The sequence below is a fragment of the Engystomops pustulosus genome, chromosome 1 (assembly GCF_040894005.1).
Source record: "Engystomops pustulosus chromosome 1, aEngPut4.maternal, whole genome shotgun sequence".
Lineage (NCBI taxonomy): Eukaryota > Metazoa > Chordata > Amphibia > Anura > Leptodactylidae > Engystomops > Engystomops pustulosus.
In genome coordinates, this window is record NC_092411.1 from 254,364,264 (window position 1) to 254,436,352 (window position 72,089).

A 72,089-nucleotide genomic window follows, 5' to 3' on the forward strand; every position below is an offset into this window, starting at 1 on the left:
GAACGGAAGATGAATGGAAACTTTCCGTTCACCTAACTTTCTTAGTTTCCGTAACGATCTCCTAAAATGGAGAGTGTAACAGAAATCCCTGACACAGGTGTGAACAAAGCCTAACTTGGACACATATTTATAAATTCTGTCTCAAATTTACAAAACTCCTATACTTATCAATTGTATGATATATAACTTATAATTCCATCTAATAGAGAGCTACAAATCCTGTGTCTAGTAACTTTACTCCATCCTCTACATACTGGCCACCGCTGGTTACTGTTCAAGCTCCTATTAACTCCACTGCACTATATTAAGACTGCATGGAATGTCAAACCGTAGAGGGGCTGTACCAGGTGTAAATGTAGAGGATCACAATCTGATTGGTGAGGATCTAATTGTTTGGATCCCTACCAATCACAAGAATAGAACCATCAGCAAACCATAGAAGGGGGGTCACATTCTCACTAATGGTTGGAGCAGGAGGTTGAGCATGTGACCTAGTATGGTAGTGTCAGATATCTGTGGCACCCCCTGTCACTACCTGTGTGAGTGCTGGAAATACCCCAGTGCTGTGATTTGCAAGTTTTTGACACTCCCATGCTTACGTCTGCAGCAACAGGTCACATCAGGGCCACCAATAGGAAGTTTGGGGCCCCTGACTGGCAAATTTTGTGCCCCCCTGCACCCCCCCACCCCCGCTCACCGGATGATAATCTGGCCCTGTGTGCACAGTACGTTTCCTGCACCTCTGAAGGGAGGAGGGTTTTCTCCTCCTTAGGGCCCCCTGAACACAGTCACACTACCCCCCCCCCCCTTGATGGGTCACATGCTCAACCAACTGCTCCACCCAATAGTAAGAACGGACCGGATTGTACTCCTGATTGCTGGAGGTCCCATTCTTGAGACCAGCGAAGGTGCGACTCCTGGAATAGAGGGTAACATGAAACATGGCACAACCTCTTTAAAATGCTAAAATGTAAAATTTAAAAGGTGGAGATTAATTTTAATCAAAAGTTACATTTGTTCTAGATTTCACTATAAATATTTGATTAATCCTGCGTCTACATTTTATCTCTGAACTTTTTTGCTTATAATCTAAAATGACACACTCTTAACAAATACAGTTAATTCTAAGGAAATATAAACAGTGTTAGATATCATTCTAAGCTAATCTACATCACTATAACTGGATTTGTCTACTTAAAGTAATGTAGATTAACAATAACTATTACTAGATTTGTCTATTTACATTATCCTGAATCTTCTACTTTGTATCAATGCATGAATTTCCTTTATAGCACACTAGTGCCATCTGCTGAGAATATGGGTGAATCTTGCCAGATCACTGTGTGAGTAATAAAAAGTAATATTTCTAAGAATTATAATGAAGGGTGAGAAATTTCTGATTTTGAAACTGTTTTACTGGATATGGAAACTATGGGAGTTCATATTTAAGTACCGTATATACTCGAGTATAAGCCGACCCGAGTATAAGCCGAGACCCCTAATTTTACCACCAAAACTGGGAAAAAACTACTGACTCAAGTATAAGCCGAGGGTGGGAATACAGCAAGCCCCTAGTAGAATACAGCAAGCCCCTAGTAGTATGCAGCAAGCCCCTAGTAGTATGCAGCAGCCCCCTAGTAGTATGCAGCAGCCCCCTAGTAGTATGCAGCAAGCCCCTAGTAGTATGCAGCAAGCCCCTAGTAGTATGCAGCAGCCCCCTAGTAGTATGCAGCAAGCCCCTAGTAGTATGCAGCAAGCCCCTAGTAGTATGCAGCAAGCCCCTAGTAGTATGCAGCAGCCCCCTAGTAGTATGCAGCAAGCCCCTAGTAGTATGCAGCAAGCCCCTAGTAGTATGCAGCAAGCCCCTAGTAGTATGCAGCAGCCCCCTAGTAGTATGCAGCAAGCCCCTAGTAGTATGCAGCAGCCCCCTAGTAGTATGCAGCAAGCCCCTAGTAGTATGCAGCAAGCCCCTAGTAGTATGCAGTAAGCCCCTAGTAGTATACAGCAAGCCCCTGGTAGTATATACAGCAAGCCCCTAGTAGTATATACAGCAAGCCCCTAGTAGTATACAGCAAGCCCCTAGTAGTATACAGCAGCCTGCCCCCACAGCCCTTTAAAAATAAACTTATATACTCACCCTCCGATGTCAGCGCGGCTCCCCGATGTTGGCGCGGCTTACCGATGTCCCCGATGTCAGCGCGTCCAGTCTTCTTTCTTCTCCGCGGCTCCTCTTCTCTCTTCTTTCTTCCGGCATGGACGCGGCCATGTTTTCTTCTAGCATGCGCATACTATGACGCGGCCGCTGCTGGCGTCATAGTATGCGCGGCCACAAAGAAAACATGGCCGCGTCCATGCCAGAAGAAAGAAGAAGAGCCGAGAGGAAGAAAGAAGACGGAACACGCTGACATCGGGGACATTGGGGAGCCGCGCCGACATCGAGGGTGAGTATTTAAGTTTATTTTTTTAAGTGGTCATTTTTTTTGTAGTAGACTCGTGTATAAGCCGTTTTTTGTGCTGAAAAACTCGGCTTATACACGAGTATATACGGTAGATTCATGATGAATACTAAATGATATACAGGGTGTAACAAAAAGGTCGGGACTGTGGAATATCTTGCAAAATACACAATGGATCAAAAAATGTAAATTATAGGAGTCAAAAATGTTTCAAAAATATATTCAATGATACCAAACTCAGCCTCCCACGCCCACCTGGAGGGACTGTGGTGGGGAAACCCCCCTTTTTGTAGATTCAGATTTCCCTTGGAAAAGTTAATCGACTATCCAAATAAATCTATGATCCAAGTAATTTTCATTGACAGATGGCACTTTAATCGCCAAAAATCAAATTGAGCCATCAAAATGGGGAAATCTTGAGAAATTGTTATTTTTTTATCTAGAAACTACTGTATTTTTCGGAGTATTTTGCGGACAAAAAATCCTTCGATTTTCTCAGAAATCAAAGGCGCGCCTTATAGACCAGTGCGCCTTATATATGAACTGCACTTACAGACAACAGCTGCCTTGAACTGTGCACAGGTCTGCCACCTGCTGGTCATTCATCCTTATAATCAGGTGCGCCTTATACTCCGGTGCTACTTATATATGAACCTAGACATTTCAGCAGGCATTTATTGATGGTGCGCCTTATAGTCCGAAAAATATGGTACATACAGCTTAGCCCAGGAACAATGACCTAGGCTGTAGTACAGGCAGTCCCCGGGTTACATACAAGATAGGGTCTGTTGGTTTGTTCTTAAGTTGAATTTGTATGTAAGTCGGAACTGTATATTTTATCATTGTAATCCCAGCCAGAACTTTTTTGGTCTCTGTGACAACTGGATTTTAAAAATGTTGGGTTGTCATAAGAACCAGGATTAACACTAAAGCTTCATTACAGGCACATTTGATAACTGTTACAGCTGATCATTGTAGCCTAGGACTAAAGTACAATAAATTACCAAAATTACCAGAGGTTTGTTTGTAACTAGGGGTCGTATGTAAGTCGAGTGTTCTTAAGTAGGGGACCGCCTGTAATTTTCTGTTCTCTTCTGGGGTAGGTGCAATGAGAGTTCCAGCCTCTCACACATCGGAGAACTTGATTAACTTAAAGGGAACCTGTCATCAGAAATTGGCCTAGTAATCCCCTATCTGTATATTGTCAAGCAGTTGAACAGCTTATGGATCCTGTTTCTTTCATGACCCAGCTTGGTGGCATCATCCAGAAAATCAACTTTGAAGTTAGATGTATAAAGTCAGGGGGGCAAAGAGTTTAACATTGAAGTCAAGCTCTCCCTGCCTCTAAACACCTCCTCTCATGTGATTGACATCATGCGCTGGACTTCAGGAGATCTGATCAATGATGTCCCTGGACGCAGGACCATCATTAACAGTAAAAGGGGCATTTTAAGACTGGAAAAGCTTGATTTAAATGTTAAACTCTCCGCCTAGTTGACTTCAGAAAACCAATTTACATCTCACATCAAAGTTGATTTTCTGGATGATGCCACCTGGGTCATTAAAGAAACATCATCTAAAAGCTGTTCAGCTGCTTGGCAACATAATGGTAGTTATGTATTAGGCTCACAGGCTGGGACCTTCTTCATACAAAGTTGATGTTTGCTGCATTAGATGAACACGGGCGTTAACCATTTCAATGTTAAAAGGAATACGGACAGGGAAAACCATATAAAGTGTATGTACACAAATGCCAGAAGCCTCACAAACAAAATGGAGGAACTGGAACTCTTGATGTTGGAGCGGAAATATGATATAGTGGGTATCAGCGAGACATGGCTGGACAGTAGCTATGACTGGGCTGTTACTATAGATGGTTATAGTCTTTTTTAGAAAGGATTGTATAAATAGAAAAGGTGGAGGGGTTTGTTTATATGTGAATTCTTGCCTCAAGCCCGTCCTGCGCGATGACATCAGTAACGCAAATGCAAATGTGGAGTCCCTATGGGTGGAGATAAGGGGAGGGAAAAAGAATAATAAAATATTACTAGGGGTTTGTTATAAGGCTCCAAATATAATGGAGGCAGCAGAGGAAATGCTGATAAGTGAAATGGATGCGGCTTCAAAGCAAGGTGAAGTACTTATCATGGGGGACTTCAATTATCCAGATATTGACTGGGGGGCAAAAACCTGCAGGTCCTTCAAAGGTAGCAGGTTCTTGTCAACAACAAAAGACAATTACCTGTCGCAACTAGTCCTGGAGCCAACAAGAGGGAGGGCAGTGCTGGACCTTATCCTTACCAACAGACCTGATAGGGTATCAAAACTACAGGTTGGGGGGAACCTGGGGAATAGTGATCATAATATCATTGATTTTGTATTACGCTTTACTAAGAACGTTAGGGAAGGGGCAACCAACACTCTAAACTTCAGGAGGTCAAACTTTCAGCAACTAAGGGAAGACCTTAAAGGCATAGACTGGGATAATGTTCTTAAAGACAAAAGCCCCCCCAAAAAATGGGACTTTTTCTCATATATTCTGAAAAAGTCCTGTGAGAAACACATACCTTATGGGAAAAAGCATAAAAGGAACAAGAAAAACCCTATGTGGCTAACTAGTCTTGTAAGGAAAGCAATAAGCGAGAAAGATAAGGCGTTTAAGGTGCTAAAACGTGAAGGTAGCGATGAGGCATTACAGGAATATAGAGAGAAAAATAAATCCTGTAAAAAGCAGATAAAGGCCGCAAAAATAGAGACTGAGAGAAATATTGCCAGGGAGAGCAAAAATAATCCCAAATTATTTTTCAAGTATATAAATGATAAGAAACTAAAAACAGAGAGTGTGGGCCCCCTTAGGAATAACATGGGAGTCATGGTGGAAGGAGATGAGGAAAGGGCCAATCTACTGAATGTCGCCTTCTCAACTGTCTTTACCCAGGAAAATCCCCTGGTGGAAGACACAATGAGGAATAATGTAAATTTTTTTTTGGAATGTCAACAGTTTAACCCAGGAAGAGGTACGGCGCCGCCTCGCAACCACTAGGATAGATAAATGACCGGGGCCAGATGGCATACACCCCCGGGTTCTGCATGAACTATGTACGGTGATAGACAGACCGTTATTTTTAATATTTGAAGATTCACTGAGGACTGGTTATGTTCCACAGGACTGGTGCATAGCAAATGTGGTACCAATATATAAAAAAGGATCAAATAGCGATCCTGGAAACTACAGACCCGTGAGTCTAACTGCTGTGGTGGAGAAAATATTTGAGGGGTTTGTTAGAGATGCTATCCTGGAGTATCTCACTGTGCACAACCTTATAACCCAGCGTCAGCATGGGTTTATGAGAGATCGGTCCTGTAAGACTAATCTGATTCTATGGTTTCTATGAGGAGGTAAGTTCAAGACTGGATCTGGGGGACGCTGTGGATGTTGTATATCTGGACTTTCCAAAGGCATTTGACACCGTGCCACATAAAAGGTTGGTATATAAAATGAGACTGCTGGGAATAGGAGAAAATCTGTGTATTTGGGTAAGTAATTGGCTTAGTGATAGAGAACAGAGGGTGGTCATTAATGGCACATTCTCAAATTGGGTTGACGTTACCAGTGGAGTGCCACAGGGGTCAGTATTGGGGCCACTTCTTTTTAATATTTTTATTAATGACCTTGTAGTGGGTTTACACAGTCAAGTTTCAATATTTGCAGATGATACTAAGCTGTGTAAAGTAATAAATACTGAGGTCGATAGTTTAGCATTACAGAGGGATTTGCGGAAGCTTGAGGAGTGGGCAGAGAAATGGTTGATGAGGTTTAATGTAGATAAATGTAAAGTTATGCACTTGGGCCAAGGAAACAAAAAGTATAATTATGTTCTAAACGGTCAATTACTTAGTAAAACTGGAGCTGAAAAGGACTTGGTGGTATTGGTGGATGGTAAACTTAATTTTAGTGACCAGAGCCAGGCGGCTCAAGAGAGGAATAGATTCTCATGATAAAAACATAGTTTTGCCCTTATACAAATCACTGGTCAGACCACACATGGAATATTGGGGCAGATTTACCAAGCTGTCTGAAAGTCAGAATATTCCTAGTAGCCCATGGCAACCAATTTCAGCTCAGCTTTCATTGTATCAGTGCTCATGAATATTTTAAAGAGGAGCTATGATTGGTTGCACTGGGCAACTGAGAATATTCTGACTTTGACACAGCTTGATAAATCTGCCCCATAGTGTACAGTTTTGGGCACCAGTGTATAAAAAGGATATAGTAGAGCTGGAACGGGTGCAGAGGAGAGCAACCAGGATTATTAGGGGAAAGGGGGGATTAGAATACACTGACAGATTACAAAATTTGGGATTATTCAGTTTAGAAAAAAGACGACTGAGGGGAGACCTCATTACAATGTACAAATACCTGAACGGACAGTACAAGGATCTCTCCAAAGATCTTTTTATACCTAGGCCTGTGACCAGGACAAGGGGGCATCCTCTGCGCCTAGAGGAGAGGCGATTCTACCATCAACATAGACAAAGGTTCTTTACTGTACGAGTAGTGAGACTGTGGAACTCTCTGCTGCAGGAGGTTGTTATGGCGGACTCTATGTACATGTTCAAGAGAGGCCTGGATGACTTTCTGGAGAGAAAAAATATCACGGGTTATGGGCATAAAACATTTATTTAATTCTTAAAGGTTGGACTTGATGGACTTGCATCTTTTTCCAGCCTTATATACTATGAATGTCGTACACATGCATGCCCCCATACTGGCTCTGATCTTCACTCCCCGTGGCGTCATTGATTGCTGTGACAGCCAGGAGACTCTGAGATTGCCAGGCCTGTTATTCAGCTACATTTGTAGAGATTATGAAGATTCTAGCCTTTCTTCCATTTATGGGCCAATGTTTAATATACATTTTTTCAAGTTACAAGTTGCTTAAAATATATAAATTTTGAGACAATACTCAAAGTAATGTATTAGAGTCGAACAATGATAACAGCCGCGAGCACAGCTCAGATGAGGGACCATAAATAGAGAATCTATCTGTTGTGATTCTGCTTGTGTTTCCCCTCCACTAATGATAATTATAACATATGCATTTTGACTAAGCCACGTAATGAAGCCACAAAAGCATTCAGTGGGAAACCTCCTAAATTATTAATAATGCACAGGAATTTGTAATGCAGGGCCCGCAATGGACATACATTATTCAACAATGCAGCTTATACGTGCTGCAACACATGGAAAAGTCATAGAAATGTTCATATGAGAAAAGATGAGGTATTATGTATTGTACTTTAACTCTAAAGCAGAAATAGAAGCTTTATTTATATAGAAACAGTATTTTCTAGAAGCCCTAGAGCATTATAATTTGTTGAAACCGCATGTGCGATACTACATGAGAAACCTAAAGGGTAGATTTACCAATCCCTTTATAGTGTGTGCGTTAAAGGTATATGGATAGTTACATTAAAATGACATTGGTTGATCTGCCATAACTTAAGCCTTAAGCCCGTGAGCCCTCTCCATGCAGCGGGACCCGACCGTGAATACATGGCGGGCGGTCGTGAACCAGTTAAATACGAGGCTCCCTATGACACTTCGATAACATAGCGCCCCAGGGTAATTAGCATAACTTTTATAACTGTATATTGCGGAACTTCTTATTAAGACACATCTACCATCAGTAACAGATGCTCTGTAAATATCTTTTTTTTTTTAATAATTTGTTAGGTCAAGCTCCTCCCTGCTGCATGTGAAATGCATTTCAAAACTTAATTTAAGCACAGCATGTGAATACGTCCCAAGGGGGACATCTTATACAGCCCAGGGGTAAAGTGAGACCTGTCAATCAGTAATAAGGAGGCAGGGCATAAAGTGAACACTGCACATACCGGGCCCCATTACTATCATTGGACTATCATTTTTTAACATTGCAGCCATGGAAAGTAACTATTTAGGCATAAGGGCAAAGCTTTTTAATTGTAGTTTTTAATTAAGTATTTATTTGGAGTGGGTTAATTTGCAGGGGAGGTTCTCTTTAAAGGTAGTCGATCAGCAGTTTTGATCATACAAAGCAGCAAACAGTAATAGGCCCTGGTGATCTGTGTAACCATGCATTTGTGTGTATTTGTGGTAGCAGCAGAACTGTGAAAAAAGCATTTATATTATAGGAGTTGGATCAATCTAGTGCACTGGGGTGTTAGATATCTTCACATGACACTGCAGAGCTCCTCCCACTTGACTAACTGTTGTAGAGCAGTATATTGGAGAGATCCGACACTCCGGTGCACCAGTCCAAGTTCCTGAACAAGCAGGACAAACATATATTTGGTATTTTTTAAAAAGCAACGAGACTCATGTGTACAAATTCCCTTTATTTATGCAAATATCACCTTAAAAAATGTATAAGAAATGATGTATTCCAAAATTGATCTTATTAACATTTGTCTTTTTTTCATCTCTTAGCCAGTGCAGCTTTTACAGCGCTGCAGCCCATTCTCGTTGCATGCTGTGCACTTTAAAGCCTTAAAAGAGTCTGTGAAGCAGTTCCGAAACACTGACATCTTGCTTCCATGGCACACGAGACAAGGAAGGAAGCCAAACCCCCCACAAGAGGCACATGCGTGAGGGTGCTGCACTCTCTGCATACAAAAAGGAGATAAACGTTACCATAAATAGTCAGTATCAGGTTGCATTATGTCACTGAATATATACAGTTTCTGTAAAGGGGATCTGTCCACATCAGGGTAACAAATTTGGGAAACATATAGACCTGTAGGTGCTATCCTGTGGCTTAGATACAGAGAATCATATGTTTTTTGTATATGCAAATTAGAAATTCCATGCAAAATGGGTGTGGCCAAGAGGTCCTGCATTTGTCTTTTTCATCCATCAGTTTCCTGACCATGCGTAACATTTAGCTTATGGAACTTGTCCTGCTGCCTTAAATGTCTGTGCCTCCTTACAAGTCTTCCACTACTCCCTTTTCTCTCCTCATAAACCTGCTTACTGCACATGTGCTGAGGGAGAAGGGGAAAGGGTAAAAACGTGTAACAGTCTGCAATGCCAGATAACAGAGGAGCTAGTATAACCACTCATTATTAGCGTAAGTTTAAAGGAAATCTACCATTTGTTTTCATGCATTATGAAGCAAACATACCTTGAGAATGCTGTAGTTACACTGATGCAGAAACATATCTTGTTTGATCCCTGAAATGAGTTATTTTGCTGAAAAAACAATTATAAAATTATGATGATGATGCTCCTGTGGCTGCCTCGGCGCTTCTCCTCACCCTCGGCATAAGCCGAGAATACATCATCACTGTGTTGTCCCTGACAGGCAGAAGAAATCAGTCGCTGCATCATCCCCCAGCTGCTGTGTATGAGTCATCCAGTTCAGGTTAATTAGTCCTGTCTGGACAGTTCAGGCAGCTCTTTTATGTACGGAAGACAATCTGCACCCAGCTTTCCCAAGGATCAGAATTTTATAAATGTTTCTTGAGCAAAATCACTTGGTTCAGGGATTAAACAAGATATGTTTCTGCATCAGTGTACCTACAGCATTGTATGTTTGGTTCACTGTACATAAAAACAAATGGTAGATCTCCTTTAAAAGTTCATTTTAAAAAAAGGAGGTCAGTGATAACAAATATAACAAATATTACAAGATGACTACAGTCATGGTGCCCAGATCTATGGTTTATTATGCTTGATTTTTATCGAAGGTTTCCTTCAAAACACAGAATTACCAGAATTAGTAACAGAACAGTCACCTCAATCTTCATGAGCAGGTCCTGAAGTTCTCCTGATTCGTTCATTGATAGTATTTTCTCCGCACCCTGAAATTACATACAACAACATGACTTTGTATATTGATTACTGGCCTGATCACGGTATATAAACAAAGTGTACAAAATATTCTGATAAACCATAAATAACATTGTGTTATTATATATAAAATGTATTATTTACAATAGGAAACCCTACTATGACACGTGGCCAAAAGGATATAATCTGGATTCTCTCACTTCTGGCTTTGATATTAAAAACCTAATCGTGGAATAAGTGGGGTGCAACACCCACTGCCTCCAGCAGGACAGCTCTAAAGTAAAACAGTAATTCAATGGGACCTTCAATTTTTCTGGAGACTTGAAGCGGTTTTCCCATGAAAGAAAATTCTTACATCTCAATCCCCTAGTGATGTTTACACAATAAAGATCATTTTAACCCTTTACTTTACAATTTTACTCAGTGTTATTGCTGTTTCAGCTCCTATCACCCAGTGATGGTCAGTGTAAGATTCCAGGGTGTGGATGGGGACTCTCTAAGCAGACACATTGGGGCTCATTTACTTACCCTGTCCTGTGGCGATTCCGCTGTGCGTTCTCTGACGAGGATTCGGGTTCTGCCGGGATTCACTGAGGTTGTGCAGCCGATATCCAGTAGGTGTCACTGCTGCGCCGAGGTCCACCGGAGTTCACCTGCTTCTTCTCGGTGCATGTAAGTGCTTGATCTTGCGACACATTTAGTTTTTTTAAATTCTGCGGCTTTTCCGAATCCGTCGGGTTGTCCAAAGGCCAGGCCCCCCCCCCCCGATTTTGGTTGCGTGAAAGCCGGCCCAATTGTGGCCCAATTTGGTTCAAAACGTAAAATTCGGGAAACCCGACGAAAGTGCGGCCACGGAGCCCTTAGTAAATGAGCCCCATTATGATCCATCTAGTTCTGTGGGGTGACAGTGTGGTTACATTATCAGGGTACAGGTGTATATATACACTTTCATCTGGATTCTGACATTGTACTAACACACAGACACATAGAAAGATAGATGAGACAGATCAGAGATCCATGAGATGCCTATTGCACAGAGGCTGACAGACCATTACACTGTTACACTGTCAGCACTGCTACATCTCTGTTCTCACAGATATGTGCCTGCCTCCCCCTCCCCAGATAACTTATCTGCCTAGACTTTGCATCTTCTCAGGATGTGTTTATTGGCAGGAAGTTAGTCAATGGGGCAGATTTACTTACCCGGTCCGTTCGCGATCCAGCGGCGCGTTCTCTGCGCTGGATTCGGGTCCGGCTGGGATTCATCAAGGTAGTTCCTCCGCCTTCCACCAGGTGGCGCTGCTGCGCTGAAAAGCATCTGAACGCACTGGAGTTCACCGGCTCAGGCTGAGTGAAGGTAAGCGCGTCCCAAGCGACACATTTTTTCTAAAAAATGCGACGGTTTTTCCGAATCCGTCGGGTTTTCGCTCGGCCACGCCCCCCGATTTACGTTGCGTGCATGCCGGCGCCGATGCGCCACAATCCGATAGGAAATATTCGGGTAACACGTCGGGAAAACGTGAATCGGGCCCTTAGTAAATGACCCCCAATGAGTGTCTTTGTGAGCTCCATCCTGGACTGCAGTGGGTGTGGCTACAGGCTCAGAACAGAGAGAGAGAAACGCAGGAGCATGGCCGTCAAACAGAAATCCAAGATGGTGTCGAGACCCTAAAATCAGAAGTTATAGGGTCGTAGCAACTGAAATTATGTACAGCAGGACTGATAGAGACAGATTGGAATTATATATGTGAAATGCTGTATTTTGGTTGATAACAGTGAATTAGAGAATGTGTTATTTTGTTATCCTGAGTACATCTAAGAAACTTGTCTTCGTCGGGAATATTCCTTCAATATGCACCACAATTCTAAACTGTTTGATACATGTGAAGCATATTTTGTTGCTCTACTTTCTAAGTCTCAACTTAGAGTGAAACTGCAAAAAATTGTGTTACTTTTTGAGTCACTTTTAACCCATTTTTCCCATTTAAGAGCCATATTGGGGCTTATTTTCTGTGTGACCAATAATACATCTAGTGGCACCATTCTGTGACATGTAATGGGACATTGGAAAATATATATATAGTTTCACCATTGTCTTGCAGAGTTTAATTTTCCACCTTTTACTATGCGCTCCAAATATTACATCCCCTTTTATGTCTTAGGTCAGTTCAAACACTGAGATTCCATATTTTTATGTCTTTTTAAAATTTTAACAGCTTCAAAAGTTTAAAACTTTGTAAAAAAAAGATTTCTATGAATCACCTTATTCTGACATTCACACCTTTTTTAGTTATATGGATTAGTGGGATATTTTTGTGGGACAAGATTTTGTTTTCATTTCTATCATTTTGTCATTTACACATCCAATAATTTTCCTTATTCCTATGTGTGTCATTTTTTCAATGGATTCATGGACATGAAAAACACATGTCAAACAGACACGAAAAGCAATGACTGCATATACAAAAGGGAAACAAAACAAAACCAAACAAATTTTGGACCGCACAATTGACAAATTTTTAAAAAAAAAATTGTATGGGTGGAAAAATGGCAAGGAAGCTTCTTTTCAGACATTAGGATCTTTATGTCCATTATGCCGTTCAACCTAGGAGACAATTCTCACAGGTGGTTTGTAGTCATGGCTATAGCTGATATGTTTTTGTTTATATTTTTAAATGTGTTCCAAGAAAAAGTGCGGTAAATCTTTTTTAAATGCTTATAATTTTTGGTATGCAGTGATGGTGAATAGAGATGAGCGAACATACTCGTCCGAGCTTGATGCTCGTTCGAGCATTAGCGTACTCGAAACTGCTCGTTGCTCGGACGAATACTTCGCCCGCTCGAGAAAATGGCAGCTCCCGCCGTTTTGCTTTTTGGCGGCCAGAAACAGAGCCAATCACAAGCCAGGAGACTCTGCACTCCACCCAGCATGACGTGGTACCCTTACACGTCGATAGCAGTGGTTGGCTGGCCAGATCAGGTGACCCTGGGATAGACTAGCCGCTGCCCGCGCTGCTCGGATCATTCTGTGTCTGGATGCCGCTAGGGAGAGAGCTGCTGCTGGTCAGGGAAAGTGTTAGGGTGTTCTATTAGAATAGTGTTAGGCAGGAGTGATTCTACAACAACCCAACAGCCCTTCTTAGGGCTACAATAACGTTATACTTTTTTTTTTTTTGTTTGCTTGTGGCTGGGCTTGCTGGCACTAGTAGTGCAGCTAGTACCATATTGTGAGGAATTTGCAGGGGGACTTGCTACCGTTGTGTTTAGCTCTTAGTGACACACATATCCACCTCAAACACCAAAGTGGGAAAATTTATTAGGGGTTTGATTTCAATTAGGCACAGTCTGCCATTTACTTTTTATTTTACGTTTATTTTTTCATAACTCAGCGTCATCTCATCTGGCATAGCAGTGTGCTTTCATACTTGGCTAGAAAATAGCCATAGGAGAATCCAAACGGCTTACTTACGCCTACAATAGCGTTATATATATTTTATTTCTGGTTGATCTGCTGGTGGCTGTCCTTGCTGCAGTGCATCTACTACCATATTGTGAGGAATTTGTAGTGAGACTTGCGACCGCTGTGTTTAGCGCTTAGTGACGCACATATCCATCGCAAAGACCGAAGTGGGAAAATTTATTAGGGGTTGGATTTCAATTAGGCACAGTCTGCCATTTCCTTTTTATTTTACGTTTATTTTTTCATAACTCAGCGTCATCTCATCTGGCATAGCAGTGTGCTTTCATACTTGGCTAGAAAATAGCCATAGCCATAGCAAACTAAAAAACACAAAAAAACACAAAAAAAAGTTAAAAAAAAATTAAAGTTATAACTTTCATTTTCAAAATGTTTAACCCGAGGGCTAGGGGTAGAGGACGAGGGCGGGGACGTGGGCGTCCAACTACTGCAGGGGTCAGAGGCCGTGGTCCTGGGCGGGGTGAGACACCACCTGCTGATGAGGGAGCAGGGGAACGCCGCAGAGCTACACTCCCTAGGTTCATGTCTGAAGTTACTGGTGGTAGAGCACTGTTGAGGCCAGAACAGTGCGAACAGGTGATGTCGTGGATTGCCGACAATGCTTCGAGCAATTTGTCCACCAGTCAGTCTTCCACGCAGTCCACCCATGTCACCGAAATCGGCACTCCTCCAGCTCCTGCACCTCAGCCTCCTCCCTCCCAGTCTGCCCCCTCCCATGAAAATTTGGCATTTGAACTGGCATACTCTGAGGAACTTTTTTCTGGACCCTTCCCACAGTCACAAACCACTTGTCCGGTTGCTGCTGAGCAATTTTCCGATGCCCAGGTTTTCCACCAGTCGCAGTCTGTGGGTGATGATGACCTTCTTGACGTAGTGGAAGAAGTGTGTAAAGAGGTGTCCGACGATGAGCAGACACAGTTGTCAGACAGTGGTGAAGTTGTTGTCAGGGCAGGAAGTCCGAGGGGGGAGCAGACTGAGGGATCGGAGGATGATGAGGTGACAGACCCAAGCTGGGTTGAGAGGCCGGGTGAACACAGTGCTTCTGAGACGGAGGAGAGTCCTCGACCAGAACAGGTTGGAAGAGGCAGTGGTGGGGCCAGACGGAGAGGCAGGGCCAGAGCAGGTGCATCAGCGCCAAATGTGTCACGTAGTGAAGCTCCCGTGGCGAGGGCTCCCGCGGCGAGGGCTAGATTTTAAGAAGTCTGGAGGTTCTTTAAGGAAACACCGGATGACCGACGGACTGTGGTGTGCAACCTTTGCCACACCAGGATCAGCAGGGGTTCCACCACTACTAGCTTAACTACCACCAGTATGCGCAGGCATATGAATGCTAAACACCCCACTCAGTGGCAAGAAGCCCGTTCACCTCCGGCCGTGCACACCACTGCTCCTTCCCCTGTGTCAGCTGATAGTCAGCCCCCTGCCCAGGACCCTGGCACAAAAACCCCATCGTCGCCTCCACGATCCTCCACAGCATCCACCAGCGTTCAGCTCTCCATACCCCAGACGCTGGAGCGGAAACGGAAATATAGTGCAACCCACCCGCACGCCCAAGCCCTTAATGTCCACATCTCCAGATTGCTTAGCCTGGAGATGCTGCCCTATAGGCTAGTAGAGACCGAGGCCTTTCGCAACCTCATGGCGGCGGCCGCCCCTCGGTATTCGGTCCCCAGCCGCCACTACTTTTCCCGATGTGCCGTCCCAGCCCTGCACCAGCACGTGTCAGACAACATCATCCGTGCCCTGACCAACGCCGTTTCTGACAAGGTCCACCTGACCACGGACACGTGGACGAGTGCTGCCGGGCAGGGCCACTATATATCGCTGACGGCACATTGGGTTAACTTGGTGGAGGCTGGGACCGAGTCTGACCCTGCGGCTGGTCATATACTGCCGACGCCGAAGATTGCGGGGCCTACCTCGGTCCAGGTCTTTCAGGCCTACTATGCCTCCTCCTCCTCCCACCCTCCTCCACCTCCTCCTCCGAACTACCATCCGTGGGCATGGCGCCATCAGTCGCTAGCTCTAGGCACAGCAGCAGTGCCGTCGCTAAGCGACAGCAGGCGGTGCTCAAACTGCTGAGCCTAGGCGATAAAAGGCACACCGCCCAAGAGCTATTACAGGGCATCACGGCGCAGACTGATCTGTGGCTGGCACCGCTGAACCTGAAGCCAGGCATGGTTGTGTGTGACAACGGCCGTAACCTGGTGGCGGCTCTGCAACTCGGCAGACTGACACATGTGCCATGCCTGGCCCATGTGTTAAATCTGATAGTTCAGCGTTTCCTTAAGACATACCCCAATCTGTCTGATTTGCTCACGAAGGTGCGCCGCATCTGTGCGCATTTCAGGAAGTCCAGCACAGATGCTGCCACTCTCAGGGCAGCGCAGCGCCGCCTCCAACTGCCCGCTCACCGACTGTTGTGCGACGTGCCCACGAGGTGGAATTCAACATTAACCATGTTATCCAGAGTTTACCAGCAGCGCAGAGCGATTGTAGACTGCCAGATGTCAACTTCCACCAGAACTGGTAGTCAGGTCAGTCAGCTTCCTCAAGTCTACAATGAGGAGTGGACGTGGATGTCTGATATCTGTCAGGTGCTGAGTAACTTCGAGGAGTCAACACAGATGGTCAGTGGCGATGCCGCCATCATCAGCCTCACCATCCCGCTGCTTGGCCTGTTGAAAAACTCTCTGATCAGCATGAAGTCGGAAGCTTTGCGCTCGTCACAAGAGACGGGGGAAGAAGATTCCCTTGTTGATAGCCAAAGCACTTTTAGGTCTGTTTCTCAGCGCATATCGGAGGAGGTGGAGGTGGAGGAGGATGAGGAGGAAGAGGAGGAGAATGTTGGCGAGACACAAGAGGGGACCATTGTTGAGTCCTTCACTGTTCAGCGTGTATGGGCAGAAGAAGAGGAGTTGGAGGAGTTGGAGGAGGAGGAAATGGACAGTCAGGCCAGTGAGGGGAGTGAATTCTTACGCGTTGGTACTCTGGCGCATATGGCAGATTTCATGCTAGGCTGCCTATCCCGTGACCCTCGCGTTCAAAGAATTTATTCCAGCACCGATTACAGGGTATTCACTCTCCTGGACCCACGGTACAAGCAAAATCTTTCCACTCTCATCCCTGGAGAGGAAAGGAGTGTGAGAATGCATGAATACCAGCAGGCCCTGGTGCACAAGCTGAAACACTATTTCCCTTCTGACAGCGCTAGCGGCAGAGTGCGTAGTTCTGTGGGACAAGTAGCGAGGGAGAGTAGGCGAGCAGGCAGCTTGTCCAGCACTGGCAAGGGTACGCTTTACAAGGCTTTTGCCAGCTTTATGTCACCCCAGCAAGACACTGTCACCTGTCCCCAGTCTCGGCAGAGTAGGGCTGATCTTTACAGAAAGATGGTGAGGGAGTACGTAGCTGACCATACCATCGTCCTAAATGATCACACAGCTCCCTACAACTACTGGGTTTCAAAGCTGGACATGTGGCACGAACTGGCGCTGTACGCCTTGGAGGTTCTTGCCTGCCCTGCCGCTAGCGTCTTGTCCGAGCGGGTTTTCAGTGCAGCTGGTGGCATCATCACCGATAAGCGTACACGCCTGTCGACTGACAGCACTGACAGGCTGACGCTTATCAAGATGAATAAAGCCTGGATTTCTCCTAATTTCCAATCTCCACCAGGTGAAGGAAGCTCAACCTGAATAATTTATGCACTCCTCCTCTTCCTCATTTTCCTCCTTCTCCTCCTCTTTGTACAGTAAAGCAGAGGAAACTGGCTATTTTTTGACAGGGCCCACTGGCTCTAGCTATAGTACTTTATGCATTTAATTTTTCTGGAGGGCCACCTACCCGGTCCTCTGTTTTAAACAATTTTTGGGAGTGCCACATACAGGCACTCAATCTATTTCATTTTTCTGGAGGGCCACCTACCTGCTCCTCTGGTTTGAAAACTTTTTTGGACTGCCACATACAGGCACTCAATCTATTTCATTTTTCTGGAGGGCCACCTACCTGCTCCTCTGGTTTGAAAACTTTTTTGGACTGCCACATACAGGCACTATCCAAATTAAATTGTCTCCATAGCAGCCTCCACACGTTGTCTCTATTGCTACCTCCAAAAGTCGTCCATATAGCTGCCTCCATACATCGTCCCCTTATCAAACGAGGTGTGTCAGGCAGAAATTTGGGTTGTTTTCATGGATTCCACATCAAAGTTGTTAACTTTGTCGCCACCCTGCTGTGTTATCCACAAAATATACTGGCAAACTTTTACCATTTAGGGATATTATTTCTTGCGCATCTGTTTACATTCCCCTCACCCGCCATATCCCAAACTTATAAGAACGCTACTATACTTAACTTGGTGCAGGCTGGGACCGAGTCTGACCCTGGGGCTGGTCATATACTGCCGACGCAGAGGATTGCGGGGCCTACCTCGGTCCAGGTCTCAAAGGCCTACTATACCTCCTCCTCCTCCCACCCCTCCTCCACCTCCTCCTCCGAATTACCATCCGTGGCCATGGCGCCATCAGTCGGTAGCTCTAGGCACAGCAGCAGTGCCGTCGCTAAGCGACAGCAGGCGGTGCTCAAACTGCTGAGCCTAGGCGATAAAAGGCACACCGCCCAAGAGCTATTACAGGGCATTCCACATCAAACTTGTTAACTTTGTCGCCACCCTGCTGTGTAATCCACAAAATATACTGGCAAACTTTTATCATTTACCGATATTATTTCAGCGCTTCTTGCACATCTGTTTACATTCCCCTCACCCGCCATATCCCAAACTTATAAGAACGCTACTACACTTGATCTTATACAAAAGGTTCTTAGAAGTGCTGTTTGGGGAGTAGCCTAGAGACAGGGGCTTGGATTGGCGAAAGCTCGCCTGGAAGCGGAGCGCCAGCTCCATCCCAAGATCCAACTAACATAGTTTTAAGTGCAGCAACTTTAATCTACTACTAGTTCACTGCCTCCATAATAATAATAATAATAATCTTTATTTAGATAGCGCCATCATATTCCGTAGCGCTTTACAAATCATAGGAAACAAATACAAATGTAATGTAACAGAGCACAACATTTGTATGGAACAACAGGAGTGAGGTCCCTGCTCGCCAGAGCTTACGGTTTATGAAGATGATGGGGTAACACGAGGTAAAAGAATATTTAATGGTCAAGCCATTCTTCTTAGGGAATAGAACAAAATATAATAAATGGAATTGCTGTCGCTTGAACCACTCAGCCGTCATCTTATATACCAGGTCCAGGGTGAATGGGACTGCAGAGAAGTCTGGTGCCTGTTGGTTGCTGGATAACAGATGGGAGGACGACACAGGACGGGTTAGTAGAAGAGTTAAAACTTCATGCAGTTAATGAGTGTTATAGGCTTGCCTAAAGAAATGGGTTTTAAGAGCACGTTTGAAACTTTGGAGGTTAGGTATTAGTCTGATAGTCCGGGGCAGAGCATTCCATAGAATTGGTGCAGCTCTAGAGAAGTCTTGGAGACGCGAGTGGGAGGTCCGCACTAGGGTAGAGGTTGATCTAAGATCACTGGCGGATCTAAGAGCACGGGTTGGGCGATAGACTGAGATAAGAGAGGAGAGGTAGGGGGGTGCAGCATTATACAGAGCTTTATGGATGAGGGTTATTATTTTAAACTGTATTCGAAAGGAGACTGGCAGCCAGTGCAGCGACTGGCATGAACTGTAGGCATACATGGTCCCCTTATCAAACGAGCTGTGTCAGGCAGAATTTTGGGTTGTTTTCATGGCTTCCACAACAAACTTGTTAACTTTGTCGCCACCCTGCTGTGTAATCCACAAAATATACTGGCAAACTTTTATCATTTACCAATATTATTTCAGCGCTTATTGCGCATCTGTTTACATTCCCCTCACCGGCCATATCCTAAACTTATAAGAACGCTACTACACTTGATCTTATACAAAAGGTTCTTAGAAGTGCTGTTTGGGGAGTAGCCTAGAGACAGGGGCTTGGATTGGCGAAAGCTCGCCTGGCAGCGGAGCGCCAGCTCCATCCCAAGATCCAACTAACATAGTTTTAACTGCAGCACCTTTAATCTACTACTAGTTCACTGCCTCCATACATGGTCCCCTTATCAAACGAGCTGTGTCAGGCCGAATTTTGGGTTGTTTTCATGGCTTCCATGTTAACTTTGTCGCCACCCTGCTGTGTAATCCACAAAATATACTGGCAAACTTTTATCATGTACCGATATTATTTGAGCGCTTCTTGCTCACCTCCTTTGGTTCCTCTCTGCCACCCATTGGTTTGAAGCCTGAGTCCATTTAGGGTATGTCGCCATACCACTCTCTAGCCTGCCGCTGCTGCCGCTGCCTCTGCATGCCGTCCCCTATAGTGTCAGGGTCAATTATTGGATGTTTTAGATGCTATCTAGCTTCATTCTGTCACTCTGTCATGGCCATGCTGTTGCCCATACTTTTGGCATAATGGTGCGATTAAGCAGCCTCAGAGGCATCCATGCATGCTGCCCCTGCTGTTTCCTGTCCATTTCCGTGGTGTTTCCATCCTTTTCTGAGGTTCCCCAAAATGCTCGAGTCTCCCATTGACTTCAATGGGGCTCGTTATTCGAGACGAGCACTCGAGCATCGGGAAAAGTTCGTCTCGAATAACGAGTACCCGAGCATTTTAGTGCTCGCTCATCTCTAATGGTGAACCTTTAGCCCTCTCAGTGGGCACCCAGACCATCGTCCCCAGCTCAGAGTTCACCGTACAGGACTCCTCCTGCAGTCCATGCAGTCTGGGACATGCTGCGCTCAGCACTATTTTAAAGGAACACTGTAGTCACATCTAATTTATTCAATAATGCACGGTGTAGGCCCTAAAGGGAGGAGCATGACTCATTTTCATTGTATTCCTACAACCTGGAGTCATGCTTATGCCTTCTGGCCCTACACAAGGTACAATTTAATGAAGGCCTCTTTCACACTGCCATAGCCGGGGCGAGCATACAGCAGTGTTCCATAGTGATGCACGGGGCCAGGCCGAACACACAGGAAAAGGTTGACCATGCTCTATCTTTCTGTGTGCACACCATACAGTGAGCAGGCGCAATAGGCGTGTGTGGGGGATGTATATACAGCCACAAATTTGCAACCGGATATATGCCCCAACAATGTCAACGTGAAAGGGGCCTTAGCTGTGACTGGAGTGTTCCTTTGAACAGATGCAACACCCCTGCTAATGCATCCTGACATGTATCCAAGATGGCAGGAGCCATGTATTCATTTAAAAAAATTATTTTCCATTTCTTTCAGGTTCTAATATACTGCATTATAATTGAGAAGCTCCTGGCTAACTTTAATAGTAGGTAATGTCTGAGTGTGACATTTCCAGACCCCAGAAGGGTACGCAAGGTCAATTAGTTATTATTTTTATAGGCACTCCATGATTGCACAAGTTCAGGGAGGCAAAGGAAGTATATATCTATGTATATACAGTATATATGATACAATTTAGCAGAGTACAAATAATAGTGCAGCACTAGAAGTATCAGCAACCATTGAGTTAGTTATCTTGTGCTGGTCAATGGTGATAAGTGGACAACACTTAATTATTCCTCCTGTCTTAGATGGAATGATATCTCCCAGGAAAGAACAATGGACACAAGGGGACATACCAATGGACACACCACTTATCGGAATTCTCCTACTTTGGATCAGATCCAGAACATTGGAGGAGTTCTAGATTCTCAATGGGATGTCATAGGGTCATGGTGCTAGTGTCATTGGATCCGGATGAATCCCTGGATTACATTGAGACTAGACATGACCTGCTAACCCTGCTAATGCAAAGGGTTAGGTAGGTGTTGCAAAACTCATCCCTATCCATGCCAGGAGCTGCTTGGTGAGCCTGATCACCTCACTAGGGGTCTCCAGCATGGAAATATTGTAATGCAGCTGAAAGTCTCTCCTTGTGATGCAAGGGTTAACGCTGTTCACCAATCAGAGTTCCTGTGTTACTGTGATGGTAGAAGCAAGCTGGTTTGATGAAAGAGCTTGCCACCTCACAAGGGGGGGTTATAAAACCCCTTGGGGGTGGGAGCTTGGGGGTCATTTGGGGGTTCAATGTCTTGCCCAGGAAGCAGAGGTGTCTGCGGGATGCTGCCCTGACACCATGGCCTGTCAGGAAACCAGGCCCAATGCAGAGCGCCACCACAGGGACTCTGCTCCAACACTCCTAACCCAGCCTGAAACGATTTAACAGGCTGTGTGCACACCTTCCTGAGGACCTGAGATCCAACCAGCTACCTCCAACCAGCTGAAATTTTGCCTTTTGCCAATAAAGAACTGTAAGTTATGCTTTACCAACGTGCCTCTAGTGATCCCTGGATCAGGTTGTGTACCACCAAGGGTGTCCCATCCTTAATCACCAGGGATCCTTATCTACACTCCAGGGTTGCACCCGGAAGAAACCTTCTCTATCGGTCTCTCCCTCCATTTTCATGTGCAACATCCCCCACCGGGGCCTAGCCTTTTCTTGGAGCCTGGAGACAGCCGGAGGCAGACGTTGAACAAAAACAACTTACAGTTCTTTATTGGAACCGACAGGAACAGAGGCAACGTGCCTTGACAGAATGGTGGAATGCTGGAGATGTAGTTGGAGGGAGCCACGGGATGGCTCATCAGCCTGGATGCAATGGCAGGCTAGGAGATAGTTGTGTCCTAGTAGGATGCTTCAGCTTGTCCTGGGTTGCTTCATGTATCACCCTTGAAGGTAGGATGATACCCCTTTCCTCACTCACTAACTAACTCACTCTTCAGGCAGGGAGCTGAGCTCTCCTGCTGTGGTCTGGTGTGCTGGCTGCACTGACTCTTAGCTGTACTCAGTCTGAAGTAGACTGGAAACTGAACTCTAGAAGTTTCCTGACCAGGGGTTTTGTTACTCCCACTGGTCAGGTGGTGGCTACTCCTCCAATTACATCTCAGCTCACAGAAACAGAGTGCAACACATGTGATTGGCTGCTGGAATTACATCACATAAAGCAATTAACTCCTGCCTTATCAGGCAGACTCCACCGCTGCGGTGCTCCCCTGTGTTATGTAGTGACCTGCTGTGGGGTTGATCAGACCCTTCACAGGCTGCAAGCTACATGGTGGGACGTATTCGCAACCACCACTCTGCCTTGACCTGCCAAGCTCAAAACGAGGTCTAAGATCCTGATACCAAGCACCGCAACCACCGCCATGCACTAGGCCGCACTAGCCGGCCACTCACATATTCCAGACCCCGGCTTCCTCCAGCTATCGAGAAAGGTCAGGCCCCAGTGGGGGATGGTGCACAGACACATCCTGGGCTGCTGATTTAGGTTGTAGTTTAAGTACTAGGTCACAAAAAGATTCACCATGACTTTCCTGGGGTGTTTGAGTCCTATGTGGGATGATTGCTCATACAATACACTGCAATATCTTTATACTTGAATTATTATGTATAGACGTGATATTGCAGTGTAACATGCCCATGAGAATTAGATTAATGATTGTGTTATAATAAGTTGTAACCATCTGCAGTGTCTGTGTGCATTAGGCAGGGGGTGCTGTGCAGCCAGGCTGAACACGTACAGCCGGAATAACACTTTAATATGATCCATGTTCCAAGAATATAAAAGGACTGTAGATAGAGTGGACTAGAGATGAGCAAATATCAATGAAGTTTTCATGTAGCCAAATTGACAAAGAAATACATTCACTGCACAATTCCAATGACACATCCAAATGACAGGATGATCATGGAGCTCCGAAATATAGTTTTGTTGTTTAATGTTGCCTTAATACCTATAAAACCAAAATTTTGCTAAAGAAAATAGGGTTTGTATCGCCATTGTCGGAAATCATCAGCTCTACTAACTTTTGATCATTTTTGTTCAAAAATTGGCAGCGATTTGGACATGGACGGTCATTCACTGTAAAGGTAAGTATTTTGATTGGGGATTTTGGGTTGTGGGGATACCTAACATGTTTATCATTTAATTTTAAAGTAATTTATATGTGCGATCTATGGAAAGAAGAAGGCAATTTCATTTTTTTTAATCTCTTTGCGCTCTTATTGGCATGTGAGTTTCCATTTTTCACTCCCACCTTCAAAAAGCCCAAACTTTTTTATTTCTACATGTACAGAGCAGTATGAGGGCTTGTTTTATGTGTAACAAATTGTACTTCCTAGGGACAGTATTTAACATTCCCTGTTGTATACTGGGAAGAGAGGGGATTCCAAATGCAGTGAAATAGAACTCTGCACTCCAAATGACACCTCCGCTTTAATCCTTAGGTTGGTACAACCACCGGGATCATAAATTTATATAGGTTTAATTAAGTTTGAATAGGTTTTAAAAAATGAAAACCATTTGTACAAAAAAAAAATTCTTTATTTCAACATGTTCTGATGCCAATAACTTTTTCATACTTCAGTGTATGCAGTGTGGGGTTTCATTTTTTGCAGGAAAAGCTGTTTTTATTGCTATTCGGGACTGTACCACTCTTTGATTGGGACACCTTTTGACTGGGACACCTAACATGTCTATGATTTTTTTGTTCATCTTTATTTGTGTTCTAGGGAAGGGAGGTAATTAAATTTTTAGGGTTTATTTAAATTTCTAGACCACCTAGCGTATTACAACCCTATAGAGCAGTGATGGCGAACCTTTTAGCGGTCAAGTACCCAGACTGCAACCCAAAAACCCCCCTTATTTATTACGAGGTGCCACCAACAATTACAGCAGTAACTTATTGCTCCCTGTTTTTCAACAACTTTCAATCATATTGGCCTCCTGAGGACAGCAACACAGTAGAAAGATGGAAAATTTGCATTATTCTAGCTTCTTTCCAGTGTCCCTCTGAACACAGAGAATCGTGGGGCCAGCAGGAAGTCCTTCAGAGATAATTTGGCCCTGTCTACTCATTCTCCCTCTTCCTACAGTCCCAAGTAGCAAAGTAAGTATCACTTTAAGATTCTTTGAGTCCTGTCTGGTGTGCTGGGGTGATGGCCCGGATGCCCACAGAAAGGGCTCAGAGTGCCACCTCTGGCACCCGTGCCATAGGTTCGCCACCACTGCTATAGAGGCTTCTACCATATACTTCATTATATGCAGTATATGGCAGTTTTGGTATGCCTCTAGCATAGACTCACAGCTGTCTTACCAAAATATGTTATCCAAGATGGCAGCGTGCATGCTAGACCAAATTGAGACACAGTTATGCGTTAGCGTTGCTACCCAAATTCCAAATATGCATTTTGCCATGGGCTGGGTGGATCATAGCTCCATAACTGTCCATAACTGACATATTGGTCATACAAGCAAATGGATTTTTATGATCATTTGTCTAAAAAGTGGGAGGAAATCTAAGAAAAGCTCAGAGTTGCCAGGACTACAGAGTTGTTAGTTGATAGATACCCCCTCCAGAGACAGAGACCCTCTACAGCAGTGATGGCCAAACTTTTACAGACCAAGTGCCCAAACTAATACAAAAAAACCACTTACATTTAACGAAGTGCCAACATGGTATTTTAAGCAGTAACTTATTGCTACCTGTTCTTCCACATCTTTCAATCGTATCAGCCCTTGAGGCCACCAATACAGTTGAAAGAAGGTGGGCAAATTCAGACTATCATTGCAGCTTCTCTCCAGGGTCTGTAGAAGAAGAATGGTGAGTCCAGCAGGATGACTTTCAAAGATATTGCAGCCCTGTCCACACCTTCTCACTTTTCCCACCATTCCAAACAGCCAATGAAGTGTTGCTTTAAAATAGCACTAAAAGCAGCACTAAAAGTTGCCTGGGACTGCAGGAAGATTCTGTTGGATTTGTTCCCGTCTGGTGACCCCTGTCTGTTCTGTGATGGCCTGAGTGCCATAGGTTCGCCACCACTGCTCTACAGTCTTAGAAGTGGGCCTTTCAGAGAATTTACTGATGAACAAGAAAAAACCTGGCATGACACCCCCTATTATACATGTATATTCCTATATTTCATCACGAAAGGGTTTTGTTTTTCCCTGTGCGCCCACCCACTACCTCTGAAGTGTGCCCGCCCACTACCTCTGAAGTGCACCCGCCCACTACCTCTGAAGTGCACCCGCCCACTACCTTTGTAGTTAAAATCTATTGACCAATGGAATCATAACCCATATCCAAAAATATAGTGCCACACAAGCACTGCAGTTTGCCAGCTTGGTAGGGCACATTTATTAATTCGTGGCACAAGGTCTTTTTCCTGGCGCCCGATATAAAAATGTTATAAAGGGGTTTAGAAGTTGGTGGACTTGCTGTTTGTTGGTCTAGTTATGTACTAAACATTCTGCCAAAAAGTGTTGGGAGACTAGAAGTGCAGAAAAAGTGTCAGGATCCAAAAGCTGTGCCCAAATTGAGCGACAATTTTCCGACGTCAGGAGTCGGAATTTTTAATAAATAAAATTAAGTTTCTGGTTTGCAATGAATAGACACGCTAATTCCGCCAACATTGGAGTCGATCTTACAGAATGGCTCTCAGTTCAGGTTCATTGGCTGGCATGGAGCATGTCTTTGTTACCTCTGCTATATCTTCTGCCCTAGCCGTAGTGGTTCAGGGAAGACAGCAGATGGCTAGTATACATACCTGCCATCTGGTATATATGCTACATGGGATCATTTCTAGGAGCTAAATGGCATTTCTTGCTAACATTGAGATGCACAAACATTCTCTATACATTCAAAAAAAACCTTAAATTTATTTACTTATTTCAATAATTTTAAAGTTAAGTAACTTTGCACCTGTAATAAGTAATATAATATATTTACAGATGTACATGACACAACAACAATATATCTAGACCCCAAAACAAATGCTGGGAAATTCTGTAAAGACATCCTGCATGTAAGCAATGTAGACTTTTTGCAGCTGTGAAGTCTACAGAAATAAAAATGGTGCTTTATCTGGTCAGTAATTCACATTTGTATATGTGAGCTAAAACCATTAAAGGGTCCAATGCATAAAAAGCTTCATATGTCTCATAGATTGCAAGCTCTTGTGAGCAATCTAACCACAATATTGCCCTTATTTTCTCTGTATATGTACCTTATGATGTGTGCAGTGCTGTGGAATATGATGCCGCTATATAGATAAAGGTTTATCGTTATTATTATTATTATTATTAATATTAGTAGTAGCAAAGTTCAGAATTTTTGACTGTATGACTTGATGAACTGTATCCAGACCCTCATATGACTATTTAGAGTTTCTTTACTTTCAATGTTTCATAACTTTATTCCCAGGATTAATTCCATGGATTCTTCTCCTTACAGACTAAGGCTATATTCACACTGCTGTTGCCCACCGTACCATACCGTAGCGGGCAACGCAGCGCACGGGGAGAGGAGGAGGAGGTGAGCGCAGCACGGCGCCGTACTACGGAGAAAGATAGGACGTTGGGCGCCGTGTGCCCATTGCCGTCTATGGGGGACGTATATCGGCCGTATATATAAGTTGGCCGTATATACGTCCCCCATACGGCAGTGTGAATGTAGCCTAAGGCTACATTCAGACAATGTATGCATGCCATACCGTAGTATGACGGGCATACATCAGCGCTATAGGAATATACAGCACACAACGCCGTATCACGTAGAAACATAGGACATGTCCTATCTTTCTACAGGCTACGGAGTGGTACAATGCCGCACGTGTGTGTGAATGAAGCCTAAGCTCCATCCTGCACTCCATTGACTTCTACATTTAGACAGGTAATTCCGGCAGAAGGGGGCAGATTAGGTGTCAGATCTGTTGCCAGTGTAGCTCTGTACTACTTCTCATGACTAGTTCACACCCAGCAGAACATTCATATTGCTCATCATGCAGCACAGTGTCTGTCTTAGATGTAGTTGTAGTGATGGGTCACGAATCAGCAGCCAGGAACCTCACATAAACTCCTGACTTTCTTGATACTTGCTGTACTAATTACTCAATTGATATTGCTCGTTCTCAGACCCTTGCTACATTTTTGAATATTCTATGCTGTACCTTTCTTTACCTTGCTGCTATCTTGGTTATGACCTGTGTGTCCTTAACTACACTCATGTCTGTATTTCTTTGTTTGTTTTATTGGGAATCAAAGGGGTTTTAAAAGGGGATCCTATCCTCTACCCTTAAAGGGAACCTGCCATCAGCAACTGGCCTAATAAACCACAACTAGAATATTGTCAAGCAGCGTAACACATTCTAGTTTATGTTTCTTTCGTGGAGCATAGCGGTGGCATCATCCAGAAAATCAACTTTGAAGTGAGATGTAAATTGGTTGTATAAAGTCATGGAGGCAGAGAGTTTAACATTTAAGACAAAGTGGGGATCTCTGAACACCACCTCCTCTGTGACTGACATCATGCATCGTACTTCAGGAGATCCGGTTACCGATGTCTCTGGATGCAGGACAATTATTTACAGTGAAGGGGGATTTCTGAGGAAGAGAGAGCTTGACTTCAGTGTTATAATCTCCGCCTCCTTGACTTTATAAAACCAATTTACATCTCACTTAAAAGTAGATTTTCTGGAGGATACCACCATACTGGATCATGAAAGAAACATCAACTAGAAGCTGCTCAGCTGCTTGACAACATACTGATAAAGGTTTATTTCTAATGACAGGTTCCCTTTAACACTATACAGTAAACTTAATCAAATCAAATCTAAATAAAATAAAGTATGATATACATTGTCACTCACCCCAAGGTAATGGCCATCAATGAATACAACAGGTAGAGATGGCATTTCAGATACCCGGCGACATCTCTCGTCAAGCTCTTTACCGTATTCACTATTGAGAGCAATATTCTTTTCCTCAAACTTTACTATGTGATTCTGGAAGATTTTCCGGACCATTTCACACCTCTCAAAAGTGTTCCTTACCACGCGCAGACTTGTCGTGTAAATCACGATGCGTCCGTATTCTAAGGTCGTACTGGACTGCAACAAAATACAAGATCAGTATTAAAAGGTACATGTTATTTTCACATTGAGGCAAAATTTACTGATCAGATTACAACAAAAATATTTTTAAAACGTCTCATTTTTTTAAAGAAGAATAACAGTCAACAAAATCCATCATGATACACCAGGGGCACGTAACAGGGTTTGCTCATAAAAGAAAATTCTCAAATTTCAATCTCGTAGTGATGTTAACACAATAAAGATCATTTTTAAGCCCTTACTTTACAATTTTACTCAGTTTATCTCCTATCGGTCAGTGATTGCAGGGTGTGGGTGGGGACTCTCCAAGCAAATACTTCATGATCCATCTAGTGCTGTGAGTTGACAATGTGGTTAGATAATCAGGGTACAGGTTTATGTACACTTTAATCTGGGTTCTGAACATTCACTAGTATCTGATACTTGGAAAGAGAAATGAGACAGATCAGAGATGATGAGTTCCATGAGATGCATATTACACATGACATTCTCAGCTCTGCTACATCTCAGCCATATCAGCCATAACATACTGTCAGATCTACTAAATGCCTAAATTTCTTTCCCTCCCCTGGATAAAGACCTTATCTGCCTGTAATTTGTAGCTTCACTCTCCTCACAATGTGATGTGTTGCTTGCTGGCAGGAAGTCAGTGTGTATGTGTGAGCTTGTCCTGGAGTGCAGAGAGGAGCTCAGTGCAGCATCAGACAGGAGAATAATATGTCTGCTGACACTCAACTCAGAAGATCTAGGGTCAGGTCTAGGGGTAAGGAAAATTATATACACCAGGACTGATAGAGACAGGTTGGAATTATATTTGTGAAATCCTGTATTTTTGTTAATAACATTATATTAGAGAATGTATTATTTTGTTACCCTGAGTATATGTAAGAATATTGTCTTCATGTGAATACTCCTTTAATCATAGGTCCAGGCACTGTGACTGTGATAATCTTCTTATATCTATGGCCTCCTTTCTTCTTAAATCAACTTTTAAAACTATGCTAATGAGCCTTGGAGTCTGCCCTAGCCCCACTGTGATCTGGCTTTATAGACTGTTACACTATCTAACCCTCAACCCTACTCACTAAGTACTGAGAATACAGAATACTGCACAAGATCACAGAGGGGATAGGGTAGCCCCTACGGCTCATTTGCATGATTTTAAAAGTTGATTTTATAAGGAAGGAGGTTATGGATAACAAATATAAGTAGATTACCACAGCCATGATGCCTGGATCTATGAGTAAGTGTCCCTTGTTTATCTTGATGGATTTTCAGCATACATTTCCTTTAACATGTCAATTAATGCGGCAAATTACAATCTTTGCAAATGCCTGGAACTGCAGTGACTTTGCCAGTTATTTTCCCATCCTTAACCACCTTTAGGACTTGTATAACAAAACTATAAACTTCATGGAAAGTCTTCAAAGAAGAATTTGGAGAATTTTTTTTCGTAAACAAAGCCAATAAATATGAGGTATAAAGTTATACCTCCAGCATTAAATGCTCCATTTCAAACAGTAAAGGTTTTATGATGTTTTGACTTGGGCATTTTCCCTACCAAATGCTACTGTGACTGTGTGTAAAGGCAAAATTTAGACTATTTATTGATCTACGTTGTAAAGATAAGTTAGGAAGATGTAACTAAAGGCTGGGACATATCCAGGTGTATACACATACAGGAGAATACATTGTCCAGTTCAATCCTTTAAAAGCGAGAGAATGAGTGAACCACCAGCCAATCACTGGCTGCTACTGATTTTCATGTCGTTTCCTAAGTGTTGTGACTGTCCTGATATAGATAGTTACATTACTAGGGACCTCCTTGAGTGTACACTCAGTGGAGGCCTGGGATGGATGCAATACAGTAGCATCCATCCCCCAAAGGCTTTTATGGCCCCTGCTGACATATATTGTGCAGATGGAGGCAAAAAGGTTGCCTCTGACTGCCAGTATAAGACTATGGATATTTGCTCAGTGACATGACTACTGCATTGAACTTCTCTACAGCCCCTCTGTTCTAGCAAACTTCTGGTTGAATACTACAGCAGTTGGGGTAGAGAAAAATGCCAGAGGTGCAGTACAATCCCGAGACGTAAGAGCACAACAATTTGAGGACACAACCCCAAGTAGATTTGGAAAAGTTTTATTCCTGTAATATGAATCAATTATTCACAGTCCTGCTGTTAATAACAACATACACAAAAGTATGACTAAATATTTGACAGAACCACTCCAAATAAAGTCAGTGGGGGTCATTTATCTTATCTCCGTTGTGGCTTGTTTTTGCCTGTCTTTTTTCTGCTATTCCATCTGGTAATTTATCAATCTCACTTTTTCTCTGTGTTACATGGGGTATTTTTCAGATCTCTTTTTGTGACATTTGTTACAAATGTCTCAAAATTGTCGCACAAATGTCTCAAGTCGCTTCTTTCCATTTTCTAAGTTTTCCTTAAGTATGGTGTCGTCTGGAGTTTTAGCGCCAAAAAATGTCGGAATTTTTAGATCATTTTAATAGATAAATGTAATTTCCGACATTTAGCACATCCAGATTAGGAGATAAATTTGTCTTAGTGATGTCCGGCGGACTTCAGTGAACATTTCAAAAAGTCCCCAAAAATGCGCAAAAATTGCAATGCACCAAAAAAATAGGAATAAAAAATATAGATAAATGACCCCCAGTGTGTACTAAATCCCACCCTGTATAACAATTAAACACAGACACCAAATTAAATTGAGATTGTGCTTTTATACTCTTATTAGATGTTCTGACCATTGGGACAGCATTGTACAAGAAACCAAGATTCTCGTTTATAATCCTATACAGCAACTCCTATGTTCATTCCTTGTGCAGGGAATTATAACTCTGCTGTGGTTATAAGGTCTCTATATTCATTATACTTCACATATCTGATGATACTGTCAGGAGATGACTCTTTTTATACCGTAGGGATCAATAGTAAGAAATACAATGGCAGGAATTAGACTAACCATACAGTAACTTTAGCTCTGAGATAAAGGTGTGTGGAGATAACCTTACCTTCCAGTGATAAGGTTCTACTTCACCTAACTGGGGTTCACTAGAACTTAACCATTATTAATGAACAGAGAATATTAACCCTTCGCTGCAGTGAAGTGTTGTGGAAATTGCTGTGTTTTCAGTCTATATCATGTAATTGAGACCTGCACATGGGCCCCTCTCCTGACATGACAATTGTATTGAATTATTAGACTCCCCTTGAGATTTCACTTACAAATAATCTCTTCTTATATATTTATAATGTGCAATTCTTTTGTAATAACTCCAGGACATGAAAAAAATAGTTTGTTAATAGTGGTTATTAACATTTGGGGTTGTCCGTTTCATAGTGTCCAATCGGTGCTGAGAACATTTGATTGGACAGGGAAACTACCCCACAACCGGTTACAACAGGTAACACCCACTTGTCTTACTACACATACATTTCTTGGAGGAACTGTACAACATAGAGTGCTGATAAAAGATGACTGAGAATTGATCGTTCTGGAAAGACTTCATTGCAAATACAATATTATAGGTAAAAAAAATACATGTCCATCAAGATTAACCCAGAAGGGATAGAGGGGAGGGGTGTGAGGAAACGAAATTTTATATTATATGTAAGAAGGCATCTAGGTCTTTTTTGGAGCTTTCCGCAGTCTCCGCTGTGCTCTGCTCCTGGGTTTAACTATTTCACAAATTTATAGTTCTTACAGCAAAGAAACCTTATCGCTTCTGGAGACTAAACCTTGTTTATCTTCAAACAAAGACAATGGGGCTCATTTACTAAAGTCGCACTACTCACTTTCGTTGGACTGTTCACCTTGTTTCGGGGATTACACGGCTTGGACAGGTATTTAAGAAGTGTCTGCGCTGGGATTTTTGCTAATTACAAAAAAGGTCCCTAGGGACCTCACTCAGACCCATTGGTCTAAAACTTAACTTTTAATATGTTTGCGCATTAAAAAGTCTTGCTTGGATTGCTGAAACCTATTTGAAAACACACGATTAAAATTTCTACAAATCCATGGCGTAGGATATATTATTATTTGTAAGCAGGTCCAGGTAGAGCGGGGTTGTCTATTGTGTCAGTCCAATACAGGGGGAACCACTAGGGGTCGCCAGTGGTATAGTTCTAATTTATCTATGTATTAAATCAGTAATGTTTTTATTAACTCTGCAACTTTGTTGCTATAATTGTATTCACTGATGTTACAGTGTGCTACTGTTGGCTGACTTCCAAGTCACTATTTACTGGTATATAGATCCACTAGAGGGGGTCAGCCCCGCTTTCATGTACTTCCCCCTCCTCCCCCCCTCTTTGGTGGCCTGTCTCTTATGCCCTACCTATAGAAAACAGCGTTTTATAAATGAATTATATATGTGGGATGTAGAAAAAATATATTATATTTTAAAAAAAACCTTCTATTTTGGAATAATTTGATAATCTATCAAGATAAATATTTTGTTGGAATTTTTTCATCCTTAAAGGAAACCTACCACTTGTAGTGGCAGGTTTCTGATGGAAATACCGGGCACCAGCTCAGGGTGAGCTGGTGCCGGAGCGTATTTTTGTTAGTGTTTTTACACTTTTTAAACTTTATAGCCGGCGCAGGCAGGTACGCGCTCGGCGCTTACCGCGCGCGGCTACATAGGAAGTGAAGGAGAGCCGCGCGCATGGTAAGCGCCGAGCGCGTACCTCCCTGCGCCGAAGCAGCTTCAGCTATAAGGTTTAAAACGTGTTTTAAACCGCAATACAGCGGTTTAAAACACTAACAAAAATACGCTCCGGCACCAGCTCACCCTGAGCTGGTGCTCGGTATTGCCATCGGAAACCTGCCACTTCAAGTGGAAGGTTTCCTTTAATGGGGTCAACCTAGAATTAAAACTATATTATTCTACATAAATCTGATTCCTGTCATCATTAATCCATTGCTAATCATGTGTTGCACATTTAATATAAATCTATACAAACAGCAATGAGAAATACATTGGCTTAATTTAAACATAATTGTTTCAACTGGTAAGATTGGATGTAGCCCAAATCGATTTTACAAATGGTTTGAGCCACACCGAGTATACTTTAAAACGTACGAATACAGGCGCCCTATACTTACCATCTGGTGTAAAGAAACTAAGTTCCCACACAAGCGTACTTGACAGCCCGATGTAGGGCCTTGGTGCCGGCGCATGCGCTTTCCACCTTACGCAATGAAAAAATCAAAGTCCATGCGCATGCGCACTTTAACACTCCTACGGACGGACCTGTAATCTAAGTGCCAGCGCAGGCGCACTGTCACTATCCTTTCGGTGAAAAGAAGTAAAGTCGGTTCACATGCGCGGCGCACGAGTAGGACGTAAGTATTAAGCTCCAATTGGAATTCTTTATATCGTTGACAGGTACCAACCATTGGACAAAATCCCGTAAACCCCATGGATGACCAATCCAGTATTGGTCGGGCCGTTCTGACATCACAAACGGAGTCTTTAAAGCCCGACTCCTCATTTCCAACACTCATATATAGCCCCGGCACCCCTAAGGACGCCATCATCTTGGCGAAACATGTCGGGAGGGCTATTATTTCCTTTTTTTAGACAGCAATGATATGGTGTTTAGGGATCAGATCTTATGTCCATTAACAGTTAGAAAGTGAGGAGGAAAAATATTCACAGACAGGGAGAGCTCTAGTGGATCTATATACCAGTAAATAGTGACTTGGAAGTCAGCCAACAATAGCACACTGTAACATCAGTGAATACAATTATAGCAACAAAGTTGCAGAGTTAATAAAAACATTACTGATTTAATACATAGATAAATTAGAACTATACCACTGGCGACCCCTAGTGGTTCCCCCTGTATTGAACTGACACAATAGACAACTCCGCTCTACCTGGACCTGCTTACAAATAATAATATATCCTACGCCATGGATTTGTAGAAATTTTAATCGTGTGTTTTCAAATAGGTTTCAGCAATCCAAGCAAGACTTTTAAACATATTAAAAGTTAAGTTTTAGACCAATGGGTCTCAGTGAGGTCCCTAGGGACCTTTTTTGTAATTAACTAATCTGTGTGTATGGACCCAGTCACATAACACATCCACGTTTAGTACATGAGATCTTTTTGTGGCGCTGGCTTCCATGTGACACAATTCAGGGACCGCGCCGTCAGATGATCAAACTGATTCGGACTGAGCGCGGGATTTCAAATTGTGACGCAAGCCCAAGCACTTACATGTGCAACTAAAAAGATGGTGAACTCTGTTGGACATGAGCGGGGAAGTGACACTTGCAGAATATTTGGCGCACGATCTTGGTGAATCATGGCACAGTGCATTATTGTTGACAATGCATTTTCGGTGAACTACAGCGGGAATGTAAGTAAATGTTCCCCATAGTTCTTTTGTCTTGTCAGTTTAACCTGGAACTACTTTTTAATATAATCTTTCATTATTACTCAGACCCTCCGTAATCCTTACTTTTGTGGCTTTTCGTTGTACCCTACCAGCACCAGGGCCTACGTTTTATGGACTGGTGCCCATAACTGGATGGCATATTCCAAAGTAAATATTACTTCCTTATCCTGAGAGTCCATACATCATACATGACAAGATCCTACTAGCTTTAGAGGCAGCTGATTGACATTGCCTGCTCTTATTTAATCTATGATCTGTGTGCAGATTATTTGTCCCTAAGTAAGTAACCTTATATTTATCCACATTGAACCTCTTTTGCCAAGTGGATGACCAAACTCTCATTGGGGGAGATTTATCATGTAGTGGCACATAGTACGCAAGGGCGTGATTTGCCACCACCACTCCTGTTGTGCCAGATATATCAAGAGGCATAAACCTCCTGTTATACTAGGGCAGTGGTGGCGAACCTATGGCACTGGTGCCAGAGGCGGCACTCGGAACCCTCTCTGTGGGCACCCAGGCCATCACCCCAGAATGAAGTTCACCAGACAGAACTCAAAGAATCTTCCTGCAGAACCTTCCTATAATGATAGATGAATATGCCCTCCTCCTTTCAACTGGGTTGGTGTCCTTGGGAGGCTGAAGGATTGAAAGTTGTCAATGAACAAGGAGAAATACATTACTGCTTAAAGTGCGCTGGCACTTTGCAATAAATAAGTGGCTTTTGGTTGAAGTTTGGGCACTCAGGCTCTAAAAGGTTCGCCATCACTGTACTAGGGGAATGATTGAGTTACCAGCCAATTGGATGCCAGACCCTGCCTGGCATAGAAATATGCTATAACCTTTGCCAGAACTGCCGCAGGCTATGGAGTTAGCGCAGAGTAAGAGGGTAAATAATTGCCATCCCTGGTGGTGCGCTAGGAATTGTAATTATTTCAAAGCTTGTACAAGGCTGGTGTGTAGGCCTTCCTAAATCTGGACTACAATATACTACACATATTGTTGTCATCTGTAATAATAGACAAAGTGCTATTAATCCTGTCTTCTATATTCTACATTAATAAACAAGCAAACAATATTGGGTCAAGCACAGAACCCTGGGGTACACCCCTTATAACCGGTGACCCTTCTGAGTAGGAATCGTTGACCACAACCTTCTGGTTACGATCCTTCAGCCAGTTGTCAATCCAATTGCAAATGATTCCTCCCAAAACCAATAGACCTTATTTTACCCATTAGGCGCCTATAAGAGACAAAGTCCAAGTACTGAAGTCCTAACATTTATATTGCAGGCAAACACTCACTAGTTGGTAATATCAGGATTTTCTCTCTTGTAGCAACTAAAATCCTGCAGAAAACACGGTAGATGTTCAGCTAGAAGATAAGAGGGGCCGTGGTTTGGGGGCAAGTTTTACCCTTTACCATTGAAGATTTATTAATAATTAAATAATAATTATAATTAATAATAAAGTTGTTAAGTTATACATATTTTCTATGATTTTTTGGGGGGTTATGTTTACTTCTTATTTTGATGGTAATTTTTACACTGATTGCTAATATTACACCTTGTATTCTTATAGTATTCAGCATTCAGTTCTCTTGCCACTAGTCATCCCTTTATCATCACAGACAGGATTACAATGAAAGATAACACCTCTATAATAGGATCCAGAATTCACAATAGGCGATGGTCACGGCTCACCTCCTCCACCTCCCTACACAATGACCTCTGGCAGGTCACATAGCATGCCTAGAAAACTTTCCCTAGACATCAGGGAACATCTCCAGACTATTGTACCTATGGCCCATGTGGAAGCAGTAAAGCATATCACATAATGCTGTTAACAGCAGCTCAGACAAAACATGTTCAAAAAGGAGAATAACAACATTTACAATTAAAAAAACATAATAATAACAGTAATCATACATTAAAATCCGCACAAAAAGTACTGACGACATACCTCCCAACTTTTGTAGTGGCAAAAGACTGACAAAAATATGTAGCGCGTCATGAAAAAAGGTCTCCTAAGCCACACCTTTTGTTCCTCCCCTTTTCCCACCCCCACACAGTATATTTTCCCCCTAAGTGCCCTAACTATCTTTACTTCAAATGCTGGCTCCCTCATATTCAGGCCCCCTCATATTATCAACCAAGCACCCTCCCACCTCATATTATCCCCCCCAGCAACGCCTCACCTCAATGCCTCATGTTATCCACCCAGCAACCGCCCACCTCATGTTATCCCCCCAGCACCCCTCACCTCATGTTATCCCCCCAGCACCCCTCACCTCATGTTATCCCTCCAGCACCCCTCCTCTCATGTTCTCATGTTATCCCCCCAGGATCCCCCCACCTCATGTTATCCCCCCTAGCACCCCATATCTCATGTTATCCCCCATCACCCCTTCTCTCATGTTGTCTTAGTGCCTTCACCATTTCTCCCTTACATTGTGGCTCCCTCATTTTCAGGCCCCCTCATAGTATCCCCCCAGCACACCCTCACCTCATATTATCCCCACAGCACCCCTCACCTTATGTTATCCCCCCAGCAGCCCTCCACCTCATGTTTTCCCACCAGGACCCCACCTCATATTATTACCCCAGCACCCCTCACCTCACATTATCCCCCAGCACCCCTCACCTCATATTATCCCATCCCTGCCCCTCCTCTCATGTTATTTTATAGATGCCATAAACTCTATGGGGCAAATTTACCAAAGGTTTTTCTCAAGAAACCTGGAGTACAAATCTCATGCATGCATTGGCTACCGTAACCAAAGGATATATGCCAGATGGGCACAATAAGAAAACATTTTACATGGCCGCATCACTCTCCCAAGATGAGTGTTGAAGAATGTACAAATCAAAATCCAACGAAAAATAGAAGGTGATATACGTAGATTATTAGTGGAGATCGTCAACTGTTTCTTTGATACATGTTATCTAGACTCAATCCATCCTCCATCTTATTCTGAGAAATGAATGAAGGCGTTCAGCTGAAGCAGATCAATATGATGAATTGCTTGGGAAATGACAATATAAATCATTGATGTGGAAAATGGAGCCTTCTCCTTATCCTTAACATTTATCATTGGAACAAAAGTCATGGGACTTCTAAATATCTGGAAGCAGCATGTGCAATAGCACAAAGCTGACTATGTAGGTGGCTGCGCTCATTGCTCCGTAGTAACACATCCATATATACAATGTAACTGTACATTACTGAAAATAAATATCAAATTTCTAAAACTATAATTACTTCTTGTCTCGAAATAAGTAGATTTCATAAGAGAGTTTTCAGACACAAATTGATAATTTAAAGAGAATTTACCATCAAAATCCATCGTGATAAAACAGGGACATTTACTCATAGATCCAGGCACCGTGATTTTAAAATCAACTTATTAAATTATACTGAACCCCTCTGTGATCTGGCTTTACTGACTGTTACACTTCAACTTCCTCAGTGCTCAGTGCTCAGTCCACACTTCCTGCGCACTACACAAGTACTGAGGGAGCAGTATAGAATGGCAATCCGAGCGCTCCTTTGCTGAAAAAGATTTATTCAAGAATACATGGCAGATATTTTTGCTATTTTGTTAAACTAGAAAAGTGAAATATCACATGGACATAAGTATTCAGCCCCTTTGGAGCCAGTACAAGCAGTATAAGTATAAGCAGCTTTGGAGCCAGTACAGCCAGGAGTCTTCTTGGGAATGATGCTACAAGTTTTTCACACCTGGATTTGGGGATCCTTTGCCTCCTCTTTTCAGATTCTCTCCAGTTCCCTCAGGTTGGATGGTGAACATTGGTGGAAGCTATTCTTAAGTCTCTCCAGAGATGCTGAATTGGGTTTAGGTCAGGGCTCAGGCTGGGCCGGTCAGGAATGGTCACAGAGATGTTCTGAAGCCGCTGCTTTGTTATTTTATCTGTTTGCTTAGGGTCAATGTCTTGTTGGAAGGTGAACCTTCGGCCCAGAGCATCATGAAGAGGATTTCATCCAGGATATCTCTGTATCTGTACTTGGCCACATTCATCTTTCCTTCAATCGCAACCAGTCATCCTGTCGGGACTGAATTTAGCAGGTGTTTTGGCAGGTATTTAATCAGTGTTGGGATTGTATTTGGCAGCTGATGATCGGCGCCTGGTTTTCTCCACACATACCACTTAGAATTAACACCAGGAAGCTCTTGTCGTCTCATCAGACCAGAGAACCTTATTTCTCATAGCATCGGAGTCCTTCATGTGTTTTGCACAATGTATGCGCATCTCCCATCTCCCTGCTGCATGTCTGTTAGCACGTAGCCGTCTGCAGGGTAGGTGCAGTGCGGCCATGACAGGCAGGGATGAGAGGAGAGAAAAATGATGGGTGGAGTGGTTAAAGGGGGGTGAAGCATTAGTGCTCAGATGATAGGTGGGTTTGAATCGGGGGGATGAGATAGTGAGGGGTTTATATACGGGGCTTAGGAAGGGCAGCCATCTTTTGGCTTGAGAAAATTGTCAGAGAAGGTTGTCAGGTCAGAGAGTTGATAGGTCAGGGCCAATCAGTGGGCAGCTAGGGGCACTAGGCTTAGGGGTTAGGCGCGTTAGTCATAGAAAGTGGTATAGGCAGATGGCGGAGGTAGAGGCCTTTTTAGAGAGGATGAGGGAGCAGGCCAGGGCTAAGGGCCTGGAGTGGGTCAAGAACCAGATGCAGGCTATGGAGAGGGACGGCATCGACTCACCCGGACGGCCAGCCAGTTCTAGACAATCACGGCCTCTGGAGCGGTTGAACCCATTGGGATCCTCACGTCATGGTCTGTGGAGGTCGAGTGCGGTGCCCAGTGGTTCGGGAAGCAGCCAGCAGAAGAGTTCCCGCGGTGCGTCGGGCGAAGAGCAGGCCGAGTCGCAGCAAGTTCCTGTCCGGGGAGCAGTCGGAGGATCCAAGATGGTGTCGACCACGAGGCAGCGGGGAGAAGAGGCGCAGTGGTGGCAAGGCGGCGAAGAAGGGTGGAGCGTGCGCAGCGCCACGGGAAGAGGAGGCAGGGCCTGGAGCCAGGACAAGGGGACAGAGTGGCTGCACCACCAGCTCAGCGGTGAGTTCCGGGGGTTCGAGAAGGGCGCCAGGAGGCAGTGGCTCTGCAAAGAGGCCGCAACAAGCGGCACCAACATATGCGGTGAGGGGCCCGGGTGCTGTGGGGTCGGAGGAGGTCGGCATTAGAGGCTGGCCAGGAACTGCAGCCGGGCACAGAAGCCTTGTCGACGCGCTGGGGGAGCTGGAGGATAGCCCCCCCCCCAGGGTGCATAGGGCCCTCACCAGGGTCTACAGCTCCAGTCCAGAGACGCGAAGGGCGGGTGCCAGGCAGGCGGCCCCGCTCGAAGCGGGGAGGGGGGGCTTTCACCCCCTCCAGGAGGTTGTATGGCGCCAGGAGAGTCTAGCGAGGGCGGGCATAGGGCTGCTGGGAGGTGTCAGCCGATTTTGGAAGCACCCGGCAGCAGTGTGTGGTGTCAGGCGGGGGATCAGGCTCTTGTGCGCGGTGTCTCCTCTGTTCTTTTTACATTACAGGCTAGCGGCAGCGCCGAGGCGGCTATTCTGGAGACATTGCGGCAGGCCTTGGGCACGGCTCTGCCAGGACAGGTCCTAGCACCTTCGGCAGGTGTTTTGGTGGTTCCCAGCATGGCAGTAGTCGAGCCAGTGCCAGTGACGGTTGCAGGTGCAGCGGCAGGTGCAGTGGCCTCGCCAGGAGTTCTTGCGGCAGGGCTACCTCTCTGCCAGGGCTGCCCAATCAGGTGGGTCTACAGGGACACATACACTGACCCAAGGGTCTGCACATATAGCACTAGGACATGATAGCGGGATTGCGCTGGCAGGGGCTGGGATGTCCTCGGTTGGGGTGCTACAAGAGATATTGCAGGGTGTTCAGCGGTTAGTGAAAGTGGTTGAAGAGGCTCAGGGGTCGCAGCGAGCGTGTCCGGTAGCAGTTTGGACCGGGGGTATTAGTGCGGGAAGAGGATGAGGAGCGCAGGCGTTTTAGGTTGATCCCGCGTACGTTTGGGAACTGGTTAAATGCCTTCTCTATATTGGCAAGCGTAGTAGGGGAAAAACATCCGAAGTGCTGCTGTGCACTGTGGTGTTATTTTGTGATGGTGTGGGATGCCTATAAGACTTATGGGGTACGGCATGGCTGCAATATGACAAGCAGTTTCGTCAGTGGATGGCGGTGCAGCTGTCATCAGAATGGGATCACAGGGATATAGACTTGTGGATGCGGTTGATGACAGTGCCCAAGGTAGTCAGAAAGGGGTCGTACTTTGGGGGTGTGCCAGGGCGGGATTGCCTTTTCAGCCAGGGTCCGACGGGGGGAAGCTTGGAAGCCCGTTGGACGGGGATAAAAGGGGTGTGTGCTGGCGATATTTAACGAAAGCTCCTGCACATGGAGGGCTTCTTGTATTTTCTGGCACGAGTACTCAGGTTGCGGGGGAAGTAATCACCCCTTCTCCAGATGTTTTAAGAGGGGGAGGGCACAGCTGGCAGGTTTGTTGGTTGAATGGTTTAGAGTGGGTTTTCGGATTCCGTTCAGAGAGGGGTTGGGGGCTTGTTTTGCAAAGAATTTGAAGTCAGAATTTAAAGTCAGTCAGCTGAGTCTCCTGCTATAGCCAGGGAGAAGTTGGGTAAGGAGGTGGCATTGGGTAGGATGTTGGGCCCATTTACATCACCACCGGTAGCGGACTTGAGAGTGTCACCGCTGGGTTTGGTCCCAAAGAAGGAGGAAGGCAAGTTTTGGCTTATCCACCATTTGTCCTACCCAAAGGGGGCGTCAGTTAATGATGACATTGATGCCTCATTGACATCGGTATCATACACGTCATTAGACGCAGAAGTAGCGCTGGTGCAGGGATCGGGGCAGGGAGCACTCATGGCAAAGGCGGACATTGAGGCCGTCTTTCGTTTGTTACCAGTTCACCCGGAATCCATGCATTTGTTGGGATGTTGTTTTGAGGATCGTTTTTATGTAGATGCGTGCCTCCCCATGGGCTGCTCCATATCGTGTGCATACTTTGAAGCGTTTAGCACCTTTTTGGAGTGGGTCGTCCGGGAGATGTCGGGTTCAAAGTCAGTCATTCATTATTTAGATGATTTTTTGTGTGTGCATCAGGTTATGGCTGTAAAGTGTTACTCACTACGTTGGAGAAGGTGTTTGCCGAGTTTGGGGTGCCATTTGCGGCGGATAAAACAGAGGGCCCGGTGATGATGTTGTGTTTTTTGGGCACAAATGGCTCAGTAGACTCAGTAAGAATGGAGTGTCGGTTTCCTGAGTCTAAGCTCGCTGATCTTCGTTTGGGAGTCCAGGAAGCATTGGTAAAGAAAAAACTTACGCTTCATCAGTTGCAGTCGTTGTTGGGAAAATTGCATTTCGCTTGCCGCATTATGCCGATGGGGAGGGTTTTTTGTCATCGGTTAGCGCAGGCGACAGCGGGGGTGCGCCGGCCAGATCACTTTATCAGATTGCAAAGTGGGCATAGAGCTGATTTGAGGGTGTGGGACAGTTTTTAGCCAATTACAACGGCAGGACATTGTGGATGGCGTCTCCGATTTCCAATGCTGAGCTTCATCTGTATACGGATGCGGCCGGAGCAGTTGGATACGGTGCGTTCTTTGATAGCAAATGGTGTGCGGGGCAGTGGCCTGGGCACTGGGCGGCTAATTTGTGTCTGTTGGAGCTATTCCTAATCGTTATGTCAGTAAAATTGTGGGGAGTCAGCTAGCAGACAAATGTGTGGTGTTTCATTGTGACAACATGTCTGTAGTTCAGATCATCAATCAGCAAACGGTATCTTCTCCAGAAGTTATTGTTCTGTTAAGACATTTGGTGTTGCGCTGCCTGAATTGGAATGTGATGTTTTGCGCAGCTCATGTACCGGGAGTGGATGACACTATAGCGGATGCTTTGTCTCGCCTACAGCTGGAAAAATTCAGAGAGTTGGTGCCGGGAGTGGCAAGGGAGCCGAAGCGGTGCCTGGACGAGTTGTGGGAGTTGGTAACTTAAATATCTTATACTGGATTCAGAGATTGTTGGCGCCTTCAACGTGGTTGGCATATCACAAGGTATGGAGGTTGCGGTTTGTTTTCCAGGATGATTGGTGTGCTGGGGGTTGTCTTGGTTTAGAGCGGAGGCAGTAATATGTTACGTGTCAGCGTTGTTGGATAATGGTTTCCAGGGCAGGGGTTCAGAGATTGTTGGCTGCTTTATCATTTTTGTTTAAACTGTGTGGTGGTGAGGATGACACGCAGTCTTTTATCGTTAGGCGGGTCGGTCTTCCTGATAGTAGGAGGCCGATGTCGTTCAATCTGTTACAAGAGTTGCTAGGAATCTTGCCAGCTGTGTGTGTTTCCGGGCATGAACGGGTTTTATTTGGGGTGGTTTTTTCTTGGGCATTTTTTGGGGCGTTCCGGGTGGGTGAGTTGGTTAGTCCCAGTAAAAGCAGCCCCCGGGGTATTCAATTACATGAGGTTGTGTTGGGGGACAAAGTCAGATCGGTCTGGAAGGGGGTTTTTGGTGACAATGCGCAGGTTGGGGGGGAATGAAGTGTGTCCGGCAGCAAGATATGAGACATTTTTGGGGGTGCGTTCGAGCGCGGGTGGTCCAGTGTTTATTCATGCGGATGGGTCTCCCCTATCTAGATATCAATTTGTATCAGTTTTTAGCACATGCTTAAAGGCCCTGGGTTTAAGGGAGGGGGAATATTGTTCACATTCCTTCCGGATAGGGGCGGCTACGGAAGCCGCTAGGTGGGGGATGTCGGAGGATGAGGTGAAGCGCATTGGTAGGTGGGAGTCGCGGCACTTCCGTTCATACGTACGGTTGCATAGGGTGGAGCGTTAGGTTCACGCGCGTTAGTTGTGGGGTAGTATGCAGGAGTGGTGGTTTAGTCAGGTGTCTGTTATTGTGTTTGGGACAAGGTGAGGTTCCGGTTGGAGGAGGCGTTTAAGAAATGGGGTATACCTGATGTGTTGGTGTTGCATGTGGGGGGTAACGATGTGGGTAGTTTTCCAATGCGGCCATTGATTAAGGCGGTAAAAAGGGACATGTTATAACTGTTAGATGAGCATGCGGGATGTTTATTGGTTTGGTCGGAGATGGTTCGCAGGTTACGGTGGAGGAATGCAGTGTCTGTGCAAGCCCTTAAATAAATAAGAGCATCTCAAAGTTTGTGCAATTGAATGGAGGCCTGGTTGTACGTCATGAGTTGCTTGAAGAAGAGGCGAGTTATACGGGCCCAGATGGAGTGCACCTGACGGATTTGGGATTGGATGTGTTCAATTATAGTTTGGCGGAAGTGGCTGGTTTTGCCGTGCGGGTGTGGAGGGGCATGCCTTCTTAAGGGGTCAAGCTGGCATGCGGTGGCGGGGCGGGGTTCTTGGCAACAGCAAATACAATTTTAAAGTTGATAATAAGTTGATGAAAATATGGTGGTGGTTATTCAAGTCCGGAAGGATTTATGCCAGGATCCTTCATGGGGTGGCCTCCCTTTTAGGGCCTGGTTGGTTTTACTAAGTTGAATGGTTAGTCACCTCTGCTCTTGCCACTGGCTAGGAGGTTGGCGGCTAGTGGTTTTGGTAGTTGTGGCACAGCACGCCGAGCATGTTTTCTGAGTATACATAATGGAAGAAAGGACCGGAGGAGAATTCTTGTGGAACATATCTGTGGCAATATTTGGGGTCTGTTGTCAAGAACTCTGCTCACCCATCATTTTAACCTGTACAAAATTGTTATATGATTTGTATATTAATAAAGTTTGTTTTTTGCAGATTGTAAAAGCATTTTCAATAAAGGCTGTGACCAATAACCTTCCAATTCACAAAGTTGTATGTATGGTTATTTAGTTAGAGGGGTTGGTCAGGAGATTCTTTTACTTTCCTTTCATCTCAATTCTCGCCGAGTCAGCAATTGCCTGGGTCATGTTAGCATGTAGCCGTCTGCAGGTTGGCGCAGTGCGGCCATGACAGGCAGGGATGAGAGGAGAGAAAAATGATGGGTGGAGTGGTTAAAGGGGGGTGAAGCATCAGTGCTCAGATGATAGGTGGGTTTGAATTGGGGGGAGGAGATAGTGAGGGGTTTATATACAGGGCTTAGGAAGGGCAGCCATCTTTTGGCTTGAGAAAATTGGCCCATCCACCCTCCCGTAGCTTTGTTTGTATTAGGGTCACTCATGTGGTTTTGGGAGACGGGATACAAGTAGTTAATTTTCTCTGTCAGGTGGGGTAGTGGCCAGGTTAGTTTAGGATGTAGGGCGGGGCGGGGTTCTTGGCAACAGCAAATACAATTTTAAAGTTGATAATAATTTGATGAAAATATGGTGGTGGTTATTCAAGTCTGGAAGTTTAGAGGATTTATGCCAGGATCCTTCATTGGGTGGCCTCCCCTTTTAGGACCTGGTTGGTTTTACTAAGTTTAATGGTTAGTCACCTCTGCTCTCGCTACTGGCTAGGAGGTTGGTGGCCAGTGGTTTTGGTAGTTGTGGCACAGCACGCCGAGTGTGTTTTCTGAGTATAAATAATGGAAGAAAGGACCAGATGGGAATTCTTGTTGAACATATCTGTAGCAATATTTGGGGTCTGTCAAGAACTCTGCTCACCCATCATTTTAACCTGTACAAAATTGTTATATGATTTGTATGTTAATAAAGTGTGTTTTTTGCAGATTGTGACCAATCACTTTCCAATTCACAAAGTTGTATGTATGGTTATTTAGTTAGAGGGGTTGGTCAGGCAGATTCTTTTACTTTCCTTTCATCTCAATTCTCACGAGTCAGCAATTGGCTGGGTCATGGAGCTCAGCATAAATGAATCAAAGATTGTTCACACAAGGAGATAGTTTGCAAGACAAATTTCTTCTTTACATGAATCAATTTCCAGACAATACAGGTGTTTTTCAATCGTACAATAACCACTTATAAATATTTACCTTTGTGCAGCATATCGCAGTCCATTTCTCCGGTGTCAGACACGGGACTTCCAGGCTGAAACACGCGCATACAGCTACTCCATTGAGCAGGGGGTGACGTCAAGCGCATAATCTCTGGAGCTCAGTCATAATGATAATGGGGTTCTTTACCGCTCTCACCAAGGCTCTTCTCCCACAATTGCTTAGTTTGGCTTAACTCCTCCTACTGAGCTCTCCACATCAGTATTGTCTCTCTGCAGCTGTTTGCAGCAAGTTGGAAGCATATGATGATGCAATCACCTGCAAACCTGTGACTGCAGCAGAGAAGAAGAGGAGACAAGATACTGGGTAACGTGGAAAGGTAAGTATATGGTGGTTTTTATTTTTTAACTGCATTGTAGGGGGGTAGGACCACAATAACAGTGGGAAAATGAGAGGGCCACAAATAAGGGGGATGTGAAAGGTCACAATATGAGGAGGGAGATGAGTGGGATGAAAATAAGAGGTCGAGATGAGGGTGCCACAAATAAGGGGGCCAACAAGCGGGTCAAAATAAGAAGGGGAGATACCAGGGGGCTTGCAACAAGAGGGGGGAAATGAGGGGTTACAATATGAGGAGAAAATTAAAGGGGGCCCCAATAAGAGAGGGAGATGAGAGGGGGCCACATTAAGAGGGGAGATACCAAGGGGCCATAATCTGAGGAAGAACTGAAAGGGGCCACAATATGAGGAGATTAGATGATTCTCAATAAGAAAGGATATGAGAAGCCACAATTTCAGGGGGAGATGTGAAGCCACATTAAAGGGGGAAAGTCACAATATTAGCGGGAGATGATGAGTGCCCACAGGATGTCACAATATGATGGAGAGATGGATTGGTCACAGCCTCCCCAAGTAATGTAATGCCCAGCAGCCTCCCTCAGTAAAGAAATGCCCTGCAGCAGCCCCCCTAATTAATTGCCCTGCAGCCACCCCTCAATAAAATGCCGTGCAGCCCCTGAAGTTCCCCAATGAAATGTCAGGCAGCCCCCCTGTTAATTAAATGCTCTGCAGCCTTCCTTTGAATTAAATGCCCTGCATTCCCTCAGTGTATAATAAAAAAAACTTACATTCTCCCCTTCCGGTTTACACCCGTTGCGCCTCCTTCTTCTCTTTGTGTGTAACAGAGTGGGCAGTGTGCTCTGCCCATCGAAGCACACTATGATGTCAACATTGCCGTGTCATAGGATGCGCCTGCGAGCAGAGTGCATGGACAAGTCTCTGCCCACTCTGTTACACTTGAAAAGAAGAAGAAAGAGGAGCTGCAGGGAGCATCGGCAGGTGAGTATGTAAGTTTTTTTTTTATATTAAGTCATTATTAGCCGAGTTAGGTTTTATTCAGCACATAATTTGTGCTGAAAAACTTGGCTTGTACACAAGTATATATGGTACTATGGAGACCATGAAGATACTTTCAATATTATGTGCAAATTCTAAATGACCAATTATTTCACTGCAGGTCGTACAGATAACAGTCATGCACGGCTTCACTATAAAAACTATACAGAAAGCACTAATCATTGATAATGAATAATCAGATCAGACATACTGTTAAAGCACTGCCAAATATATATTTACAAGAATGTTTCATTGATTGTAGGAATGATCCAAAAACTGCTTTAAATTTACATACAAATAGTTGCGACCCAAATATTGCAACTGCAAAAAATTTACTGCTATTATTTAACACTACAATCATTTCCATATAATAAGAACTCACCAACCAGAGTCAATGGCCCAGATTTATCAAAGCCCCTGCACCATTTTTCTGTCGGACATTACATATTTTTTCAGTGCAAACTGCCTGCACGGGTACATACAATATGATAGGTTCCATAGGTTTGTTCTTAAGTTGAATTTGTATGTAAGTCCAAGCTGTATATTTCATAATTGTAGATCCAGACAAAAAATGTTTCTGCCCCAGTGACAATTAGATTTTCAAAATTATTTGCTGTAATCAAATACAGCAAATCAAATCAAGATCATCAAAAAAGCTTCATTACAGACACCTTACAGATGATCATTACAGTCTGGGACTGAAGTAAAGCATCAGTGGGCAGAGGGGTCCCTTTTTAAATAGGGGTCTTCTTTAAATTGGGTGTCCTTAAGTAGGGGATTTGTCTGTGCTAACTCCTCCCCCATTGTCTGACCACCCCTACCTATTTTGACTCCGCCACTGGCTGAATGGAAGCTGATCTGGTCTGACCACTACACAGAGAGGGACATTTATTAATTTTGTCAAAGGGTGGCACTGAAACCGTGCTATAATTTTTAGGATGCAAGTTTGTGGTGCAAGGGATTAATGTTGCGCTGACAAAAAGGTTTAGAACTCCCTAGACAAGCTTTTAGTTTCTCTCTTTTTGCACCACAAATTGTGCCAAAAACATGTCTGAAAAATAGAAGCGCCATAAAAATTGTGGAATCATAAGCCCCGCCAAAGTTTTGCGCCCAAAAAGTTACTCCCAATAAGTGTCAGATATATCAGACATCTCCGGTTCCCTTCCACAAATACATTGTCATACTACTTCTAGTAAATAAAAGAGATAAAATGGAAATTAGATTCTCAAATATTTTCAAGTGCTATTATACGAGTAATGAAATGTAGTGACATGAATAGCTGTGTTAATGAGTATGGATAGAAGACAGCAGGATCCGTAATTAGCTTAATCCAAAACAGTAATGATTACACAATAGGTGGATCTGAAAAGGCAATGAAGATTTTATTACTTTTTTTCCCCTGCATATTTTAATTTTTATGTAATACTAGCTGTAGCTCCTGTCGCAGGCAGTCTCAATCCAGTGACTGCCTGTCGCAGGCAGTCTCATTCCAGTGACTGCCTATCTCTGACACTCTCATTCCAGAGACTGTCTCTGTCCCTGACTGTCACTTTGTCTATGAGGAGATTTATCAGAAGTGTCTGAGAGCCAAACTGCTCTACTTGCCCATGGCAACCAATCAGAGCTCAAGTTTTATTTATGCACAGCTGTTTATAAAATTACAGCTGATCTTTGATTGGTTTCCATGGGCAACTGAAACAGTTTTACATAAGACATTTCTGATAAATCTCCCCCTATCTCTGTATCCCTATCCATCTTACCTCACACATAAGTGTCTTATACTCATTGCCTATAGTAACCAATCACAGCTCAGAGCTCATATCAATGTGGCAGAGCAGCAACCAATCACGGCTCAGCTTCCAACTGTCACAGCAGCAGCAGACAATGGCTCCTGTATATGGTGGTTAATAAATGGATTTTGGAAAGCACGGGTTAAAAATTTTGACTCAAAACCAAGTCTATGATGTTCCCTGACTCACAGGCAAACGTTGGTGATTGTAAACGCAAGGATACGGATTGCCGTTGTTTGATCGATGGGAGCACATCATGATAACACCAACTTCCCTCAGGAATGCCCTCTGTCGTCAAACACAGGGAACTTATTGAACCGCCCTCGTATGTACTCAGGTATAAGCCCAAATTTTGTTGAAAAGCTTATGTGCGAATTTATAAAAAATAAACTTAATACTTACGCTCCGGCGCTCACCTCCAGATGCCCACACACACACTATGAAGTCACTGTTGTGCACATGGGCAGGATGCATAGACATGCATATGTACGCACTACCGGGAACCAGAAGACCAGAAGAAGACATACGTGGAGAAGAGGACCCCAGTCTTGCTTTGGCATTGCAGTGAGAAAATATTAGCATCTGTTCATTTATTTCACTTTGCTATAAACTTTTATTACAACTATGCAGAATCATTAATTTTGGCTTAAATTAAGCAAAGTAAAAAGAGGGGAAAAATCTATCATGTTTGACATTTCATACTCAAGCCTTGATCCCCTGTGTACTGGAGCAAGATGCTTCTAATTTATTAAAAGGCCAATGTTTTGTAATAAATCAGGCTTATCTTTTTCCCTCCATGTGCTAGAACATAATATCTATGGGACTGGCAAAAATTTGAGCTATGATTTCTACTTGCTTTAGGCAAAATTATCCTGAATTTTTTAGGTTTTTAAAGCCAGAATAAGTTGTGGCTCATAAAATGAGACATAAGGCTAATTGCATACGAAGGTGGTCAAAACCAGCCACAAAAACCGCCTGTTATGGTCGATTTTTCACAGGCAATTTGCCTAAGTCTGGCCGCAGTTTTTCACGGATACTCCTAAACTATGGTTTATGTGTGATCTTTCAAAATCATTCTGCCTAGGACTGGCTCTATTTTAAAAGAAATTGGTCTCACTGCCCATTAAAAGAAAAGATGCTCCTTCCAGGGTTGATCCTAAATTCTCTGCTGCCTGAGGCGAGCTACAGAATGGCGCCCCCTCTTCCCCATCCAGTAGTAATGTATTAGGTTATTTTTTTAATAAGTGGGTTCTCCATGCTACATCTCATATCCATGCTGACATCAGGTGTGAAGAGACACTATTTTTAAGTAGCAGCTCCTGCTTTGTAGCAGGTAACTGCACCCATGATCCTGCCGCCCCTCTTCCTGCAGGGGGTGCAGCCTGAGGCAAGAGTCTTAACTCGCATCATGGCTGGTGCAACTCTGGATCCATCAGAAAATCTGTGCCAAGTTGTAGATTTCCAATGAGTGGGAAATAGAAACTTATGCAAAAGTGGAAAAAAGGCAGGATACTTTTCAGGATTAAATTACATTTCAATACATACTATTTCTTAATTGTCCTGTAAATTCATGAAGAATACAACAATCAGTATTCATACCTCCAGGATGACTGTGATGACTGCTTTTATTTACCCAGCATAGAACCATAAGGAACTTATCACTGTAGAGTTTATGGAAATACGTTATCAGCAGGGTGTAATATGCAACAATATATTTTTAAATCTTTTTTATTCAATACGATTGTTTTATATAAATAAAAGAAGTTTTTTATCACGCCAATACGAGGAAGCCAGCGCCATTCCATACTGGGGGAAAAAACGCACCCTTTAATCGGATGCTAAAAGACACACGTTAAATATGCAACAATAACCGTCTGACTAAGGCTGCATTGGTAGTTTTAGTTTACCTCTCCATTTTAGGCTATGGTAACTAAAACTAAGAACGGTAGGCGAACTGAAAGTCTCTTTTCACCTCCTGTTCCCTAATGACTTTAATATAGGAAAGTTTCCTTCTTCTATAAATTCTGTTATGATAGTGGGAAAAAAAGACACTGGGGCAGATTTACTTACCCGGTCTATTCGAGATCCAGCGGCGCGTTCTCTGTGGAGGCTTCGGGTCTTCCGGCGATTCACTAAGGTAGTTCCCCCGATGTCCACAAGGTGGCGCTGCTGCGCTGAATTCCGTCAGAGTGCACTGAAGTTCACCAAGCTAGGCCGGGTGCAGGTAAGTGTGTGTCCAGCGACACATTTTTTTTTTAAAAATAGGGCGATTTCTCTGAATCCGACGGGTTTTCCGACGGCCACGCCCCGACTTCCGTCGCGTGCACGCCGGCGCCGATGCGCCACAATCCCATCGCGTGGCAATTCAGGTAAAAACTTTTTACCATTTTTTGTCATAACGGAAGGGGAACGGAACCTACGGAATGCAGGTGTGAATTGAGCCTTAGGCCATCCAATCATGCTTCTTTCTGAGCATTCCATTGCTCCACTAGACAAGGTCGACTCCAGCTGGGCGGCATTACAAATTTAGAAACTAAAACAAACTCCGGTTGCCTAAAATATTCTCTAGTTTATTACCCCAAACAGCTGCCTAATGGTTATTTTATATAAAGCCCCCCTCACACCCTATGAATTCATTTGATACAGCCCCCTCACCACCATGGATTCCTTATGTACAGCCTTATGTGGGGGCCCCCAGAAGCTCTGTATACCCAGTGCTGGTGCGGACCCTGCCACTAGATGAAGATACCTACCTCCCTCAGGTAAATTGAGTTGCATTTTAAGTATATGACATTTGTCAAATGAAATGTAGAGTTTACTTTCATGAATATTTACACTGACAGGTGGACATATGTTATAGTGAAACGGATACATTCCTATCACCTTAGGCTTCACCCTATCATTGCAGGTATACAGAATATATAAATTATGTATTATAATTCTAGTTTAGCGCTGCTGGAGCTTTATGATCTCCCTGCAGCAGGAATCCTATCATATTCTACAACATAAACATTGAAATATTACTAGGCAGACGTCTATACTGCAGAGTGCTGGAATTTGTACATACAAAGATATAGCATATGGTATAGCGATGAATGTGAAAATAACATTATTTCAGGGTAGGATGGATATTTCAGGAAAACAATTGTAAGAGAAGGAGCCTCATAAACAAATGGTGGATACATGCAAAAATAGGAAATGGGAATCCTCTTCCTTTATCCTGTGTTGAGCCCGATATATGAAACCTTTTGTAAGGTTCAGCTCAGTTAACTTGAAGTGGGGCTCATAAATAAAGTATAAAAGTTAAATACATTAAAAATAATGTATGTAGATATTAAGCTTACAGTCTATGAGGATGAGGGGGTGACACAAGAGCTTACAGTCTATGAGGATGAGGGGGTGACACAAGAGCTTACAGTCTATGAGGATGAGGGGGTGACACAAGAGCTTACAGTCTGAGGATGAGGAGGTGACACAAGAGCTTACAGTCTATGAGGATGAGGGGGTGACACAAGAGCTTACAGTCTATGAGGATGAGGGGGTGACACAAGAGCTTACAGTCTATGAGGATGAGGGGGTGACACAAGAGCTTACAGTCTGAGGATGAGGGGGTGACACAAGAGCTTACAGTCTATGAGGATGAGGAGGTGACACAAGAGCTTCCAGTCTATGAGGATGAGGGGGTGACACAAGAGCTTCCAGTCTATGAGGATGAGGGGGTGACACAAGAGCTTACAGTCTATGAGGATGAGGGGGTGACACAAGAGCTTACAGTCTATGAGGATGAGGGGGTGACACAAGAGCTTACAGTCTATGAGGATGAGGGGGTGACACAAGGGCTTACAGTCTATGAGGATGAGGGGTGACACAAGAGCTTACAGTCTATGAGGATGATGGGGTGACACAAGAGCTTACAGTCTATGAGGATGAGGGGGTGACTTAAGAGCTTACAGTCTATAAGGATGAGGGGTGACACAAGAGCTTACAGTCTATGAGGATAAGGGGTTGACTTAAGAGCTTACAGACTATGAGGATGAGGGGGTGACACAAGAGCTTACAGTCTATGAGGATGAGGGGGTGACACAAGAGCTTACAGACTATGAGGATGAAGGGGTGACACAAGAGCTTACAGTCTATGAGGATGAGGGGGTGACACAAGAGCTTACAGACTATGAGGATGAAGGGGTGACACAAGAGCTTACAGTCTATGGGGATGAGGGGGTGACTTAAGGGCTTACCGTCTATGAGGATGAGGGGGTGACACAAGAGCTTAGAGACTATGAGGATGAGGGGGTGACACAAGAGCTTACAGACTATGAGGATGAGGGGGTGACTTAAGAGCTTACAGTCTATGAGGATAAGGGGTTGACTTAAGAGCTCACAGACTATGAGGATAAGGGGGTGACACAAGAGCTTACAGTCTATGAGGATGAGGGGGTGACACAAGAGATTACAGTTTATGAGTATGAGGGGTGACACAAGAGCTTACAGTCTATGAGGATGAGGGGGTGACACAAGAGCTTACAGTCTATGAGGATGAGGGGGTGACACAAGAGCTTACAGTTTATGAGGGTGAGGGGTGACACAAGAGCTTACAATTTATAAGGATGAGGGGGTGACACAAGAGCTTACAGTCTATGAGGATGAGGGGGTGACACAAGAGCTTAAAGTCTATGAGGATGAGGGGTGACACAAGAGCTTACAGTCTATGAGGATGAGAGGGTGACACAAGAGCTTACAGTCTATGAGGATGAGGGGGTGACACAAGAGCTTACAGTCTATGAGGATGAGGGGGTGACACAAGAGCTTACAGTCTATGAGGATGAAGAGATGACACAAGAGCTTACATTCTATGAGGATGAGGGGGGACACAAGAGCTTACAGTCTATGAGGATGAAGGGGGTTAAACAAGAGCTTACAGTCTATGAGGATGAGGGGGTGACACAAGAGCTTACAGTCTATGAGGATGAGGGGTGGATGTGTCCCTTCTGCTGCTTTCAATCTGCAGGTTCAAGACCTTCAAAAGTCCTTGTGTACATGTGTATTGAGACCAGGAACAGATGTGCAAGGAATTCATGGGTGAAGGATCTTCTCACTATAAAATTTGGTGGATGGTTTGGGTGGCCATTGGCCCTCTAGAAGACTTGGGCCCGGGCTACCACCCAAACTACTGATATAACAATATACTACTACAAACACCTAGGCATAGATATTACACCCTGTTATGAGTCACAGAGCACCATTAGTGACCATTGTGTGTATTGTATACAGATGCCACAGCACCGATGTGAACAAAGCCTTAACCAGTGAATACCAATAATAAATATGGAGATTTTTTTTTTTACATACCTGAAAAACTTTTGCCAAATTGTCAAACAAAGCTTGGCCTGCACTGACTTTATGCTTGACGCCCCGCACCGTGCCGTTCTTACTGAGAATATTCACCCGCTTGGTCCCAAATCCTCTATCTTTCGTGGCTCTTGCTAAGACCAGCAAGTCATCGGGTTCATTTTCACTCTCGTCGTACTCTGACCCTAAAAAGCCGTTGTGGTGGCCATCTGTTTCGCTTGGTAGGCTGTTCTGGTCCGTCTCCGAGCTGCTGGCACATTCAGAATCCACTGAGTCTCCATCAGTGTAGACTTCTTTCAGCACCCGTCCACTGTAGGAGGAGGCGATCCTAAACCTGACTTTTCTTTGTTGCCTGTCTCCTTCCGGCTTTATCTCCATGGTTAATATATCTCCATCCATGGATAAAATACTAAATCGCTTACATTGTCCAGGCCCTAGAGAGACACCTCACTTGCCGCACTGTTCCCCCTGCAACAATAGGGAATCCTCCTGGCGATGACCGCAGCACCCATAGGGAAATAACGTCTGGTATGGAAAGGTGTAGCTTACTCTGAAGCTGCCATTAATAATGGATTCCTCTGTGCTATGGTTACCCTTAAGCTAAAACCTGAAAACCAATCTCCCTGATGAATTATGGAAGAGCTGTAGTGTACTTTCACAGCCCAACTGGTAAAGGGAAGCAACGTCAACCAAGAAAAATAACTTACCTGTAATAATAGAAAGATGCCATATACAGTTTGGAAAGTTATTACAGATATTAAGTTACACTAGAACTTCGCCAAATTATCTTTAGTATAAGAAGCAGCTGAATCAGGAATCCGACCATCTAGAATGGAAGAACTGGTGAAAAATATTAACCAGATTTTTTAGGTTTATAGATATAAGGGGAGGTTTAATAATACCGGACATAGAACGTTAACCTCTTGAGGATACAGCCCTTTTTCGTTTTTGTGTTTCCATTTTTTTTAAATTCCATAACTTTTTTTATATAGTATTACAAATTATACTTGATAGTGATGGTATTTAATATGTGCAGTTGCGCCCCAGGAGAATGGGCCTCTGTTTGCCATTCATAGTGATGCAGATAAAAGCACAATGGCCCAGATTTATCAAAAACGGTGATGCTCTGTAATGCTCCAACAGAGTGCAACAACTTTTTTTGGTGCACTTTATTCGTGCTGCAGAACTGTGGTGCACGGTACGACTAACGACCAAACGCCCCTTTAAGTGCACATTATTTCTGTCTTGTCGGACACAGAGCAGCCGCAACATAAAACTGGCGCAGACACTTTATAACTACTTGTGTAAGCAGTTACCATGTTCTTTTCAGTGCAAAGTCAGACAGAAAACTGGTGCAAACACTTTAATAAATGTGGGCCGATGCCCCCTGCTGGCCATAACACAATACACAATCCCTCTGCTGGCCATAAATAAATATACAAGCCCAGTGCTAGCAATTAGTAGTGTTGCAGATAATAGCACAATACACAAGCCCCCTGCTGGCCATTCGTAGTGATGCAGATAATAGCATAATACACAAGCCCCCTCCTGGCCATTCGTAGTGATGCAGATAATAGCATAATACACATGCCCCCTGCTGGCCATTCGTAGTGATGCAGATAATAGCATAATACACAAGCCCCCTGCTGGCCATTCCTAGTGATGCAGATAATAACATAATACACAAGCCCCCTGCTGGCCATTCGTAGTGATACAGATAATAGCATAATACACAAGCCCCCTGCTGGCCATTCGTAGTAATGCAAAGCATAATACACAAGCCCCCTGCTGGCCATTCGTAGTAATGCAAAGCATAATACACAAGCCATTCAAATGGGTCATTTATCTTATCTCTGCTTGTTTCTAGTCATTTTCCAAGTTTTCCTTAATTATGCTTTAGTCTGGAGTTTTTTGTGCCAAAAATATGTCATTTAGCATATCTGGAATAGAAGATAAATGTGTCTTACTAACAAAAAGCAAATGTCCGGCGGACATTTCAAAATGTCCCCAAAAGTGCGCAAACATTCCAATGCGCCAAAAAATGTCGCAATAGAGACAGAAAACACAGGAATAAAAATAAAGATAAATGACCCCCATAGTGCTTCAGATAATAGCACAATACACATGCCCCCTGCTGGCCATTTGTAGAGATGCAGATAATAGCACATTACACAAGCCCCCTGCTGGCCATTCATAGTGATGCATGCATATAACGCATCACACACATAAGCCTTTGGCCATTAGCAGCAGTGTGGCCAAGACATCCAGTACTGCACGCCTCCTGCTGGGCACTAAAAGCAGTGCAGTGGTGACATGATTCTGAAAGTGTTCTTTATCCTGGGGATCTTCAATGTTTGAAGACAATTTGTACATCCTCTGACCATGGACCATTTCAGACTTGCCAGCAGTAACGTTGAGTTTACAATATAGACAAGCAGATATCACTATCAACTTATGAGAAATATCTGCAAGTCCAGAGGTTATTTAGTCTATCTGTGCCCCATCCTAAAGCATTCTATCTGCGTTTACATTGACCGGTTACCCAAATGATCCCAATACTGTCCAGCTAGATGTATGATGTGATATTTAATCTCTGAGGATACATGAAGGCTATATGGATGCCCTCTGTTATACCAGGCCGGACGCATCCACTTGGTAAATTGCAGCTTGATCTTCAATTTCACCAAGGTCGGAGTGTGATATTTAAGCATCACTGGTTTCCAGCATCAGGAACATCAGAAGCTTCATGCACAGAGACAATTCATTTCCACAGCTCTGTAGGACATCTGTATCTGACAGCGTGTGGGAGAAATTCATTGCTTCCCTTCTCTGCAGATCATTTCTACCCAGTGGGAATATGACATCCACATGCAAAGATTTCCACTTCCCCTATAAAGTTATTTTGCAACAAATTTACATGTTAGAAAAGAATGATTTATTACAATGATCCCTTAACATTAAAGGAGCAGGATACTTATTGGAAGTTATCCCCTATCCACAGAATATGAGGGGTCTTACCAAAATCACTGGGCCCCCATTTATCACTATAACAGTGGTTCCATTTGGTTCCCAAAAAATGGAGCATTAAGGAGTACTGCAGTCTCAGAGAGCATGAATGAAGAGATGTGTAAATAGCCTGTTCTAATGAATGATGGAGACACCATTGATCATGCCCTGTGATTAGCAGGTTATTTCCTTATTACATGTAATAATTGAAATACCCAGAACTGGGTATTTTGAATTCTGTTGTTAAAGCCAAAAGCAAATCTGCATATTAAAACTTCATTGTGTGAATATGCCCTTAAACCCCTTATAGGTGAAGTGAATAACATTATATTTCACTTATTGGCACCCAACAAGAGAGGGGCAATTATTAGATACCATAGGAATAGTCAGCAGCAGTATAAACGCAGGTTTACAATCTGCAGCTTTTGGATTCTAAGTGCTATTCATCTGGTTCCCTATTCTATGCTAGCATCCGTTTTCCAAGGGTGATTTGCGTGCATTTGGAATTTGTTTTTCACGGATTCCCATGAACTACTGTACAGTCTATGAGTAGTGATGTACCAAAATCATGGAGTGCATTTATTAATTGTGGCACTGCCTCTTCATAAATAAGGTGCAAGAGGCGCAGCAAAGGGGGGGGGGGGGGAATTCAGACAGTTTTTTGTTTGAAAGTCAATAAAAAATGCCCCCCTGTGGGTTCAGATTTACAGAACACAAACCCAGACTTCTGTCAGAATTCTGGGTTCAGTTCAACCCCTCAACGGTAACACCCGATATCGTAGGAGTTATTTTTCACATGCCACTGGCCGCCAGCGCATGTGCACCACCATTGTGGTAGCGATCTTGACACTCCCCCTGACATCACGATCGCAGGTGTTACAAGTTGGTGGGCAGACCAATTGAAAGGGGTTAACACCCACGTTTGTACCTGAATTGGACCCCACCATACCTGAATACTGATATATCCACTCATCACTATATATGATCCGTGAAAAAAGGTTTAGACTTGGACATGCTTTACTTTATAATGGCTAAGGCCCCTTCCACACTTGAGAGTGTGCTGCGCTGAACTCGCATCACACTCGCAGCGAGTGCTACCTGCATCGCCCGGTCCGAACGCTGCACACCGGAACTGAACGGACATGCTGAGTTTAGTTCCGGTTTGCAGCTTTCAGGCCAGGAGATCCAGGAAGCTCTTGCTGCAAGCGTGATGCGAGTTCAGCGCATCACACTCTCAAGTGTGGAAGGGGCCTAATGGTTTAAATAACATCCTTGGGCACCGATCCATTAATTAGTATTGCTTTGTCATCCATTAAAAAAAAACGGATGTCAATGGATTGTTTTTCACCTCAACACAGGTTAATCATGGCTAAAGGCAGTGGCACCAACCAGTTGTTTTCATCTATCTATTTTGTCAGGTTTGGAATCACTGGCGAGCACATGCGCCGGGCAAGATGTTGGGAATGCTTGTGCATGTGTCTGAATGAGCGGAGATTTAGCACACATAGGAGGGAATAGATTACAGAGGGGCTAGGCTGCGCCTGTGGGGAGAGATAGAGGTGAAATGGAGCAGCGCTTAGACAGGGATGACGATGAGATTCTTTTGCATTAAAGATCAATTCCCAAGCAAAATAAAATAATGATATGTTTGAATTAAAGGTGCTGTGCTCTGGGGAGGCATACGTTGTTATTCCCTTTAAAGAAACTGTGGATGTCTTGGTGCCTGACACCACAATACACCTTCTGCTTTGTAGAGTTCATACATTTGCCAAGTCTTGTCTGGGGTTTGCCTGACATGCACCCTCCATTGCAAACTATTAAGTAGAGTTGATTTTAGGAAGGAACAGGAAATGCTGCCACAGAGGAGAAGCCATAATAAGGTTTCCTGAAAAAGTCAGGAAAAGCTTCAGGATTATTCATATCCGGTAAAAAAAAACTCCTCCAACGACTGTATCACAAACATGTTGTAGCTGAAGAAAGACTGGAGAAGTAATAGAATAGGATTTTGGGCAGAGGAAAGAGTAAAAGACATTTGTCCAAAATCTGGAGACAAGCAAATTGGGTTTCACCTGATATCATGATCCATAGGATAATGGGGGATTTGTAGATCAAAGCATGTGAATCAAATGTGATTTTTGGAGCAAAAAAGGTGCATGAAGCTGTATTAAAGGATCAAAAGGAAAGTATGTAAGGAGCACTACATGATGGTTACCTTGGTGGAAGAGTGAATCATGCTGACAGATTCCCTTTAAATTACAGTTCTTACAAAGTTTTGCCCGGGCACTTTATACCATAGTGAAAAAAAATCCCACCAGACTATTATGGACACAAAGAGGGGCAGGTAATGTTCACTTTGCGCCAATTTTTTACCTGCTGCAATTTTTTTTTGTTATGTAATATATTTATTATATGTCTGTGCCACGATTGAGCTTATGTCTTTTTCTTTGTCTCCCAATTTGGGCGCATCTCTTTAATCCAGACACTGCACTTCACCAACAAAAAGCAGGTCTACCAACTTCTTAACCCCTTCATGAATGTGGTTTGACATCTCTGACACTCGTTTGTTTCTTCTTACATTAAGGCTGTGAGCCACAATATAACATCACATAACAATACTGCTAAAATATGGTGCCAAAAAACACAGAGCCCCAAAAAATAATGAATGCCTTCGCCCCAAACTCTTTGAATGCAACTTTATGGTACCACCTGGCATGCATGAAATACATTTCGGGACACTGGCACTGCCTTCCCTCCTTGGGGCAGACCTTGCTCCAAGACGTCACGTGTCACCCATGTCACCCAAAAAAAGAAAAGAGACATTTACAGATTTTGATATTCAACAGTAGTTTTTACTGTAAGGGTCAAGTATGATTTTAATTCTCTACAAATATTGGTAATAAGACTCTTCATAAAATTCTTCTCTACCAGGGAAACCTTTACAGTCAATACAGACTGTGATGATGTGACCAGGGTGACCAGGGGGAGGGGAGGCCTGCTGGTAATTCACCACCATAAATTAACCTAATTGAGCCAGTTTGTTGACAAAACCAGCATGTGGCTGGGCTTCAAAGACCTATACAGACAAACCGACTGCAGGCCTCACCCCCCCTCGCCTCCCCAGTCGCAAACAAAGAGCCATTAAAACTTTCACATCACCAGATTGTATAGAGACAGTTATGAAGTTATGGTCCGTCTCACCAGAACACCAAATACATTTTTGGATCAGTTATTCTCCATAAATCATAACAACCCATTGTTCATTGCTCTAGGATACTCAGATCCAGAGATATCAATATCTCTGGATAGGACCATAGCAAATGGGTCAGGTTTGGTATCAATGCGATCCTGGGATTCACCTGGATCCAATGATACCAGAACCATGACCCCAGGACCTTCCCATGGGCTAGCTGTGGCTTCTACAGGGTTCTGGATGTAATATCAGGTAGGAGGGACCATTAACCCCACCTTAGGGTGGACCGAGGTGTGTCCACACCTGATATAATCGGGCACCATTGAAGGGGCCGGCGTCTTTGTCCTGGGGGAAACTAACATCAACTAAGCGCAGGGAGGATCTAAAAGTGTGGACTATCCATCCCCATTAGGCCACACACAAAAGGTAACTAATTAACCAAACTGCTTAGACTTGTGGTGCTACCCGTGTAATTTGTACTCTGTTTACTGTATATATCTATTGTGTGTACTGTATTGTCTAGTGTGCCCTTAAGGCAATTAAATATAAAATCTAATCTGTGTTGCTCTTTTATCTCGATCACGAATCTTACGTCCGGGTTTCTCGCTTATATACATGCTACCGGGTTGGTTCCTCACCCTATATAATCCCGTTACGGACCGGGCTTATATTAAAGGAGAACTGGTGGCAGCATAAGGCTGATAATATTCTGTCTCACTGCGGCTAGTGAGAGGGATCTTATAGCCATTCAGGGATTTGATTTAGGGTTGTGCCATATCCGGAAGTTGTGTGGACAACTTTAAATCACTTCCTGCGCCTCTCAGAACCCGTGCGTTCTGGGAGTGTCTGTAAAAGGATAACTGAGTGACCTTACGTACCCTTCAGGGGTCCGGAACGTCGCGGTTTCCTTCACATTGGTGGCAAGCGGTGGGATAATCGAGATAATAGTGTTTGATTGTGTAATCCATACTCTCAAATACTAAAGATTGCCAACAGCAGCGTTTGTGTTGGGATCTTAAGACCAATTCAGCACTAGACACAAGCAGAGTGCAATTACAGTAAGGTGTGAGGTACATCAAGTTGCAGTTCTTTGTTAGTTACCAACAGCTGTGATAATGGCCGGTAGGAACAAAGGCAGGAAGAATGCTGCCAGTGCTGTGGACATTACAGAGGACGATGCAGTACCGCAGTTGGACCAGGAGGAGGTGGGGGGCGCTATTGTTCAAGGCGAGGGGGAGCTCTGCCCAGACTCCCCAAGGAGCCAGTCGCCAGTGGTCAGTCCCACATTGGACCGCCCACTGCCCGCCCACCCACATGGTCTGATGGGCTCGGCGGCCATCTTTCAAGCTGCCTTGTCCAGTTTACAGGCGGGGAACCATGCTGCATACGAGACCCTCATGGCTGCTGCAGAGCGGCGAGAGCGAATGGAAGCAGAGGCGGCAGAGCGGCGAGAGCGAATGGAAGCAGAGGCGGCAGAGCGACGAGAGCAAGCCCAAGCTGCAGAAAGGCAACGGGAGCGTGAACACCAGCTGCAGATGCTCCAGCTACAACAGTCTGCTCCTGCTAGTCCAGTGTTGCCGGAGAACCATGTCCCAAAGCTGCGGACTGAGGACTTCCCCCTGCTGGATAAGGGTACTGACTTGGACACTTTTTTGCTGGCTTTTGAAAAAACTTGCCAACAGTACCATGTGCCTGTGGACCAATGGGTTCGGTACCTTACCCCTCGTCTCAGAGGGAAGGCCCTTGAAATATTCGGCTATTTGTCTAGCGAGACCACCCTGACTTATGAGGATATCAAGCAGGCTCTGGTCCATCAGTACAACCTAACCCCTGAGAATTACCGGAAGAAGCTCCGGAGTTTGCAGCGGGGGTCTGCTGACAGCTGGACTGATCACATGAGGGCTCTTCTCCGAGCAGTGGACCAGTGGACCTCAGGACTGGGACTTACCACCTTCCAGCAGCTGAAGGAGCTAATCGCCATTGAGCAGTTTTTGTGGAATTGCCCGGAGGAGTTACAGCAGCACCTTCGTGACCGGAAACCCAAGGATGCTTTGGAAACAGCTGGCCTGGCAGATGAATACAGCAACAACCGGACTCTGGAGACCAGGAGACCTGCTGGCTGGAGAGGGGGTAAGACCAACACCATCCCGGTCAGGGAGACCATCCCTGCTACCCCTGTCCCTAAGCCCAAGGGGGCATATTTCCATCCTTCCCTCTCCATGCCGGTTGGTGAACCTCGAGTATGTCATCTGTGTAAACAGCCGGGACACTTCAAAGCAAATTGTCCCCAGCGTCACAGGGCCCCGGTACCGTCCCTAAAACCGTCCCCTGTTTTATGTGTGGGTGGGGGTGGTGGGAGGTCCCATGATAACTTGCAGCCCGTCACCATAGGCCAGGCCGTGGCCATGGGACTGAGAGACACTGGGGCGGAGCTAACCCTTGTACGACCAGAACTGGTGTCCCCACAGGACTTGATACCCGGGAAAACCCTCACTGTCTCCGGAATTGGAGGAACAGAACCGGCACTGCCCATTGCCAAGGTCTATTTGGATTGGGGTGCGGGGAGGGGCATAAGGGAGGTGGGGGTATCCTCCGATATTCCCGTGAGTGTCCTGCTGGGAACAGACTTGGGCCGGCTTGTGTCACAGTATGTGACCCCAGCATCTGCAAGGACTGAGCCCATAACCAGCGATGTGCAGCCTGCCGCTGTACCTGGTATTGAGATTGATTGTTCTGACACTGATGTTGATATTGTCAATGATAATACTGATGTATGTGACCTACCTACTGCCAGGAATGTGGGGGTGGGTAGGGTCCTGGGTCCTACTTTACCCGTGGGGGAGGGGACCATCCAAGCAGAGGGTCAGGCTACTATAGGGAGTGGCCTGTCCGCCTCTGGTTACCTGTTGTCCTCTGAGACTCCTAGTATAGGGAGAGACAGGGGGCCAACAGCTGTGGGGGAAAGGTTTGCAGGAGCGGATTCCGTGCAGAATCTAACCCCAGCTGGGCTGTCTCCGGACAGGGCCAGTCCGTCTGCCTTGGCAACTGGATCAGAAGGGGAGAGGAAGTGGGCACTACCTGCGGTTGCAGCGACCATTGCCGCTGTCACACGCAGTCGGAGTGCTGAGACCCCTCAGGGGCCAAACGACTTCCTCCCTTCTGACCCAGTGACTACCAGGTCAGATGGAGGCCAGGAGTCAGAACCCGGGGAAATGGTACAAGACATGGCAGTCTCTTCTATTCTCGCCATGTCCAGCCAGGAGTTTCAGGCAGCGTTAGAAGCTGACGCCAGCCTGAAAGCTCTTAAGGAGCAAGCGGCACAGCCTCCTTCAGACTCGGACCCTGAGCGGGTGGTCTGGGACCAAGGACGGCTGTATCGGGTGACGGTCCGGCAGGGTGCACCGGAGGCATGGCCCAGGGACCGACAGTTAGTGGTACCCTATCCGTTCAGGAGTGAGTTGTTGCGGATAGCCCATGAGATTCCAATGGCCGGACACCTGGGGATTACAAAAACAAAGGCTAGACTAGCCCCACATTTTTACTGGCCAAAATTGGGGGCCGATGTGGCTGCCTACTGCCGTTCATGCAACACTTGTCAGAGGGTGGGGAAGGCTGGGCTGCGCCCTAAGGCCCCACTGATGCCTCTGCCGATAATTGATGAACCTTTCCGGAGGGTGGCTGTGGATTTAGTGGGACCGATGCCCGTCCGCAGTAGCTCCGGTAAGGAATTTGTATTAACGGTAGTAGACTATGCCACACGGTACCCCGAAGCCGTAGCTTTGTCTTCAATTCGGGCGGACAAGGTGGCTACTGCATTGTTAGAGATCTTCTCCCGGGTGGGTTTTCCCCAGGAAATGCTTACTGACAGAGGAACCCAGTTTATGTCAGTATTGATGGAGTCTCTCTGTAAACAAATACAGGTGCAACATTTGGTGGCCAGCCCGTACCACCCACAGACCAATGGCCTGTGCGAACGGTTCAATGGCACCTTAAAACAAATGCTTCGTATGTTGGCTGACGCCCACGGGCGCGACTGGGAAAGGTACCTCCCACACCTGCTATTTGCCTACCGGGAGGTTCCACAGGCCTCAACCGGGTTCTCCCCCTTTGAGCTCCTGTATGGGCGACGGGTACGGGGACCTCTGGCCCTGGTGAAAGAGGCCTGGGAAGGAGAATTAGCTACCCCTGAAGTGTCGGTCGTTGAGTATGTCATGCGCTTTCGTGACAAAATGACGGCCTTAACGCAGCTGGTACATGACAATATGGCGCAGGCCCAGGCCGACCAGAAGCGTTGGTATGACCAGAATGCCCGGGAGAGGACCTACCAGGTGGGTCAAAAAGTGTGGGTGCTGGTCCCGGTGCCACAAAACAAGCTTCAGGCTGCCTGGGAAGGCCCATACCTCGTGCATCAGCAGCTTAACGCCGTCACGTACCTGGTCACCCTGGACCCAGTTCGTGGAAGGCGGAAAGCCTATCACGTAAACATGATGAAGGCACATCATGAGCGGGAGGCATGCGCCCTCCCAGTGTGTAACCTGCCAGAGGAAGGGGAGGCAGAGACCCTCCTAGACATGCTGGCCCAGGTCCGGGCAGGAGGCTCCCTTGCGGATGTGGAGGTAAGCCATGAACTCCTGGTGGAACAGAGAACCCAGCTGTGGGCCACCCTACAACCCTTCCAGGAGTTATTTAGCAACCAACCGGGAAGGACCGAGTTGGCAGTCCATCATGTGGACACCGGGGATCATTCCCCAATCCGGCGTTCAGCGTATCGGGTCTCCCCGGAGGTGCAGCAGCACATGCGGCTGGAGATTGACGAAATGCTGAAGCTAGGGGTCATCCAGGCATCTAACAGTGCGTGGGCCTCCCCTGTAGTCCTCGTTCCAAAGAAAGACCGGACCACCCGGTTCTGTGTGGACTACAGGGGGCTCAACGCTGTTACGGTCACCGATGCGTACCCAATGCCCCGCATCGATGACCTGCTCGACCAGCTGGCCGGGGCAAAGTACCTGACCATCATGGATCTGAGCCGGGGTTACTGGCAGATTCCTCTGACTCATGAGGCCCGGGAACGCTCTGCCTTTATCACCCCTTTTGGACTTTACGAGTCCACCGTGATGCCTTTTGGCATGAAGAATGCCCCTGCCACTTTCCAGCGGATGGTCAACACATTGCTTAAAGGGCTGGAAGGATATGCGGTCGCCTATCTGGACGACATTGCCGTCTTCAGTCCAACATGGCAGGATCACCTAGAGCATCTGACGCAGGTGCTTTGGCGGATCCGCCAGGCAGGCTTGACCATTAAGCCGGGAAAGTGCCAGCTGGGCATGAGTGAAGTCCACTACCTGGGACACCGGGTAGGTGGGGGGGTGCTGAAGCCAGAGCCAGGGAAAGTGGATGCCATTGCGTCCTGGCCCACCCCCAGGACTAAAAAACAGGTGATGTCCTTCCTGGGCACGGCCGGGTACTATAGGAGATTTGTACAACACTATAGTACGCTGGCTAAGCCCCTGACGGACCTCACCAAGAAGAAGTTGCCCTCCGCAGTCGATTGGTCAAACGAATGCGAGACGGCTTTCCGAGCGCTGAAGACTGCTTTGTCTACCTTCCCGGTGCTACAAGCAGCTGACTTTAGCCGGCCATTTATAGTACAAACCGACGCCAGCGAGTTTGGCCTCGGTGCTGTACTCAGCCAGGTAGACCAAACGGGCCATGAACACCCCGTTATGTACCTGAGCCGGAAACTCCTGCCGAGGGAGGTGGCCTACTCCACCATGGAGAAGGAATGCCTGGCAATTGTTTGGGCCCTGCAGCGTCTGCAGCCCTACTTGTACGGGCGCCACTTCACGGTGGAGACGGATCACAATCCCCTCAGCTGGTTACACACGGTATCCGGTACCAATGGGAGGTTGTTACGCTGGAGCCTCGCACTCCAACAGTACAACTTCGCCATTCGACACAAAAAGGGCCGTGAACACAGAAATGCAGATGGGTTATCCAGGCAAGGGGAGATAGCTGATGGGCGTGCGGGGGAACACAGAAGGGTGTTGCCCCCTAGCGCCCTCTATAGGGGGGAGGTGTGATGATGTGACCAGGGTGACCAGGGGGAGGGGAGGCCTGCTGGTAATTCACCACCATAAATTAACCTAATTGAGCCAGTTTGTTGACAAAACCAGCATGTGGCTGGGCTTCAAAGACCTATACAGACAAACCGACTGCAGGCCTCACCCCCCCTCGCCTCCCCAGTCGCAAACAAAGAGCCATTAAAACTTTCACATCACCAGATTGTATAGAGACAGTTATGAAGTTATGGTCCGTCTCACCAGAACACCAAATACATTTTTGGATCAGTTATTCTCCATAAATCATAACAACCCATTGTTCATTGCTCTAGGATACTCAGATCCAGAGATATCAATATCTCTGGATAGGACCATAGCAAATGGGTCAGGTTTGGTATCAATGCGATCCTGGGATTCACCTGGATCCAATGATACCAGAACCATGACCCCAGGACCTTCCCATGGGCTAGCTGTGGCTTCTACAGGGTTCTGGATGTAATATCAGGTAGGAGGGACCATTAACCCCACCTTAGGGTGGACCGAGGTGTGTCCACACCTGATATAATCGGGCACCATTGAAGGGGCCGGCGTCTTTGTCCTGGGGGAAACTAACATCAACTAAGCGCAGGGAGGATCTAAAAGTGTGGACTATCCATCCCCATTAGGCCACACACAAAAGGTAACTAATTAACCAAACTGCTTAGACTTGTGGTGCTACCCGTGTAATTTGTACTCTGTTTACTGTATATATCTATTGTGTGTACTGTATTGTCTAGTGTGCCCTTAAGGCAATTAAATATAAAATCTAATCTGTGTTGCTCTTTTATCTCGATCACGAATCTTACGTCCGGGTTTCTCGCTTATATACATGCTACCGGGTTGGTTCCTCACCCTATATAATCCCGTTACGGACCGGGCTTATATTAAAGGAGAACTGGTGGCAGCATAAGGCTGATAATATTCTGTCTCACTGCGGCTAGTGAGAGGGATCTTATAGCCATTCAGGGATTTGATTTAGGGTTGTGCCATATCCGGAAGTTGTGTGGACAACTTTAAATCACTTCCTGCGCCTCTCAGAACCCGTGCGTTCTGGGAGTGTCTGTAAAAGGATAACTGAGTGACCTTACGTACCCTTCAGGGGTCCGGAACGTCGCGGTTTCCTTCACACAGACAGACAATAAAACACACCACAAGAGGCTGCTGTGCATCAAGAGAAGGTCCTAGTCTGGTATATGCTGCATGAGGAGAGAAGACGACGCTGGCTGTTCTCAATCCCTAAAAATGCTTGATTCTTTGGTTAGAATATTAGTGAATGACTTGCTGGATAATCTCTTTCTCCTTAGCCCTATTAACCATTTCAGCCCTTTTCTGTTTTTGCATTTCTGTTTTTTACATCCCTCATTCCAAAAGCGTTGACTATCTTAAATTGTTCCATTAATAGAAATGTGTTAGGGCTTGTTTTCTATGGGATAAATTGTACTTTTTAGTGGCGCCATTTAATATTCCATGCAATGTACTGGAAAACTGGAGAAAAAAGTGCATTGAAATTGACAATGAACACATCTGCAGCGTTTTCTTGTGGGCTCTGTTTTTACGGATTTCATTGTGTTCTCCAAATGACAACTCGCCTTTATTCTTTGGGTTGGTACAATCCCAGGGATACAAGATTTATATAGGTTTTAGTAGCTTTAAAACATATTAAATCTTGTGTACAAAAAAAAAATTGCCATTTTGCCAAATTCTGAGGCCAATAACTTTTTCAGTGTACAGACCTACATAAGGTGTCTTTTTAATGGTACACTAAGGCATTTTAATTTATATCAATTTGGAGCCTAATAAATTTTTTATTCAAATATTTAAGGATGGAAAAATAGCTAAAAAGTTGCGTTTCTGACATTTGGGCGCTATTTTTCATTATGGTGTTCTTGCCCGGAAATACATTTTGGAACATGGCGATTCCTAACATGATTATGATTTTTACTGTTTATTTATTTTATAAGTGTTCTAGGAGAGGGCGGGGGTAATTGAAACTTTTTCTTTTTTTTATTTTTAATATCTTTTTTTACTATTATTTTAGAACCCCTAAAGTACTTTAACCCTGGAGGGTCTGACCACTCATAATATATATACTGCAATACTACTGTATAGCAGTCTATAGTAATTTCACTGCTGATCTCTAGCCATCTGCAGGCTATTACAGATCACTATCTGTAGCAGGCCTATGAGTCTCTATGAAACTGTAGGCTGGCAATATGGCAGCACCCACCTGCAGCTCCGTTCAACCGCAGCACTTAATAGGTTCACTTGCACGATTGGTGCCACCGCTGACTGCGTCAGTTAGAGATGGGTGTCAGCTGTGTTATACAGCCGACACCCGCTGTGTATGGAAAGACCTCAGCCCGTGAGCTCTCTCCATACAACCCCCTTCCCACAGCACTACAATGTTATAGTACGTTGTGATCTGCAAAGGGGTTAAAGGGTTCCATCTATCCTTAGTATAAATAGGTAATATCATATCGCCAAGGACATAAGGCAATCCCTTCAGTCAGCTATTAGACTGTTGGATTCTCTCACTTTTGCACAATCTACCAAGCACTGTATGTGTAAAGTGGCTTCTCTTGGTATTGCAGTTTAGACCCATTAACTTAAAGTAAATTACTCATAGATCCAGGCACTGTGACTGTGGTTATCTTCTTATATCTGTTATCCATGGCTTCCTTCCTTCTAAAATCTAATAAGCCCTGCATGCTGCAGCTTCACGGGCTGTTACACAATCTCCCCTTCCCCTGCTCCCTCAGAACTTCTCCCTTCCCTCTGTCTGCAGTCATTTCACAAAGTGAGAGTTCTCATATACAGTGTAACAGCCTGTGGAGCCAATAAAGCCTTCAGGCTCATTAGCATAATTTTAAAAAGTTGAAAAAGTCACAGTGCCTGGATCTATGAGTAAGCGTCCCTGGTTTATCATGATGGATTTTCATGGTGGATTTCCTTGAAATGAGACTAAAGTACATGTGACAGATGTACCAGACACCAGAAGCCTGAGAAGTGAAAGCAGCACTCAGTGGAGTGCTTGGTCCTCTTCAAATAACTGCATCTTCGGGATGGCAAAGTATAGATTTAAAAGTCTTTAAAAGTCCTGGAACGTCCCCTCTAAAATTGGTGTTATTTTATAATATCAATCCTGCTTAATAGTAGTAGGAAGCATTGCATAGTCTGGAAGACTGCCAACCACCACCGACTATGGCAACTACAAAGGACTTTCTGACATTCTTCTCGTAGTGATATGAACCCTTGTTTGTGTCTTTTGGGTAACAATGCTTATGTTCTATTGCATCACCTTGAATTTTTTGCAATCTTTTATTTGATATTTTATTCAACAAAACTGTTGTGTAGTATTTGTTTCCAGCATTTTTCATCCACAATGGTTATCTAGTTATCTATTATTTATATGTTTATTTTTTGGCAGCATTATACTTCTTGTATGATTTACTACATTACAAAGCCCTCATAATGCTTTTGTCTGTAGCAACCACACGACTCCACTACAACAAATACATCCAGTCCATGAGGCTTCCCGTCAGCAGCGTAGGGCAAAAGATACGTGAGAGAGACAAGGGGGGTATTCATTATTTATTATTGACTTTATGACTTTTTTTGGCTGTGTTTTTATTTTTTGTCTTGCTTTGCCTATTGCACCTCAGTTATGAAGTGCCGACACCACAATATTAGTATTTTTTGGGAGCATCTTTGACAAATCCTGACACTATTCCTACACTTTTAGTTGGACACTATTCCTACACTTAGAGCTGGAAAAGCTGGTCTATGGAGTTCCATTCCACCTTCATGAATGGGGAGACATTTCCAAACCTTTTTGGTCTTGTGTCTATTTCTTAACCCCTTGCGCTACAGTCTAACATTCCAGTGTGAATTAAAGAACATATCCTGTACCAAAAACACAGAGCCCACACCACAATTGATAAATGCCCCCCCCCCCTCCCTAAGAAGAGACAAAGAGCTCTTGTAATTTTGGTGACCACTGAATAGGCTTACACTTCCTCTTCTGTAAAGATTACTTTTTAGCTATCTATTTCAAAAAGACCTCAATGAACATCTCCAGGTTATTGGGGGAGATTTATAAGTGTCCGTTTTTGTTGCCCATGGCAACCAATCAGCGCACAGCTTTTATTTTATAAACAGCTGTGGGAAAGTGAAAGCTGAGCTCTGATTGGTTGACATGAGCAACTAGAACAGTTCTGCTCTGAGACACTTTTGATCAATCTCCCCCATTATGCCCATTGTTTATGTGGCTGTTATCAAGTATTTCTGCTCTGATCAAAACTCAAATACCTGCACTGTTATCATGTGAAATACTCATATACAAGCAGAAAATAAATAGCAGGATATTGTGATAATTTTAAAAACTTGCTATATTTCCTATAGGTTGCACAGATTTAAAACCAGCAGGTCAGCTGGAAATGATCCTTTCTGATATAAACATGCTTTCTGACTTTGAACAGAACATTATACAATGTCAAGACAATGGGGGTCATTTACTAAGGGCCCGATTCGCGTTTTCCCGACGTGTTACCCGAATATTTCCGATTTGCGCCTATTTTCCCTGTATTGCCCCGGGATTTTGACGCACGCGATCGGATTGTGTCGAATCGGCACCGGCATGCACGCGACGGAAAATGGGGCGGCGTGGCCGAGAGAAAACCCGGCGGTTTCGGAAAAACCGCCACATTTAAAACAATAAAAGTGTCACTTGGTCCGGCCCGGTGAACTCGAGTGCGTTCAGATGCTTTTCAGCGCAGCAGCGCCACCTAGTGGACGTCGGAGGAACTACCTTGATGAATCCCGGCCGGACCCGAATCCACCGCAGAGAACGCGCCACTGGATCGCGAACGGACCGGGTAAGTAAATCTGCCCCAATATATTTGGTGCGACTGATCCAGGGATCCAACCCCATGTACAGTAAAGTAAAATTGGGACCACGCACTCCAATGAGTTTTAACATTCATTTAATATCTTTAAAGTGATAGATTACAGCAGTGATACTTGTTTGACGTTTCGGCCACAAGGGCCTTTCTCAAACACTGTAAATCGAACATATATACAACATCAATATTGACATAAAATATAGGTGGATATATATAGTGGATATAGGGTTCATCTATACATAAATAAATAATAGTGGAAAAATCCAAAGAACATCAATATAATCTC

The 72,089-nt window shown here is 44.6% G+C and overlaps 1 protein-coding gene across 1 annotated transcript; it reads right to left on the bottom strand.

Annotated features, from left to right (window-relative positions):
- Positions 1-8,924: 8,924 nt before the first annotated feature.
- On the bottom strand, positions 8,925-55,007 carry GRXCR1 (glutaredoxin and cysteine rich domain containing 1). Its single transcript, XM_072145436.1, has 5 exons — positions 54,609-55,007; positions 50,112-50,114; positions 28,487-28,726; positions 10,236-10,301; positions 8,925-9,104 (listed from the first exon to the last, which is right to left on the bottom strand). Exons 1-5 carry the CDS (start codon positions 55,005-55,007, stop codon positions 8,925-8,927), a joined length of 888 nt encoding a protein of 295 aa, XP_072001537.1.
- Between the last annotated feature and the right edge of the window lie 17,082 nt (positions 55,008-72,089).

Coding starts and splice junctions, on each gene's coding strand:
- GRXCR1 (XM_072145436.1), bottom strand. CDS start 55,007: ATGGATGGAGATATATTAACCATGGAGATAAAGCCGGAAGGAGACAGG. Junction 10,302..28,486: donor TTGATGGCCATTACCTTGGG/GTGAGTGACAAT, acceptor ATGTAATTTCAG/GGTGCGGAGAAAATACTATC. Junction 9,105..10,235: donor ACCTGCTCATGAAGATTGAG/GTGACTGTTCTG, acceptor TTTTGTATGCAG/AGAGTGCAGCACCCTCACGC.